Below are 72,089 nucleotides of genomic sequence, written 5' to 3' on the forward strand. Positions count from 1 at the left end.
ATCAGTGATGTGATCTGTGATGTCATCATTGTGTTCATAGGCTGTGCAACAGGGGGTGCAAGGTTAAGTTGGCTTTAGTTGAATTTTCAGTGTCTTCTTGTGTTAAGTTTTTACCTTAACATCCCTGCAACTAAAGGGTTTTCCTTAAAAAAAAAAAAATATATATATATATATATATATATATATATATATATATATATATATATATATTCAGTAAAAAACTTTGTTAAAGGGACGTTATGGTTAAGTTGCGCTACTAAAAACCTATGAAATTCAGTGAAAAAACGTTGTTAAAGGGATGTAATGGTTCAAAGTAAAACCGAAAACCCCCTGAAATTCGGCAGTTATGGTAAGATAAGCAACCATAACTCACGCCACCGTGCACTGCTAACACTAACACCCAGGACATCAAAGATGACATCACAAATGTCATTGATGACATCACTGATGACATCACATGTCTGGCTCTCCCTTTTTTCCCTTTACTGACATATCTAGGCCACATAGTTTTCTTCAGTAACAGTCAGGAAGTAAAAATTGAAAAGGTACTATATTTGTAGACTTAGGGTCAAGTCACATCATATGAAACATATACATAGCGGAAGACACAGGCTTGAAAGAGAGCAATCCTTTCTGTGCATGAAGATAATCATTAGGGTTATCAGCACTTTCTCATAGTTTTATTTTTATTAATCTACCTTCCCTGTATATGCTCATATTTGTATACATTATACTCGTTCTCCTTTCCTTTGGGTGCAGTCACATCATGTGATACACATACATATGGTAAGTAGCAGCTTTGAAACAGAGCAATAGTTTCTCTGCATGAAGACAATCAGTTAGGTTATGACCTCTTTCTGCTACTACTTCATTTTTTTGTTTACTTCACTGTCCCTGTATATACTCATATTTGTATGTGTTGTTGTCTCTTTGTGTTTTGTCTGTAATAATTATGTATTAAGTGGGTTTTATTATCTACGTATTACATGTTTCACAGTATGCAAAACTGTAATAAGAAAGCAGTTATCATTTCACTATTCAACATGGCAAGATTATGAATATGGCACCTTCATCATGTATGCTGCACACACTGCCTGTGTTTCTGCATAAGTAGCTTAGTATACTGGATAGAACTTCATAATATAATGCTATTTATATCAATGCATTGCTTAATGCACTAATTAGCTCATGATACTTATCCCAATGATCCTTGACAGTTTTTGGTCAGCATTATAAGAATCCCTTGTACAGAGTTTTTATGAAAAGTAAATGCACATGTGATGTCATCAGTGATGTCATCAATGACATTTGTGATGTCATCTTTGATGTCCTGGCTGTTAGTGTTAGCAGTGCACGGTGGCGCAAGTTATGGTTGCTTATCTTACCATAACTGCCGAATTTCAGGGGGTTTTCGGTTTTACTTTGAACTATAACGTCCCTTTAACAAAGTTTTTTCACTGAATTTCATAGGTTTTTAGTAGCGCAACTTAACCATAACGTCCCTTTAACAATGTTTTTTTACTGAATTTCGTAAGTTTTTAGCAGCAAAACTTAACCATAACGTCCCTTTAACAATGATTTTTCACTGAATTTCATAGGTTTTTAGTAGCACAACTTAACCATAAAATCCCTGACTTTAAATACATGTAACATAGAACATACCGAAACCCTAGCTAGTGATTTCGATGTCCGGGGACTACCACCATGTCCGCAGACATATCGAAAATCTGAGCGTGCTGAATGGAAATTTAAATAGTGTGCCCCATTTCCCCTTTGACGTTGGCTCTGAAAAGAGCCGTTTTCTTTGTTTTCTTTGCAGATGCTTGACAGACACCTGTTATTTTGTATTTTTTTTCTTCTTTTTTTCTTACTTTACTCCTAAAATCTTCACATAACCTTCTCCAAAGCAACCCTTACATTCAAAAACAGCATGGCATTTCCCATAAAAGATAAGGAAATGCCATCTTCTTTAAAATAAACAGCATTACTGGAATCAATATTCTCATTATTACAGAAGAACATACCAGCTCTAAGCATGAAGGCACACATGCCTCGGTTGATTGCACACCTAGCATTGTTTTGCTGAGGACAAAAAACTGAACTATTGCCCCATATTGCCCTAGGTAGTAATCCAGAAAAAATTACTTTGGCATTTGGAAGGATGTTCATTACTGCTTGAACCAAGTGTTCCAAATCTGCCAACAAAGTAGGGGCACTGACATAGCCCAAACGGAAAGCACCATAGTGCAAAACTACCACATGGGGACTGTTGATCCTGTCCATATCTTCACAAACATGTACAATTCCCTGTACATTGCAATCAGGCACAGTGCTCCACACGACTTCCACTCCTTTAACATCAAAATTCTTTGCAACATGCCTGCATTGAGCATACTGTTGTAAACCATGTACAAAAATATCTCCGAGCACCAGCACCCTGACTTTCTCCACTTCTGCCATCTTCACTACACACAGTCTCTTTCAACACAAATCCACAACCTCAACATCTGATTGGCTGATCCCTACAGTCTTCTTTCCATGCTGGATTTGCTGGAAAACCCCAGATGTAGAACGCCCTGTCCACGGACAGCCGTGGTGTCTGCGGACCGCGTAACTCTTGGACAGCCCTTCTACCATTTCCACTTCACTCTCTGTGCCATTCCCTCATTGCATACAGCTAAGCAGTCACACAATATGGAGAACGTCCTTAGAACACACCCATTTTGTTTATTTTCGAACATTTCAGGACACCGCGAGTGTTCTTATAACACATGCAACTTGCCAGTGAACAATACGGACAACGTCCTCAGAACACCCCCATTTTCTTTATGTATGAACATTTCAGGACACCGCAAGTGTTCTTCTGGCTCACTCTTTTTTCTTTTGCTGACATATCTAGGCCACATGGTTTTCTTCAGTAACAGTCAGAAACTAAAAATTGTATTTTATTTGTAGACGTATCCTAAAAGTAGGTTCTTATAGTAATTCCCTTAGAGTCCAGTCACATCATATGAAACATATACATAGGGGAAGACACAAGCTTTAAAGACAGCATTATTTTCAAGCAAATAAATGATGATTTCTCTGTTTCAAAGCTGCTATTTAGCCTATGTATATGTATATTGGTATGTGTTCTTGTCTCTTTCTGTTTTCTCTATAGTAATGCAATTATGTAATACATGGGTTTTATTAGCTACTTATTACATATTTCACAGTACACAAAAATCTATTAAGAAAACAATTATCATTTCATTATTCAACATATTAGCATTACGAATATTATACCTTCATCTTGTACGCTGCACACAATGCTATGTTTCTGCATTAGTAGCTTAGTATACTAGATAGAACCCCATAATAGAATGCTATTTATATCAATGCATCGTTCAAAGCACTAATTAGGGTATGATATTTATTGCAATGATCCTTGACACTTTTTTCGCAACATTATAATAAGAATCCCTTGTACACATATTTCATGAAAAGTACATACACATGTGATGTCATCAGTGATGTCATCAATGACATTTGTGATGTCATCTTTGATGTCCTGGGTGTTAGTCTTAGCAGTGCACGGTGGTGGCGCGAGTTATGGTTGCTTAGCTTACCATAACTGGCGAAGTTCAGGGTTTTTTTGGTTTTACTTGGAACCATAACGTCCCTTTAACAAAGTTTTTTTTTATTAGCACGCAAACAATATACAAAGATGGAGCGTAAAAAGCAATTTCTCAGAGATGGCTGTACACAGAATATTGCAAACTAAGAATTTATGGTAGTTTACAGTGAAGGTCAGCTGCTTCCATTTTTTGCTCACGTGCCGGAGAGGCCCACGACCCGCACTATAAGGTTCTATTGTTTTTTGACCTTGACAGACAGGGATCCTGCTAAAAGACTTCTTTTGAAGGAGTGTTGCAAAAACGTAAGACACGATAAGGATGACATTTCTGAAACGTAACCACTTTTATATATTATATCACTATGAGAAAGATCGTTGGCACATACAGAGTCGTATTTTGGGACTGCACTATGTTTAGACAATGGAAAATGCCAATATAATGTAAGTAACCCTTTAGATTATTTTATACCGGAATATAATAACAATAGCGTGGCGTTAAAGCCCAGTTAAGTTGTACTTGTTCGTTCAATGTGGCATAGTGTTTTCTACTGCACACTATCACCGCCGAATTGGTCCCCTGTCGCTTAGAGGGCTCTGAAAAAGGCAGAGGACAGAGGGTGGGTTAATGGGAATGAATTAACATACTCCGTTGCACTATCCTCGCTAGCAAATAGTTTCACGCCCTAATAAATAAAATGAATATTTTTAATGAAGATCGGCTGGTGAGGCTAATTTATGTTTTTTAAAACAGGTATGTCCTTCCGTACTGTCAATGCCACGATTTTCAGACCCCGGCCGACGCATTTTTTAACTGTCAGGTGCAGCTACTTCTAAACAACTTCATGACCCTCACCATTTTAAGGGACAATCGCCAAGGACCAATATGCCCTTACGCGTTACTAGCGGCTAGAAGCAACATACCAACCATTATGGTGGTCTAATGCCTCGTTGTTGGAACAGCCTTCCGATTATCAGTGCGACCATAGTGCTTCTTTTATCATAAACCAACACCCTGTGTACCGCATAGGAACAGCACGTGACTCAAGATGAACTTTTGCGGATCGACAGCAAAGACAAATGCAAATCGCTGAATATTCTCTAAAGATTTGATGTCAAATAAAAGTACTTTATGAAATGTACAATCTTGCTGTTTGCTTTTAAATCACAGTTTCATATTCCGAATTGTTGCGCGCTGTGTTCTGAGATGATCTGTGTTGTTTTCCGGGTTCTGTGTAAAGTCGCGTAGGACTGGAGACGACTGGGCGCGTTTGGCTACGCACCCTGTACCATCACGGAGAGAGACGGGGAATATGAATGCTTTGATAATGTCAGGCTTAGGGGCGGGAGATATGATTTAGAGTTGCAAAAGCAGGTCAGCCAGGTTGATGGGGCAAGTGATAGGATTATCACATAATGTCAACGCACAGCAGCCTTATTTATCGTTTGTTTAGTGGACAAAAAGTCGGGTAAGGGCCATAGGAAATTGTAATGTCAACGGACATAAGGAGGGTTCTTAGAACACTTTCAACCTGACAACGAACAATACGAACAGCGTTCTCAGAACACCCCCATTTTGTTTAATTGCAAACATTACCTCCACGTCCACTCTTCCTCGTCTCAGTACTTAATTCATGAGGCCCCTGCCTCCGACACAGGACCTTCTTCTATTTATTTAAATTCCTATAACTCCTCCCCCACATTCACATCACTCAGTTTCATATTACCAAGCCGGAGCATGGGACCTACCCCGCAGGGAGGGTGAGGAGGATCATCAGTACTGTGATGAGGAAGAGTAGGACTAGGAGTAATGAAGATTACCGGTAAGTAATCAGAGCATTTCAGGACACCGCGAGTGTTCTTAGAACACATTCAACTTGCCAGAGTACAATACGGACAGCGTCCTCAGGACACCCCCATTTTGTTTATGTACCAACATTTAAGGACACCGCAAGTGTTCTTAGCTCAATTTTAGCTTGCTTGCGAACAAAACGGACACATACTCCGTCCTCAGAACACCCCACCATTTAGTTTATATAGAACATTTCAGAACAGCCGTGTTGTCCGCAGACAAATCGAACACAACAGAAGTGTCTAGCATATTAAAAAAACAAAATTTTGAACCTATCTCAAACTCCCCCACCCTCCCCAAACACTCTTAAACGCCAACACACTCCACTAAATACAATTTTTAATCCAAGTTTCACCGCGCTGTCCGCTGTCGTCCGCAAATGCAAGATGGCGGGCACCACAGAAAATCTGACGCTCTTCACGCACCACGCCGTCCAATCAGCGAACACGTCGCATGTCGAAAGACATCACGCAAGCCGCTTGGCCAATCAGGGCACTGTCCGCGGAGCAAACCGGGAAGTCCGTCCGCGGAGCGAACGGAGATATCACTAATTTTTTTGCCTTACATTTTGGTCATTTTAAAAAAAAACTACTGGACGGATTTACACCAAATTTGCAAAAGCACGCTTTCGGGACCAAGCCCCCGCTCCTGCCGCAAATTTGGTGTAAATCCGTCCAGCGGTTTGGGCTGTAGGCGTGCGCAAAAATTTTTTCCCATTATGTCTATGGGAAAAAACAAAAGTTTTGGGACCCCCCATATAACTTTGCCCCCCCTGGACCAAACCTCTCCAAACTTTGCAAACGAATTCAGAGAGGGCCATATGCTTTTTTTTGCAAAGTTTGGTGAGGATTCGTCCAGGGGGAGCGAAGTTATAAGGCCACCCAAAAAATGCTCTTCCTATGGAAACACCAACTTAACCATACCTACATGGACGCTACCGCGTCCATGTAATATATATTATATATATATATATATATATATATATATATATATTCAGTGAAAAAACGTTGTTAAAGGGACATTATGGTTAAGTTGCGCTACTAAAAACGTATCACATTCATTGAAAAAACAATTTTAAAGGGACGTTATGGTTCAATTGCCCTAATAAAAAACTATGAAATTCAGTGCAAAAGCTTTTTTAAAGGACATTACAGTTACTTTGCACTAATAACAACCTATCCATATTATGGTTACTAGTAAAAACGAAAACCCCCAGAAATGTGCCAGTTATGGTAAGCTAAGCAATCATAACTCGCACCACCACTGTGCACTGCAAGGACTACCACCCATGGCATCAATAATGACATCACAAATGTCATTGATGGCATCACTGATGACATGACATGCATGGCTCCCTCTTTTTTTGTTCACTGACATATCTAGGCCGGGTGGTTTTCTTCACTGACTATCAGGAATTAAAAGAGTTAAAAGGTACTATATTTGTACACCTTACCCTTCTCATATGTTCTTACATTACTTTCCTTAGGTTTCAGTCACATCATACGATACATACACATAGGGGAAGAAGGAAGCCTGAAACACAGCAATCATATCTGTGCATGAAGTTAATTAGTTAAGTTATGAACACTTTCTGGCAATACTGCTGTTTTTTTGCTTACTTCACTTTCCCTGTATATAAAGGTATTTGTATGCATTGTGGTCTCTTTATGTTTTGTGTGTAGTATTACAATTATGCAGTTCATGAGGCATTGGCAGGTACTTATGTTTCACAGTACGCACAACTCTGAAACAAAAGCATTCATAAGTTTACTATCCAACATGGGAAGATTTTGAATATTGCACCTCTATCGCGCATGCTGCAGACAATGCCTAGGTTTGTACATGAGTTTGTTCATGTACTGGCAAGAACTCAGTAATGCAATGATGCTTATAGCAATGCATTCCTTAATGAACTATTAGGTGCATGATAGATCTTCCAATGATCTCTAATACTTTTCTGCCAACATTATAATGGCAATCCCTTGTGGAGTTGTGCATGAAATCTAAATGCACATGTGATGTCATCAGGGAATGACATACATGACATTTGTGATGTCATGGGTGGTAGTCATTGCAGTGCACAGTGGTGGCGTGAGTAATGGTTGCTTTCCATAACTGGCGAATTTCTGGTGGTTTTCGGTTTTACCAGTAACCATAATATGTATTGGTTGTTATTAGTGCAAAGTAACTGTAATGTTCCTTTAAAAAAGCTTTTGCACTGAATAGCATGGTTTTTTATTAGGGCAACTGAACCATAACATCCCTTTAACAGTGTTTTTTCACTGAATTTGATAGGTTTTTAGTAAGCCATCTTAACCATAACGTTCCGTTAACATTGTTTTCTCACTGAATGTGATAGATTTTTAGTAGCGCAACATAACCATAACATCCCTTTAACAACTTTTTTTTACTGAATTTCATAGGTTTTTACCAGGATAGGCTTAGTTTGTAAAGATGTACCATACAGCATACTGAACCCGCTTGCTGTATGTTAATGGGCACAGTGGTCGTGGACTATGTGTCTGTTCACCGACATCGGGCGGCATCCAACATGCTGAGAAAGGCTGGGGTTCTCTTACATAGTGGTAACATTCAGCAAAGACAAGTAACATATACAAGCAGCACCATGTACATGAATTGCAAGGGAAAATAGAGTAACAGCCTGATTCGTGGAATTATTTTCTTGAAAAACGCAGATTTTTTCTGCCCAAAAATTCCTGTTTGAAGTATGGCGATTTTCGGGCAGAAAGGCGTGTAAATCTGCATTTTTCACGCAAATAACTCCATGAATCAGGCTATAGGTCTGCAAACTCTGTACTTATGAAACAAACAGAACAAAGGCATAGGGTATACACCATAATGGAATGCACCAACCAGGGCTGGTCTTTGCGTCAGGCAGCTCAGGCGGCTGCCTGACGTCAATCAGCCTCCAGGGGGTGCTTCACTAGCAGTCCGCAGTGCCAGTGCTAGAATACACGTGTAACATATTAATTTCCTAACATTATAAAAGTGAATGTGCCTGTTCATTTTTATAATGTTAGGAAACAAACGTGTTACACATGTATTCTATTTATAAAAAGAGGAAACCCGGTACCTACTGACTAAAAGAGTTAGCAGTGTATACTATGTCTATATCCGGGAGGATAGTACTGAGTATATAAGAAGACAAAGCTACAGTACAGATGCTAGAGATACAAAACATAAATACTCAAAGTGATTAGAAAGGGGGACCAGTCGAGGTTAAAAGGTGAATATCAAATTTTAATAATGATGAATCATAATGGTTAAAACATACAATTAAATAGAGTGGTCCACAGTACAATACTTTAACATCCGATATAAAAAACAACAACAAGGAATACGTAGCAAGCTTGAATAGCCAGTTAAAACAGTGTTTCAGAAAAAACAAACACAACGGGTACTTGTAAAACAATTAGTATAGTACCCAACTTTGTTAGAATAAATGTGTCATAAATTTAAACTCTGTTTACAGTCCAGAGAATTGTCTCGACATGTTTCTGTTCCTCAGGGCATTGGTATGGAACATTCATCAGGAGGGAGAATTTTAACAATGTAGCCTAGTTACAATCGGAGTAATAATAATAATAAAGAAAGTTTCATAGCATCTGTGAAATAAAAACAACATAAAACAAAGGGTCAGCTTATGAATAGCTAGATGCTTTGACATGTTCAAATGTATAAACAAAGGCACCATTTGAAGGAGAATAATTACCTAGAATGGTGCTGGTGGGGGCTCTCTACTGACAGTAGTAGGTAGTAGTAGATGACAAAGTCGATCCTACAAAAGATAGAAGTATCTCTTAAGTAAAATGGATAGCTTAGAAAGAAGCATAAATGGGCTCACAACATTCCAGCAGAATAGAAAGACCAGTACGAAGAAATTCACAAGGCAGTGCCGTAATCGGCAAAAATAATAGGCGCAACTCGCCTTAAAATGGAGTCTGCAAGTGAGGGATAAAGGAAAGCCTGCAGTGATGGCTTAGGACATGTAAATGCCCTGCAGTTAACCCGGAGGTTTGTGAGATTTATATCAGAGCCAGTTACAGAAAAGCACTGTGTGGCGGTACTATAGAATAGGTGTAGCCATGAAGAGAGAAAAAATGAGAAAATATGTTGGGGGTGCAGATCGCAACAATCGGGAGTGCGTGAGTGTCAGTGGATGTCTCTTAGATCTAATCACACCGCGATGAGTGTCGCCGTGGTGACCGCGGACGGAGGGGGATGATTACCTTATAAATATGCCAACTAAGGGCAGTTCGTAAATCGGGCTGGCTGCAGGAAACGAATCCCTTAGTTCAACACTGAAAAAAAGAAAAGTGGATAAAAACCCACATTAAATAGCTACTCAAGTCTGGGAGGGCTGTGTCTCTAGAGCATGCAATCGGATGTGCGGCTTACCAAATGAAGAACGTCTGCGGCGAAAAGTGCTCAGAACCAGTCAGAACCGCTCCGTGAATCAATCTGAATGCGCGAAGTGGCCGATGCCTGCGAGTAGTCATGGAAACGCGACAGTCCTACTACTTTGTTTAGTAGAATCAAGAAGTGTACACGGGAGGGCAAAAAGGTGGCGGCCATCTTGGACTAGAATGGGGAATGGCCAAAATAGCGGTGGCCCTACTACTATGTTTAGTAGAATCCAGAAGTGTACACGGTAGGACGGAAAGGAGGCGGCCAGCTTGCACTAGAATGGGGAGAAGCCAAAATAACGGTGGCGCAAAGGTGAAATGTCGGTGGGTGAGGAAAAAATAGACCAAGTTAACAATAAAAAACCACGGATAAATGAGAGTCCGGAGTGGGCTTAATAGTAGGGAATGTGAGATAGGTAAAGGCAAACAACCCCCCAAAAATTGGGGAGGAAAAGACAAGAAAGGAGACAGTGGTCACGAACATGGCCATAGCAGCAAAGACTCAGCAAAAACAGGGGTAAAGGTGATTTCTTGAGGGAGGAACTAAATATTGTGCCATTCAATCGATTCATTAAGACCAATGACATCACTACGTAAGGTGTAGATCATTATTTGTTCCATCTTCAACAGTTTCTTTTCGCGTGCTGAACAATTAGTTCTTTTGAGGGCTAGAAGTACAGTCCATGTAAAATCCTCATGCGTCTGCTTCTGCAGGTTGAAGTGTTTCACCAGAGGAGCATTTTCAGTTTTGTTCTTCAAGCAGCTCCGGTGTTCCATGATGCGGGTTTTAACTTTTCGAATGGTTTTCCCCACATAGTGCAGTCCACATATACAGGTGATCAAATATACCACACATTCCGTATTACAATTAGTGAGGTTTTTTTGGGTCCAGCGTTTTGAAAGGCCAACATCAACCTCTTTAGTTTTGGAAGTTAATTTGCAAACACCACATGAGCCACAGGGGTAATGTCCGGTGGCTTTTGGAAGACCCCATAGAGTGGTCAATCTCGGGTTGGGTGTATTAAGACATTTCAATTTACTGTTACTAACTCTATTGCCTATGGTGGTGCTTCTTTTGTAGGTGAATATTGGCATTGGCAACTTGAGTCGCGGTTTTGAAGATTTTCCAATTTTTCTTGATGATGTTGGTAATTTCAAAACTCTGGTCCGTAAAGGTGGTAACGCAGACAGTACAATCATCTTTAGGTTTTTTGTGTTTGGGTTCAAGTAAGGCTTCACGATTATTGTTAAATGCCTTTTAGCTGATTTTTTCACTAATTTTTTGGGGTAGCCTCTCTGAGTTTTTACTGAGAGTGGTAGCTTCAGCTTCGTATGTTTCTTTATCAGAGCTATTCCTCTTGAGGCGTAAGAATTGGCCAAAGGGAAGGTTGTCTCGCACTGTCTACCAATGTCACTGCTGCAGGCTGCAGCCTCGGCCTTCAGACAGGGCAGTGCTAGAATACACATGTAACACGTTAATTTCCTAGCATTATAAAAGTGAATGTGCCTGTTCAATTTTATAATGTTAGGAAACTAACGTGTTACACATGTATTCTACCACTGGCACTGCTGCAGGCTGCAGCTCGTCCTACAGGCAGGGCAGTGGTAGAATACGTGTAACATGTTAATTTCCTAACATTATAAAAGTGAATGTGCCTGTTCATTTTTAGAATGTTAGGAAACAAACGTGTTACACATGTATTCTACCACTGGCCCTGCTGCAGGCTGCAGCCTTGGCCCTCAGGCAGGGCAGTGCTAGAATACATGTGTAACACGTTAATTTCCTAACATTATAAAAGTGAATGTGCCTGTTCATTTCTATAATGTTAGGAAACGAACGTGTTACACATGTATTCTACCAGGGACGTGATTTCACCAAAATGCCAGGGGTAGCGGAAGTGACATCACACGACCCTTGACCCCGATGACATCACAGGCAGTGATGTCATTTGACCCTACCCCGAAGTGATATCGCTGGAAGGGATGGAACACAACCTTTCACCCGTTGACAAAACTGAAAGTGGCATCACATAGCATTGTACACTACGAAAAATATGGTTATGTTATCACTATAATTTGATGTACATTTCATAAAAGAATGGATCGCCATATGTAGCGTTAAGATTAGTGTGTATAGGCCCATATTACCAAATTACTGTGAATGCAAGCAGACGTCCATGACCAAATGATAATTATGTGTTATTATATAGCACTTACGCTTAAGCGCTTTAATAGAAAAAATATACACCCAATATCCCCCAACCTGTGTTGGGACTCATTTATCGACCTCAGAAGGATGAAAGGCTGAGTTGAGGTGTTTAAGAACAGACTAAATCAGTGACTCACCCCCTGAAGTGTGCCTGAAATAAACCTTTAATCAGTCTAGCAATTATTGTATAGCTACACATTATTTGGTATTCCTATTCTTTCTTATTTAGGGTCAGTGCTGAAAGTGTTAGACTTGTGGCACTCCTTCTTTTTTTAAGGGGCTGCACAAGAAAGCCAGCCACTCCGGTAGTAAAGAGCCACATGGTGCTGGCCACAGCCAAGGAGCTTGCATTACAAAAAAAAAAAAAAAAATCAAATTATTTTTAATTTTTTTTTTAGAGGTCGCAAGGGAGACCCCATAGGTCTCAAGGGAAACCTCAGAGGTCGCAGTTGCGACCTCTGGAGACACCTCAATGACGTCCCTGTATTCTACCACTGGTACTGCTGGAAGCTGCATCCTCGGCCCACTTTTATAATGTTAGGAAACAAACATGTTACACATGTATTCTACCACTGGCACTGTTGCAAGCTGCAGCCTCGGCCCTCAGGCAGGGCAGGGCAAGTGACAAATAAATTAGCAACATTTGTTGCTTTATTCACTTCCCCCGGCCCCGGGTGGCGCCGGTGCCACTGGCGCCAGACAAGCCCATGGGCGCACGTGCGGCGTGCCCTCCTCCAGGCTAGGCGCGTGCACTGACACTAACAGTGAAGTGAGGATTGATTGGGGCTGGCTGGGGTTGTCGGCCCCGGCCAGCAGTAACTACAGCCTGACGAGGCAAGCACACTTCTTTCCTCCTGCTCCCATCCTCGCAGGGGAGGCCTAATGCTGTATAGGCGTTTTATTTATTTTAAAATGGTATTGCAGAGATGACTGGGCCAACCAAGAACGGCCTCTGGAGGCCACAAATCTAGACACTTTTGTCAAGGCTCAAGTAGTTATGAAAAAGGAAGCGAGCACTGGAGGTGGACTCTCCTCAGGAGATCAAAGGGCCGGTTCATGGAAGACCTGGGCAGAGTGTCACCGTCAGCAGATCTTAGACAGTTGCAAGTTCCAGCAGGGTTGGGTTGGTTCGTCCTTCGGCCATTCGGCCCTGGCCGGGCCGAAATCACTTCGAGGGCGAGGCCCTGGGGGGCTGTACAATGCTTGGGCCGGTTTGGGGGTTACTACGCCTCCCTAGTTCACGCTCCCGAGCATATTGTTTGTCGTTCCCTCTTTCCTGGGCATGCACTGCATTTTAGTGCAAGAGTTTCATACATTTCACTGTTTGCTCAAACTTGTCTTATACTCTTCTTTGTCGTTGTGCTTCTTTTGTTTGGAATAGCAATCACGCTAGTCTAATGAGATAAACAAACACCTACACAAACCCGCCTTGCGAATGATGGTTGTGAAGGATAGATGCAGGGGGATGGACCAAAAGCTGAGCAAAGTCTGCACAGCAGCGGGCTTAGGAAAGCGACTCAGCAACTACAGAAGAAACCGTCTCCATGGACGGTTAGCCCGTCTTCCGTATAATGCAAATACCGAGACTTCCAGATTTCATGCTTAAATTTCTTTGTTCCAGTGGGGGCGACATGCTGTAGCATCAATTCATGCCCTTTAAAATACCCTGCACAGTGCAGCTTCTGATCTCCTTTAACACAAATGCTGGGAAATGGCCATGACTAGCTAACCAGGGATGTCATTTGGGGGTCGCCAGAGGTCGCAGTTGCGACCCCTGAGGTCTCCCTTGCTACCCCTGTGGTCTCCCTTGCTACCCCTAGAGAAAAAAAATGATGTATTTTTAAACTTTTTTTTTTTATATAAATGTTAGCTCCTGGGCTGTGGCCAGTGCCATGTGGCTCTTTATTTTTTGAGTGACTGACTTTCTTATTCAGGCCTCTTAAAAAAAATGGGGTTCCACAAGTCTATCACTTTAAGCAGTGACGCTAAATAAGAAAGAATAGGAATAACACATAATTTGTCTTTCTGGAATTCTATCCAATAATTGCTAGACTCACAAAGGTTTATTTCCAGGGACACTTCAGGTGGTGAGTCACTGATTTTGCCTGTTCTTAAACACCTCAACTCAGCCTTTCACCCTTCTGAGGTCGATAAATTAGTACCAACACAGGTTGGGCGATATTGTATGTGTATTTGTTCTATATAAAGCGCTTAAGCGTAACTGCTATATAATAACACATCATTATCATTTGGCCTTGGACGTCTGCTTGCATTCCCAGTAATTTGGTAATATGGGCCTACTCACACTGATATTAAGGATACATATGGTGATCCATTCTTGTATGAAATGTATATAACATTATAGTGATATTGCAACCATATTTTTCGTAGTGTATTTAGGAACAATATGTGATGTCCATGGCTTCCCGTGATGTCACTTCGAGGTGGGTGGTCAAATGACATCACTTCCTGTGATGTCATCAGAGGTCAAAGGTCATGTGATGTCACTTCCGCTACCCCTGGCATTTGGGTGAAATGACGTCCCTGTAGCTAACGCCACATTAGTCAAAACCAGGTCTCTAAAGAATGGTTCAAGTGTTGGGGAATCACCTGCTCACACTTTCTGTCGTGTGACCAACCAGTGCGCAAAAGATGTTTCAGAGCATGGGGCTCTTGATGCCACCCGTTTCTGCATTTGATACACCAGCAGCTAAACACACCCTGGGCAGGCAGCTCCTTCTCCATAGTCCATTTCTCTCCAAAGCTTGGGACAATGTTCTTTACCATAATGGAGAATGTGAAAAAGCGCAGGGCTGCAAGGCTGGGGTTTGGGGGTGGAGGGCAAAGCGCACTACGCTTGGGGTACACTGGAGATGCTGCCCCTGGTACCCGCAGTACTCCAAGTCCCTTGAAATGGAATTCGACTATACACTGTACAATGTGCACGGGCCGCTGTTATTCAAGCAGCACGCAACTAGTAATTTGCAAAAAGTAAACTTAATGAGTCCCAATAAAAGGTTGCCTTGCACCCTATTAGAATTTGATTGTTTTAGTTTTTATGTTTGGATGGTAGACATCATTTTTCTTTGCGATCTTACAGTTTCATGGTGCTGTTAGGAGCTAAAATGACTGATCACAAAGGAAACATTTAAGAATTTTGAGAGGTCACAAGCATGAGCGAAACAAACCCCAATACTTGAAATGCCATTTCTCTGCCGCGAAAATGCACTGCAGTGTGTTTCAATGTAAAGTCCACATTGTAATATAATTTTAGAACACTTCCTCTCCAACATTTATATTTTGAGCTATGTTGAATTCTAGATGCATATCAACTCTCTGCATATGTTTAACGTAGACTTTACCACTCACATGGACTAGTGATATTGTTTATGTGTGTCCCCTCCTAAATATATTTAGCTTCCCGTTAAATATTTGATACAATACATATTGCATAAATGCATGTATTTTAATGCTGAGATGGACGGGCTTGTACAGCTATCGGTGGGTATGTTGCTGGTGCTTGTTCGAGTAACACTGTTCAAAACCAGTTCATCGCCTTTTAAGAGTGGCTAAATGTTTGAGGTCATACAAATAACATTAGTGATCTGAAATTGTCAATTCTCTGACCTGAGTCACAGCAGCAAACTGGTCATTGTTACTAAAAATGAAGAGCAAAAGGAAACTAACATAAACAGGCCTGTTTGGGTTTGACCCTCTTATTGCTGTTTTCTGAGGTTCCTGAAATTCAGCAGATGCCAGCATTGACAATTATGTTAACTCATAGCCCCCACTCCTGCTGCTCAGCCCATGACACATGCATGAGATCACAGGCCGGGGATGGAGGGGGGGCGCCAACGATGCTTTCCGGCTGGTGTGCAGTCTGGTGTAAAACTGGCCCTGGCACCAACAAGAGAAGTAACGTCTGCCTTCAACAATCTTACTGCACTGCTGCTTTACATAGGAATGAAGAACAAACTAGCAGAGTGAGGACTGCAAAGGACTGCGAGCAGAACGTCACTACAACGTGTTAAGTACACTAAAGTTTGTCTTATAATTGCGCAGTTGCTGCAGTGTACATTAGTAGAAAAGCATGATGTTTCATTTTTTACGCAGCAATGGCAAGCAACCTAGAATGGCTGGAAGAGAATTTCCCTCATGACGAAATGAGTGACAATAGTAACCCCATTGGTAGGCACTGCAGTGTGAAAAGTAAAACAATTAATATATATTGCTTCATGTAGACCTAACAGATTGTTTTATCTTTGACATAAGATACTGGAAATGAAAGGAATGGTACCTCTTCCACAACAACATACGGCCACAGGAAGTGAAAGAAACTCTGTAAATAGAAAACTAGACAGCATGGATGCCAAAATGGAGGAATTGCTGAACAATTTTGCTGCCTTAAAAGATTGTGTACAGGGACATATTATGGAGAAAATAAAATACCACTGCCCCAACTGCACGTGTACCCCTTCCCCATTACCCGCCCGCCATCCTGCAAAACCCGTGTGATCAGAGACTTTACAATGAGACCTTAATCCCTTCCTCCCCTCACAACCAACTTGTCCAAATCCCCAATTCCCCTGTAGATGTATCCATTTCTGCTACCCCTTCCCTTTCCTAATAGTATCTATGAATGTGTAGAAATAAAGGTTGATACGTAAATTGTTGCTCAGTGTATATGTGGCTATTCCTTTGTTTTTAAAATCCTGCAATGACTCTGCGGGGTACAGTACTGGTGGGAATGACCGCAATTAAGCAAAATGGAGGTGCCCAGCCTATCCGCACCCACAATGGAGGCATCCGTAGGATGCCACTACGGGCTGCATATCTGCATCATGTGAACTACCTGTAATTAATTGTGGAAGCGCACGTTTGTCTGTTGCACAACTACGTGCATGTGTATCACTTCCTCTGTGTCCTGGTAACACCGCCCCTGTCCAACATATGTAAAGAAACTTGTGACGTACTTGTAGTAGTTCGAGCTGCCCACCCACGTCCTGCGGGTAGCTGTGCACATGAAGATCCTACCTGCTGTACCTTACAAACACCCAGCTTCTTCCAAAATGTTTGGCGCACTTGTGTTGCACTTTTAATTAGTCTGGGGATCCCAACGGTATCCGTAGGACACCTATGCACATGCGCACAAAGTATTCCACCCAATACACGTCCTGCAGACAGCCATCCCAATCGAGAACATGCACAACATCACCATGGGACCACACCCACGCTGTGCATGGCCCTTATTTTCTGGACATGATCTGGGCCCCTGGACATCGAAAAAGTACTGTTTTCTGCAATGTATGCAGTGTTACTGTGAAAGTGCATCCTTACAGAGATCCTACACTCTGCCCTTGTACATCTACCTATTTTTGGTAAAAATTTAGGGCTGCTTTCCGGTTCCAAGTGCTGCACAGCAGCCCTATAAAAGGCCACACCCCATATCGCGCCTTGAAACACTTGTGTATAGGCGCGTTATAAATGCCATATCATATCATATCATATCATTGCTGCTCTGCATTCTGTCTTTGGCTTTCCAGAACAGAGCAGCGGTGCATATTGCTTCATGCTGGAATTGCTTTGTGATCAGTTCTGCTGTGCTATATTACCTTTGCAACTAATGGCAACTATGGCTGCAGCTACTCCCTCTAACTCAGCAGCACCCACACTCTCACCACCACCACCTCCTTCCGAAGGGCCTGGACAAGGGAACAGGAGTGGTAATGTAGATAGAGATCAAGAGGAGAACAAGGATAAAGTAGAGCAATTTCCTTTTGCCTGCAGCCAGCGTGAGTCGTGTACACTACTGTAGGAGATGTGCCCAAATCTCGTGCTAACCAGGTGAGTTGCACTGAGTGCAAAATAGTACTCAGTCACGGAAAACCTGGCTTGTACAGTTACGGGATCACCTCCATCCGGCTGCACCTCAAATCGAACCACAAAGCAGCAGTTCGGAGGGTTTTCCCCTTCGAACAAGGCAGTAGGCTAATTTCCTCTACAGCATCCTCTTCATCTGCTCCCGCCACCACTAGGGACACTGTAGTGGGGCAGCGGATCCCTAAACTGGCCTTGCAGACCGTCACACTGCAGCAGACCCGTACTTTTCAAAGGTCACTGTATTGTGTAGGTACTGTGATGTGGTACTCTGCAGGGGAGAGCAACTTTGAAGGGCTTTCGAGGCTTCGGTCCTGGAGCATGACAAGGAGTGCCCCCTACCTAAGTAAGGGCCACCCAATATCTTCCTCTCTCCACTTCCCCTTTCTTATCACTGTGGTTGGTGCCCTTACCCTAACCTCGCTTCACTTCCTGTCATTCTGTGTGGTGTGTTAGAAGAACAAGAGAAATGCAAAACAACCAGAAACAGAAAAAAGGCTATTTTCAGAGCCACCTTTTACAGTTCAAAAATAGAATTCCAATGAAAGAATGCGGGGCGCCACGCCGCCTATAAGCTCTGCGGACAGCACAGTAAAAAATGTGAGGCATGACTCCGTCACAAACATTGATGAATGCATTCCCAAAAGGAAGTGGTGGCTCTGAAAAGAGCCTTTTTGTGCTGTTTGTGTTTGGAATATTTGAAGTGGAGAACACCTAATGGGGAAATGCTTGCTATACTTGCAAGAAGGGCTGTACTGCATTTTGGATATTACACAGAAACAGCTCATTGCCAGCATCAGTAACATGGACTCCATCTGTAAGAAAAATGTTGGTACTACGAAACTTAATGTTTTCATTGTGGAAGGAGTACATGCCAACATCTCGCAAAAAGGCGCAAACAGCCTTGTTCACATTGCGCCTCGCTTTCTCCATTTGTGGCCAAAATGAGGAAGAACGTAGCCATATCTGTCTCTGGGCAATGCAATAAAAAATTACTCGTGACTTTGGAAACATTTCCATGACTTGCTGAAATGTCTCCTCCATCTCAAACTGCAGTGAGATGCTGTTAACATGTTCTAAACTGCTTCCTCCACAATGAATAATAATAATGTCTGGATGGTCGAGCGTCACCAATGTGGCACAAAGAGGACCCACATGCATCCACTTCATCCCACGTAGTCCATAACAGCGACATCCACATTATGGAACCCAAGGTGTGCAGCCACTCCACAGTGTTCTGCATACACTTTCACCCAACGTATCCAAGAGTCATCCAAAAGCCATACACTCTGCCTCCTGAATGGCACAGCCATAACCATAGCCATGTGCACTCTTGTTTGCAAACGCACCTTCTGGAACAATCTGTCCTTACACACCACACCCAGGAAACCTTATTGACCAATCCCCATGCGTGCACAGTTCCATTTCCATGCCAGCCACCCTCAAAAGACCTGCATTTTTTTTGGAGGGGTGCTTCTAAACAAACACCTTTTTTTTATTTTTTGGTAATTATTCTCTTCTTTTCCTCCTTACATTATTGCACAAGCTTCACCAAAATAGCTTTTAGATTCTGGAACACAAGAGCATTTTCAATGGGGGACAAAAAGAAATCATCCCATCATCGAACTGAAAAGCAGACATGCTGCCGTTTACACGACACCTTTCCTTCTCTACCTTGGAAGAAAGTACATCTGGATTGTTGTACACTAGTCTTGGTGGTATGCATGAGAAAATTACTGTTGCAGTGGGAAAAAAGCGCATCACCGCTTTCAGCACCTCCTTCAGTTCACTGAGCAAACTTGCAGCAGTGCGAAAAGCCACATGCAGTGCTCTACAATGCAGAACTAGTATGTCAATAGTACTCCAAGTGGCCACATCTCTGCACTCTGAAAACACAGCTTGCAAACTCATCAGAGCCACACTGCGCCACAAAGTGTGCACTCATTCCACAGCAAAAATGTTCATCAACGCCGCTACCCTGGGCATATGTGTGCAGGTCACCCACAAGTGAATCACCGATTATGAGTACTCTCACTCTATGCATCTCTGCCATCATCACAGTACACAGCAATTAAAACAAGTATTACCACCCCTTCCTGTTAAGCACACCCTCAGCACCTGATTGAAAAATACACAGACCTTCTTCCCTTTTCAGTACTCTTCTTCCAGCACTACCTCATTGGGCACTGTTCAACAGTCACACACGCATCCACCAATCACATCCAATACCTCTGCATCTAACACTATCATGTCTGTTCAGCACTCCATACTAACTGTTAAACACTCAGAGTACAAGTGTCCTGTGAATCAAAAGCACCTCCACCGGAAAGTACTGTAAAACTATCTATGATTTCTGCATCCAGATTAATCCACATCGCCACCCATCACCACAACCTGTAGGAATCAATAGTTGTCATACAGTACATTTGCAACTGTGTTATAAGTGCCTCGCTACCGGGTACCTGCACACTGATCCTCCATAACCTACTCAAAAAGCATACTGTCATTTCTCCCATCACCTAACTTCAAATGCCACCGACAGTGGTATGTGCTTGCAAAGTTGGCATTTACCCATAGCAGCCATTGTAATATCCAAATGATTACTCTCTTCTTGCTTTCTGTCAATTTTACAACCTTTCCCCATTGATGCACCTCCTATGAAATTCTGAAAAATCCCACAGAAAAGGATCAGTGAATGTATCCTACCAAACTAAGCCAAGTGCATACATTGCATGCATAACAAGAGGTTGCCTGCCACTTGCCTTGCACACTTCACAGACTGCAAAATTACTTAAAAAACAACAAAATGTATATGTACATTTACAACAGTACTATTCAGAAATGTGCATAAATAAATGAAAGAACTGAAAGAATGACTCCACTCATGTAACAAGCATATGTATTCAGAAAAGTAAATGCAATTGCACACACAAAACATTTTCCTTTGCAATCGGTACATGTTTCCAAACTTTTTTCTCACCCTTCTACAATCAGAACTAATCCATTTTCAAAGTAAATAGTTCTACACCAATACACACACTTGCTAAAAAGCACATCATGCAACACACTTACAAATAACCCACTTACCCCGTTACCACAAATGCTGATGTTCCCAAGTCTCCATTCATATACTAAGCCATCCACTTATACACACACACTAACTCTTCCTGCCAAGACATCCCCCTATACTTTTAAAGAATGTATTCTCCAAATGCAATCACTATGCCATTAACAAATATATTTTCTTACAATGTTTTTATACAGTTGCAGTACTTACCTCTGTCTTAAAAGCCACTGACGTGTGAACTTGAAAATAAAACCTAGAATAAACCTAATCTCACCAACCAACAAAGTAAGTACAGTATCATCTTAGTGTTTTACGTCTTACTGAGAGAGTGCAGTGTTATTGTTTTGTAAGATGCAGAATTGCGTCAACCCACTGGTATGTGCTTCATTCTTACTCATGACACCTCTACAGTTCCTCACTATATATTATCATCTCAACTGAAAGTCAGAGCACATTACACAGTGACATACTTCCCATTTATATGCCTACCCTCATATTCAACCACTCATGCACATTGCACATATACATATCAAAATCTGCACACCCACACTTTCCTTTTTTCTCCAACTACTACAGAATGCGTACCAAACAGAAACTCTATAGAAAACAACGCAGAAATAGATCAGCGCAACCTAAAAGCATAGAAAGTAGCCATCCACCCCTAGCAGAATTGGTACAGAAAATTCAAAGAATACAGCTAATACAGTCAGTAACAAAAAGGAAAGTACCTACCAGTAAGGAAACTGCAATTCCTCTGTCAAATGTGTAAATGAAAAGAAAAGCACTAGGAAACATTAAAAAAAAATCATTTTACAAAACATTTTCCTCCACAGAGTCCTTCAGGACCTTTGCACTGCAACATTTAAATGGTATTCTCCTACACAGTGCAGCCAAACAACTGCTCGAAGAAATAGAGCACATCCAAACGAAATATTTTGGAAGTGAAGAGCACTTACAAACTCCAGCACTTCCAGACAACAGTACTGACAACTTTGCATATTTCAACTGTCTATGTCACACATACAAAAAAGAAATACGAAAGTTCAAAAGCACATCTGCTGAAGTGCCAAACCAAGTATGTGTATGTTGTCGCAGAACTTTCTATGGAAATAGAAAGAGCAACACAACTATAGATATAATGCACAAAATAGAAGACATCGAGGGATCTGCAAAACTTGACAATAACCAAATGCCTTCACTGGCAATCAGTAATAATTTGGAAGTATTTCCACTGCCAAACACATTTCATCAGCTTACTTTGTATGAGAGCATTATAATCCGAACAGTACACCAATTTCAAGCAATAATACGACTGCTTCCCACCAGATTACTTAGAGGCATTCGTGGGAAAGTAGTTTATTTACCATTAGATTTCAAACAAAATGTAGATAGTCTACGAGTGCAAAAGCCAATAGACAATCTTTGATTATCCTGGTAAATAGTGAAACTACAAAAGATTAAACAAATTGGCAGCAACTAGTGGACATAAACAAAGTTAGGAAAGCCATACAAACCTTAAAGAAAAAAATGAATACTAAAAAGAAATAAACGTTGAAGAAAACCTAAGAGAAACCACCAAAATAATTCAGGACTCCTCAACAACTGGCCAATTTGAACTTCTAGATCCTACTGCAGCCTCCAATATTTTAGATCACTATACAATTCACCCACTGCACTCCAATGACACCATAGATAGGCACTAGACAAATATCAAATGCAGCAAGCCAAAGGCTTGCCAATTAGTATATGTGAAAAAGTGTAGAAGCACAAGCCATTCCTCTACTCTTCCCAACTGGAAAAGGTGCACACATATAATAGCATCCAAATATCCCTCTTTACGAATGTATTGTGAAGACCGTAGATTTAGACAAAACGTGGAATACATATTTCACCTCCTCTTTGAAAGTGAACTAGCAACACTATGTTATGGAGTTGCATACATATTGAAAACAGGTTCCCATTTTCAAAGCATGTCTGCTACACAGCTACTTCCAAAGGCGCAAGACAAGGATGAGGTTTTACAGTCAAGTATTACAAATCTCTTGGCAAACATGCATGGTACGAAAGAGTACTGGTTCCGATGGCACGCAGATGTACGGTGTATGCTACGCAACCTTGGCCCACCCACATGGATTGTCACTTTAAGTTGTGCAGAGTATGCATGGGAAGACTTGCAGACTTTCCTATGCATAACAAACAAAAACAAAACAGGTGTAGACATGAAAACACCAGGAGAACTTTGGTCTCTTGATCCTGTAAATGCATCAAGTTACTTCCATCATTGCTTCATTGCCGTGTAGCATGACATTTGCAATAAAGCACTTCCTCCCCACAGAGAAGTGGAACACTTCTTTTGGAGAAAAGAATATCAAGCCAGAGGAGCACCACATATCCACATGCTTTTGTGGATTAAAAATATTCCAATATTTGGACAGTGATGAATCTGTTTTGTAGTTCATTCACAAATATGGCACTTGCGAAATCCCTTCAGAAAGTACACATAGTGACCTACATGAACAAATTTTGCATTTTGACATAAACACGTGTGGCAAGTATTATTGCCGCAAATATAAGAACAAAGGCAAATACTACACCAAATGCCGCCTTGGTTTCTCTAGACCAGTTTCAGCAACAGGGCAAGTAAACAGCTTCATGTCTTCGGTGTGACAGTGCAGAAGGGAAATCTCCTAAAAACACATCGGCATACAAAGAACTGAAGCATCAAAGTACATCCATGATTACAATGCAATAATTGCCCGGCTATGGAATACAAATGTAGATGTACAGTACATTGTAGACAATTCCACTGCAGTTGCATGATATGTCACAGCCTACTTAACCAAAGCAGAGAAAACAGAGCTAAAAGACCTCTGGGATGACATATCATCTAACAAAACACTTTCACAGAAATTGTACAGCTTAGGCATAAAAATGCTGTCCCATAGAGAATGTGGCTGCTACGAAGCTGCTGACCATTTTACTGGCACCACCTTATTTGGGAAATCTGAAAACATAGGTTTAAAATGGTTCCCACACCTTTAAGGAAGCCCGATTGATGTAGGTCAAGTTACCAACATTATAAACACAACCCTTTGTAGGGACTTTTCCGCAACATTTATTTAATATGTGATGTCATCAATGATATCACCAATGAAATGTGTGATGTCATTGTTGATGTCTTTTGGTGTTAGTCTTAGCATTGCACTGTGGTGGAACGGGTTATGGTTTCTTAGCTTACCATAACTGGCACATTTCTGGAATTTTTCAGTTTTACTTGTAACCATAACCTCCCTTCAAGAAAGTGTTTTCACTGAATTGCATAGGTATTTATTAGTGCAACTTAACCATAACGTCCCTTTGACAATGTTTTTCTGGGAATTTCATAGGTTTTTATGAGTGAGATGTTTCATGATGTTACATCACTGTATATAAGTTATTAATAATTCCTCTTTTAACATATATGAAGGAATGGTAAACCTCCTTTAACAGACATATTGCTTGCAGTGCATACTGATGTGTGTCATTTTCAGCAGCACATGCTGGGGATGCAGGTCATGGTTGAATTGCCTAGGTCATGCGGCTCGACCATAACCCCTGCCCCACCAAACCACCCCTTTTAACCACTACACTTACCCTGCATCCTAGTTCAGTGTCCACTATACCCTCATAATGGGACCAATGGACAGTGCTCATGGCTTGCAGCCATGGCCAGTCTCCACAATCCATGGGACATGGGCTTCAGCCATGCTGCATTCCCGAATAGGCAAATAAGAGTAGACATTTGTCCTTGCCGAGGGCCAGGCCTACTGGCCAGGCACCAAATTTATATCACAATTTTCTTTACTTGCATTTTGACACTTTGTAAAAATAAAACACTAGACAGTTTGCAAAAGCGTGCTTTCAGGTCCTTCTGATGCTCCTTGTGGAGGTTTGTTGTAATCCAGTCCACCACTTCAGGCTGTAGCCACAAGCACAATATTGTTTCCCATTCAAACTAGGGCTTCGACCATGCTGCATACCCCAATAAGCAAATCAAAGTACACATTTGTCCTTGGTCAGGGTCAGGCCCATTGCCCAGGTACCAAAGTTATATCACAATTTGTTGTACTTACATTTTGACACTTTAGAAAAAATAAAACAGAGGACAGATTTGCAAAACCATGCTTTAAGGTTCTTGCTGACGCTCCTCTCCTTGCGATTGTTTGCTGCAATCCTGTCCAGCACTTCAGGCTGTAGCCATGAGTAGATTTATTTTTCCCATTCAAATCTATCTAGATTTGGAGAAACTTTACCACATTGCTGGTCCCTGGTGGCCATACCTACTTTAACTGCATTGCCGGGCCCTTGTGGTCATGGCCAGTAGCCAGATTGTCCAGGCCATGGCCTTTGGCCATGACCTGGATAATCTGGCCACTGTCCATAGCCTCAGGCTATACCTCAGTCACCAAAATTATATCACTATATTTTGTGCCTACATTATGACACTTCAAAAAATAAAACACTGAGACATTTGCCAAACCATGTTTTTAGGTCCTTGCCAATGCTCCTTGCATGAATTTGCTGCAAATCTGTCCATGTTTTATTTTTTTAAAGTTTCAAAATGTACGTACAACAAATAGTCATATAACTTAGGTCCCACTTGACAAAATCCATTCAAACTTTGCACAAACATTCAAGGTTGGGTCTATAATCTTTCTTAGATTGTTTGTGCAGATTTGTCAAACAGCAACAAAGTTATAAACCATCTAAAAATGTTGAGACCCCCATCTAATTTTGCCACGTCTTCATAAATTCCCACTAAACTTTGCAAAAACATTCAAATCTAAAATCTTTTTGCAAACTTGTGTGCACATTCAACAAACGGCAAATGTATAAGCCTTTCAAATATTTTGAGACCCCCCTCTAAATTTGCCCCCTCTTGTCGAAACAAGATCAAACATTGCAGAACCATTAAAAGTCAGATCTAAAATCATATTGCAACATTTTATGCAGTATCATTTGAGTGGTGCCAAACATATAAGCCATCCAAAAACTGCTTTTCACTGACCCTGTAATGCAGAAATATGCATGGATGTCCACATTTGGTGAAACTCTGTCCAGCGGTCTGGGCTGTAGGTGCGAGCAAAACATTATTTCAATTGCGTCTATGAGGATTTCTACAAATCTGAGACCCCCTATAACTTTGTCCCCACTTCACGAAACCGCACCAATCTTCACAAAATCATTCAGAGGGGGCATATACTTCTTTGCAAAGTTTAGCAAGGATTCCTCTGGGGTCAGGGGGGCAAAGTTATTAGCCACCCAAAAAGTGCTCTTTCTATGAGATGTACAAATTAACCATAACTATAGGGCTGCTACTGCATGCCCTGTGATATATATTTAATCACAACACACCATATATAATGGTAACTAAAATAGAATACACTACACACAAGGGGACAGAGATTGCCTCTGCCTTAGACACGCAGGGCCTTATTATGAATTCAGTGGTGCAGTAAAGAAGTGGTAGTACATTCCATTTTTACTGCACTGCCAAGTTTGCAGGAGAAGTGGAGGATTTACTGCCAGAATCATACTGGAGGTATATCCTCTGCATTTCCTTCCAAAATCGGTGGAATTACTGTGGTGTATATACCAGTCGCTGTAATTGCACAAAAGTTCCAAAATGGGGATTTACACTGTCGTGCCACCACTACAAATCCCATAATGACCTCATGGGATCAAGTGGCAGTAACAGTAAATGATTTTGGCAAAAAATGTGGCAGTCTGACCACCAAATTACAGCCAAACTCGCAATGAGGCTCACTAGTGGAGGAATTTGGAAAGATCAACTCTCCCAACCGAAATTCAATAAATTCTGCATTAGTTGTCCAAAAAAACATCAAAGAAGTGGTGGGAGAGCCCATCTTTTGAAGCTAAATGCACACACATGTGATTGGACAAAAGCAAGTCTGCTTTAAGTGTTCAATATGTGCTCTCAAAATAAGTGGACTTTGCCTTCTGACATTGCGGCCAAAGTGTTTTGTCCTGCAGGAAGTGAAGGGGAAAGGAAAGATAGAGACAGAAAGAAACGTAGATGGTGGAAACTTCCTGCAGCTGTAAAGAGCTCCCTTTGCCTACACAAATCCCACCCCCTTCCCTTCTCAATAGAATGAAAGACCCTTAGATATGTATCACCCTGGTGAATAGGTACGCTCTCTAATTCCTGTCCCGCAGACAGCTTACTGTGGAGTGGCTATCTTTCTGGGAAGTGTGTCACGTGCTCTCACAAAGGAATAAAGAGAGGCATTCCCTAAAAGTACAGTCTTGCAAGTAGTGGCAAGGGCAACCTGTCTTGGGAGAATAGGCCTAATCCTTTCACAGGTGAGAGGGGCTCACATGCTGACAGATGTGTGTTATCAAATTGTTGTGGCACTAATAATCATGAAAAATACCATACCACAGGTATTGACTAAATTTAAAGAGGATTCTGCCACCAGGACTGTATTGTCATAACTATTATTTCTCCCGGTTTCTGCTACTATTCCTAGGCTGACTACGCACAGATCCTGGTTCGCCTGGATCTTACCCGCCCTGACACGGCAGCTCGGTTTAGGAGGTGCCTGGAGATCTCGGGGCGTGGATGGCAGCTAATCGGTTAAAGCTGAATGATAATAAAACTGAGGTTCTGGTTGGGGCTACCAACTACCCCCTGCTGTTCTGGATAACTGATTTCTGGCTGGCCTCTTAGGGACCTTTCCCCCAGCCAGCCCCCTCCGTGGGGAATTTGGGGGTATAAATCACTGCTTCCCTTTTGATGCATGAACAGGTGGCAGTGGTCTATAAGACTGGTCATTTTAAATTGTGCATTCTTTGGAAAGTGCTTCCTTTTATGCCGGCCAAACTCCAGGCTCCTGTGGTGGCTGCTCTTGTGCTGAGCGCAGTTGATTACTGCAACTCACTATATTTGTCTCAGCCACGCTTTCTCATAAATCATCTCCAACTTCTGCAAAATTCTGCTGTCAGGGCCATTCTTCGCCCTCCTTTTGGGGCTTATATGTTCCCTCTGGAGAGCTCCACTGGCTGCCGGTTGAAAAGCGGATTCTTTTTAAGGCCCTGTGCATCGTCCACTGTGCATTTCAACTGAAATTCCCATGCTATGTTCCATCTCGCTGTCTCCGATCGCAGTCAATCCTTGTGGTCTCTGTCCCTTGTGTTAGACTCTCTCGCGTGGGTGGACGCCCTTTCTCCATGGCTGCTGTCAGGGTGTGGAATGCCCTCCCTTTTGCTCCGCACACTACCATTGACCAGCTTGCCTTCCATCATTTTCTGTAGACCTATCTATTCTGAACCCTCTTAAACGATTCCTACCTGCTGCCAGCCCCATGATGCCCTTGGCGAACGTGCGCTCTATAAATTCTGATAACATAAAATAACATAACTATGGAGTGTTGGCACAAGGGTGCATATCTTAAAATCATCCTCTACGTGGCAGAGACTTGGCTCTCACTGCAGCTGTCAAATGGGTACCTGTGACCTCTGAACCCGCTCTGTGTCATTGGACAGCAAGCGCTGCAAATCAGGTAACTGATGCAGCAGAGAACAGGTGTACACTATGCTTTTGGCATGGAGCTTATGACAGGGGTATTTGATTGTCAGATTATTTTGTTCAGAGGTGGAATTACCCGCATTATATTACTAATTAAGTTAACAAATTCAAAAAGACAGGGCTTCTTCACCCTTGCCAGATGGCAATTCCTCGCCCATGTGCAGCCTCATCCTATTTCCACATTACTGTGAACACCCTCATCTTTGTCCCTGATGACATCATACACTTGTCCCATGCCCTTATTACCACAAGCAGTCCACTCCAAGTCCCACATTGCTGTGTGCATCCTCTTCCTGGGCCTTCATTATCATCTGGATCCTCATCTTGATGCCTCATTATTGTTTGAATTCTTGTCCAGGTCCCTCATCTTCACGTGCATCTTTGTTCTGGTCCCTCATTATTTTGTGCATTCTTGTCGTGTTACCTCATCCCGGTACCTCATTTTCACTCTCATCCTCGTCCTGGTCCCTGATTATCACAAACTTGCCACTGACAATGACCACCTGCTGGAGCCAGTGGCACACGAGCCAGAAGTGGGCAAATCCCCTGGGGTGTAACTTAGGTAGAGACTGATAACACTGCATATGGTATCAGTCATATCAGAAGAAAACTCTTTAGAAATTCAAGTGATGTAAGTTATAGCATACCCAAATAGAAATCTATGAAGGCGAGACAAGTCAGCTAAATCAGTCTAACACAACAAAACCCTTAATATTCAGTGAAACAGCTTTACTTGAGATGAGGTTAGGTGCCCATTTATCACACCAAAACCAAGTGTGGCAGGTGTTGGACCCTATGCCACCTGAACTCAGAGCCGCCCCCCCCCCCCAAAACCCATTGCACAGTCCATGAGCAAACTGATATCCCAGATGACAACATCAAGACATATGACAAACACAGTCTATAGATGGGCATATGGGGCATATAACAGAGATGCAATAGGACCTCTCTGTATAACATGAATACTTATTTGAATGGAAAGAAGTATTTTTCTAGCATTACACATAATGTAAGAATGTCTTTTACAAACTAGTTGATACTCCATGTAATATAACATTTCATATGCACGAAAAACTTCACACATGTATTTAGGAGAGTGTCTTGCTGTCCTTGTTTGGACTGCTGCAAAGTCAAAGTTATTCTAACTAACAATATCTATTTAGTTCTTCGCCATTCTCTGAAAGACTAATGTAGACTTTTTTAACATATGATCTGCATCCATGTAAACTACCTTTTAAAATATCCTGAAGGAGGATACTACTATTGGAGTACCAAGCTATGTCTTCAGGCAAAAGTTATCCATGTAAAGACTACGTTATAAACAGACTAGAATATCTTTTTCATGTAAACTCAGGCAAATACTATCGGACTCGTGTTTATTAGTAAACCATCCTTTGAAATTGATAGTATATTTAGTTTGAAGACATTCAGGTAAACAGTCTCTTAACTAAATGGAAAAATGCGTTTTGAAGACCGCTTTTGTAAATCAGACCCAGTGTGCTTCACTCAATCGGGCAAATGAATGCACCAAGCATCTCAGTGGGTCTTGTATCGTTTATTCCAATAAAAATCCTTATGTTAATGAGTGCATTATACAACATAGAAATGTTTTCGTTTTGCTCATTTGCCCACTGTTTGTTTCAGCTTCAAGAATAGCCAGGGTATGCCATTCTTACTGGCTTCAGTCAGGCACTGGGGGGCAAGGTGCCATTGTTAGTGGTTTGAGTCAAGTACTGGAGTCTAATCCCCCCTCCAAACTATCATGAGTCCTCAAATAATTCCTAACGGATCTAGACAGATCTGACATTTGCAAACTGGGATGTTCGGACCTCCTGAGAGCCAAGTTACAGGCTCATAACTGCTGGCAGCCATGCAGTAAGAGCACAGGTGAGAGAGGCGGCTCTAAGTGATATCGACAAACGGGAGTGAGCGCAGACTTCATAAAGTGGCCAACTCTCCTAGGAGCCTGCAGCCCTGTTAAATATGTGGGCGTGTCCCGTTTCAAACTGTTAAACTGAACAGCTGTTTAGGCAAATGCCAGAGTGAATCCATTAAGACAACGAGGCTGTCTCACAAAGGTAAACACAAAATGCACTCGCTGAATAGCGATGCGGTACGTCATAACTGCCCAAGTCAACTGCCAACAAGCAGTTCATGTTGGAAAATTAAAATAAAAGTTGTGAGAAAAAAAAGTATTAAGACTGGGATGTCATCTTGCTCTCAATGTCCCCGCTATTCAGCTGTTACTGTGCGCGGTTCACTCGGCGCTCCTCCTGGAGCGCTGTTCTGTTTCAGAAACTGTTTTGAAGGAATGCTCTCCAGTGGACTGCAGCCTGTCACTGTTCCTTGTCATGTGTCCGATAATTAAAATGTGACTGATTTACTGACTGGCATGAGCCATCGGAGCTCAGGAGTTAGATGATGTTCACCCTTCCCAAGGCTAAATTTACTTGGTGTGAAGGGGCCGCTTGCTTCCAGCCGAGCTGTCAGTCAGCTGCCGTGGAAACTATAAAGATGGCGAACAGAGCCCCAGCCAGCAGCCTGCAGTTTATTTTATTCTAATATTTATTGCCACCCAGAAAATGAACATAATACAGACAAGTTAGTGAGGGCCTCGCACCAGTGATTTGTGGCGCGCGTGTGCAGTGAGATCAAAACAGTCCTGGAGCATTAAAATAAAATAGAACCGTGGCGTATCCCCAAAGTCTGGAAGGGTCGCAGCTATACTTACATTAACCATAATGGGGCAAAATGTATTATTACATTTTAAGTCAGGGGAACTGAGTCCGAGACGGAAACAATATATTGTTTTACACACTCCTCAATGTGGAAACAGAAGAGCGGCTCAGCAGCTTCAAAATACAATTCTTTATCGGTGGCAATGTTATAATGAGCGTGGGGGAGCAGCGATCATTCGGGGGGAGGAAAGGACTATTTTTTTGACAATTATTATAAATTAACAACTAGTCTGAATGTTAGTATTTGGGTATTCATGGTATAAGTACGGTTGTTGGCAAAGCACAACGGTTCCACAAACATATGAACAGGAAGCTACAGGGACAAGCCAAAATAGGAATGCCCCCAGCAACCAATCAAATTGTATTTCGTTGCTATCTAATCTTAAAAAGGCAGGCATTTATTCCTCAGCACAACTTTATGTTTAATTTAACATTGCATCTGTGAAGGATATTCATAAAAGCTGCACAGCTATTTTAAGAAACTCCGCTTTAAGACCCTACAGAGAAAAATATTTGGGCCTAATTTAAAGAAACGTTTTATAATGGCAAAACCACAATGGACAAACGCCCTGTGGGTTCTGTGGAAAAGCTACACCTTGTCCACCTATATTGAGAAGGACAATCACGTTACAATTGATTTTACAAAAAATAACATAATGCCTTTGTCCAGTTGGGTTCATTTTGAGTAATTAGTGAAATAAATAAAATAAAAAATGAAATAATAAAATAAATAAATAAATTAATAACACATTAGCTTTTTGGCAGAATGTTTATAATGAATTACATTTTCTTTGATGAATGTACCACATTTTATTTTTAAAGTGTCCAGAATCCCTATGCAAATGCATATCTCGGGAGGATAGCTTGGGGGCAACGGGCTCCAACATGGAACAACACAGGTTCGATCCCCGGGTCTGCGCTTAGATTAAATATTATTTTAGACCGTTGTCAATCTAAGATTACTTCATATGCAAAAGAAATCCCTCATTAGCATAATATGTTATACTCTAGTAAGATTCAAAACAAGTCCTTCATTCTGAAACTGCACTAAAAATCATGGTGCTCAGTGGAAATTTATTTTAATGTGGTCTTTGTTGTGAGTGTCTTTTTTGCAGAGATATGTACATAGTTTGTTAGGCTCCGTTTTGACTGTTCTATTTCTTAGTGTCAGTATTATTTTATGGTAATGCAGATTTTAAGCATCTGATTTTTAAATAGACTATTGCAGTGCACGATTTGCAAATAAACTCGTTAATTGCCAGTCCAAGTCTGTCTGAAGCAGTACTGTCTCTCATTAAAAATGCTGTCTGGGATAGTCAGAATGACATTTGACACACTGTGCAGAGCAGAAATCTCATAAGTATACCATTTTAAATATGACATCCCTGTAAAAATATGTGCATCTGGTTTTTTTGAAAGACTAAATTGTTCAGTTGTCGAGGTCAGAAACAACGGGCTTCAAACCTAAACTTTCTTCTTATAATTGGCACGCTTACAGTCAGTTAGAAGCTGTTGCATTTGCAAATGGCAGGATTAGAAATGAAAGCAATAGAGAGATATGGGTTACATTGCCTCTGGAATATTTGCACTTCAACCAGCCTAAGAAATGTTCAAGCAGAGGAATTTGCTACACTGTATGTTCGCTGTAGTTCTCATTCCACGGAGGGCTTGCTATCGCTGGAATGTGCTATCCTAACAAACATTCAACCCAGTCCTATTTTTTTCACCAAATACTACTTTTCTCGGTAACTAGTTTGGAATTCTCACTTGAAATATTCCTGAATTTTAGTTTCCGAGAGTAACTGGAAATCCTCCACCTTCATGTGAGAGGAAAGTAGGTGGTAACAGAGCAACCTGAGTTTACCTGGTCCCATCTTGATCTATGTATGCTCCAATCACAGCTGTTACACAGAGCCTTCAAACAGTGATTAAGAGTAGGACTGGATTTTATATTCTACCACATGGACAAATTAGTGAACATCGTCTATATATGTAGATCAATAGAATACAGGGGAAGACATTGCAAACTCCACTGAGGTAATCTTCAGAAGTATTTCACCAAGTTTTGGGACAAGCTGCTCACATTTTCAAATTGCAGGAACATTTTAGTCCTTGAAATGATCTATTCCAGTTAGTTCAACATAGCAGGCTGAAGCTGCCTGCAATCCTAATATTTTGTTTGTGATTTTGCTTGGTCCACTGGTTATATTGCACAATTCACACCATTGAACATCTCCACGCCCTCAAGAGATCTTTACATCAAAAATGCACACCTAGCTACCTCAGTATATACAAACTACCCGTTTCACTTTAAGGAAAGGGCAGTGGCTGTACAAAGATAGGGCAAAATCAAACAGAGGCTGTTTCATGGATGTTGGATTAATGCTCTTAAATCATATGGGCTGATGTGAAAGAAATTTATAATTAAAATTAATAGACTTAGGAAGCCAGTCATTATCACATATTAATGGCCCATCCTGAGACATTGCTTGGGATGAAGTTGAAGGTCATACATTGTGAAAGGGCTATTCTACCAAACAGTAATGAACCTCACGGATGTCTGTAAGACTATTAGCACAGGGAACTATGGTAATAAAAAGGAAAGTGTTTTATCATGGGGGAAAAACCACACACAAGTAACGTTAAATGTTAATTCAGTGCAAATGCAATTAGCAACAAAGTGCTTTGCACATTTTGTGTTTCATTGCCGTTTTTTTTATTTGGCTGGTTGAGCTGTGCATGCCCATCTCTTTTATTAAACAGCTCAAGACAATTGTTTTTGTACTGATTGCAAATCTGCTGCTCAGGTCAGAATAATTGCACTGGGGTTTATACCAAAGATCACAGACTGAATATCAACCATTCTGATTGGCTGAGAGGAGTTGTATTATGCAATCCGTGTGTTCATATGTTTGTGCTGACTTGATAACTCCTTAGCATAGGTATCTGTCTGTTTTCAAAAATAAAATTGCATGCTATATTTACAGGCAACCCCTCCCACGTCTCCAACAAAAGCTGTTGCAAAGACTCTATATATTAATACTGATATCTCAATTAGAAGTGTGTGCCTAGTGGATACATGCTAATGTGAATAATATATGATATCTTGAAACCTTTGAATAGTTAAACATGTGTATAGAACATGAATGAGGCCCATCTTCTTTTGCCTTTCCGTAAAGACATTGCAGTCACCTTACACAAAAATAACGTTATTTCAATGCATTAAATATATATCCAGCATCGAACGACACTACATTTCCAGGTTGTCCTCTTAGCAAAAGCATAGAGACTCAGACATTTTAATAGGCTAGCAACATCTAAGGATCATCTGACAATCCCAGTGTATTGCTAAATGCTTCCAACCACAATGAGGAAGGTGTGGGGGCTGGGAATGGCAGGCCAATGGGCTTTAAGAATACGGTATCAATACTTTGCTGACAGGGGTGGTATAGGATCTGTGACAAGAGACATAAAGATACATGAAAATGCATACCTCTCAGGCAGACACCAGGCCAGGCAGACACCAGACCACCCAGATGAACCAACTCCCAGTCTCTTGTGGATTCCCCTAAGGCCCCATGCTCTCAGTATTCCTGTTTAACCTTTACAAGAAGCCTCTGGTACACTTCTCAAGGATCCCAATATAGCCATCCATCAAAATGCAGACAATACTCAGTTGTACATGAGAGTACAAATACCGCAGGACAACAGTCATCTCTGCAATTCCCTAGTCATCACCCAGTCCTAGATTCTGACTGCCTATCTCAAAAATAACCCATACAAAACTGAATTTTGCATTATTGGTACCCCCGCTAAACAACAAATTGTCCAACAGTGGAAGGATTTGATGCATACAAAACTCTCTATTCACAAAAAATTTTAGGATTCACATTGACAGCAGCCTGTCCTTTCAGAAACACATAACTAAGACAACCAAAATGGCCTGGCTCCAAATCACCCTTTGCAAAATCAAACCCTTCACCCCGCCTCAGGACTTATGGACCATAGAGCAGGCCCTGGTGGTCTATTACATCAATGGTGAAAATTCTCTCCTGGCAGAGCTAGCAGCCGTTCACTTGGCTCCCCTCTATGGACATGTTAGTCCATTTTCTACTTCTTCAGGTTTCCCTGCGGCCTGGTTAGAATTAGTTGGCGGCTGTAATTGGTATTGTTGTGGTGTGCTAGCTCTAACACTTGACCTTTCAGTATTTCGTGCACGTAGGAAAGTTGGTCACATGACTTTGCTGCATAAATATTGGCAGCCATCTTCAATGACCTACTGAAGTCTCTGTGGATGGAGGTCTCTTGAGTTGACGAGCTTTGGCGAATATGTAAATGCAAGTAGGGACTTTGCCAAATATGTACCGCTGGGGAGTTAATTGAGCATGAAAGGCCATGGTAATGAGTCGGGACATATTGTTCCATGTTATTTTTCTTTCTCATAATGTTAAGGTTATCTGGTCTCATAACACAACTGTAAAGACTGGAGGGGGGGTATCTGTATTCCTGCTCTCTATATGGCAGAGTAGAAGCACAGAACACCCCAGCCAAGATTCTCTATTGTTGGTAGCAATGGATGAGCAATCAAGTTTTATCTCTGACGAGGTGATGCAGCTGGTTCTTAAGTACAGTGTCGTTCCCAAGCCCCCACAAAGGAATGTCCCCACACTATGTTAGTGATAACCCAGTTCTTTATATAAATAAGGTTCAAGTTATATACACACACATTAACATACTTTGTGCTCAGGCAATTCTATAATGATAAATGTACATTTTCTATATGGTACCACAATTACTCTTTGACTCCATTAAAATGCACTAACTGCTGACAGTTGCAAATGGCATACAAATCAATAGCAAAAGGTATCAACAATAGACTTGGGAGGAAAACACGTTGGTTAAACAAATGGCAGAATACTGGGTCCCTACCAAAGACACAGTTCTGTGTGAGGATCCCCCAACCTGGGCAACCTGTAAATAAGATATCCTGACAAGCCCAGTCCATATATTGCTTAGCAGAGTCGTATTTCCTACTACAAATGTTCTACTACCCCAATGTACCTGGTTTAGCAGATTTTGACGATGGGTCGTCGACGGATCCTTGAGTGAACTCCCTTTAAGGAAGGAGCCATGGATCATGGAGATTCCTTGAAGAAAGGGTGAACAATGTTGTTGAGGCAGAAGCTTTGGTCCTTGCGGTGCTTGGCGATGATTGGTCATGGACGTCCTGCGAAGATGAGCCATGCGGTGCACCTCGGTGATGATAGTTTGTTGCCGCAAAGAGTCAATGAAGAACGTAGGCCCAGCGTTGGGTCATCAGCGTTTCGCGTCGGCGATCGGGATCCGACCACGGCTGGCTTTCGGATCATCGTCGGCATCTTTGAGGACTTCAGGTGGCGGGAAACCCACTAGCGGATTCTCCTCGGTTCATCAGTGATGTTGACTTTCTCCGACAGCACAACGCGGTCGACAGTGATTAGCAAGGGAGTCCTTGATTCAAATGTCTTAGGCAATGGAGTGTTGCGGCTCCGGTCGGCGATGTTGGTCATCGACGGCGATGGACTTCAATGCCGGGCGCTTCGCTTCAGATTCCTCGGCGGTCCCCATATCCGGTCGGTAGCCTTTCAATGACTGACTTGCAGGGAGCCTTGGTGAAGGTTAACTGGTGCACAATGTTCCCTCATAGCTCAGGAAGAAGTCTCCGAGCCAGGTCCTCTCTTGGATCAGTTCTTGGAGACACAACAGCTTTTGGATTGCAGTGAAGGCAAGCAGCAGCAAAGCCTTCTTCTTCTAGCTGGGCTTCAAGGTTAGCATCAAGTTTTGACTTCAACTTCTGAATGATTTCCATCAGTGAGAGGTCCCCAGATATACTGTTTGGTCTCTCATTCACTCTGCTGGGTCATACTCAGGCAACCAATCATTCAGAAGGGCATTCATGTAATCAGGCAGCCGATCAGGCTCACAGTGCATTCAGGCCATTCTTCTCCATCCAGACACTCACAACGAGGAATGTGGATTGGGACAAGCACCCAGCCATTCAGCACTCCACACTGCATTCATACCAGTTTCGGGCAGGGCTGTCTCATCCATTGTGTCACATACTAGAAACCAGACACCTATAACACAAAATGCATATTGGTCACACACTCCATTCACCCAGGTCCCACCCCAAGGGTGTACCCACAACATACAGTTATTGGGAAGGCTCCAGCCAGCCTGGCCTGCACTTCCCCATAATACAATATATGTAACTTCCACCCAACAGCCAGTCAAGGGAAGGGACAGAGTCAGGGCTTCCCAGGACCTTGGGAAAACAAGGTAACAGGCAATAGAATGTAAGAGGCCACAGGGGCCATCTTGTCTCCTATCAGGAATCAACTGACTCCAATGGCAGGCCTGGGTATCCCAAAAATGGATGATACTCAGAGCTCCTGTCAAATTCAGCATGGTACTGCCAACAGCCCATACCCTGCTCTGTGGGCCACACACAGGTGCCCAGAAACATACAGTAGGTGCACAGGGTTGTGCTCCACCCATCGGTGCCATAAGGGTATCCCAAATGTCTGTTCACCAAACCGAAAAGAGAAAGAGCTGCACTGCCAGGAGTGCCACATGGACACCTGTGCAGAAAATAACACAGATCACACAGATCTCCCATGAGATTTTTACCCTCACCCAGACAGTCTTCGACTACCCATGTAGGTGCACATTTGTACAGGACATTGAACACATTAAATAATCATCTGTTGGCCACCTTCCACATTGGGGAATCATGGTTTTGAATGCAGGACTTTGAATGCACTCGGTACAAGCGTGATTCCAGAATCGGCATTATTGGTGGAATACTGCATGGGCTGTGATCCTGTGGAGCTAAGGAAAACTCTTTTAGTTGCTGCTTTTAGGGCACTAGAATTGTATTACACTTTGTTCTCCCCAGAGTTGTGTTAGCTAGTTTTTGACCAAAGAGAACAGCACCCATGAGATAAAATGGGATAATATTTCGTTTGAGAACTTTTCCTAATTAAAGATGAAAACATGCATAAGGTACATTTTTTGATACACTAATTCAGGTGTGTTTGATTGGAATAGTAGTCACCTTTTCTATTTTGCCCTTCTTCTGTGTCACCCTTTTTCTGATGGGTTCTTTGCATTGCAGATTGACCATAATAGGAATTTGTTGAGATATCATGCGCATTGAGCAGGTACTAAGCAGGTACCCTACATACAAATAGCTTGGTTTTCAAGCAATAAACATATTAAGCATATTAATTTGTTTTTATATGTGTTATGAATTAGCATTGATTGTGTTTAATTGAGGATATGTCTCTCTTTCTTTTGGTTTCTCTTCAGAATGATAAATATTGTTATTAAGTCAATTTAATTAATCGTTTGATGTCCAAACAAGTGCCCAAAATCTCATCATCGTAGAGTTTCAGTCCGTGATGAATGTCCAATGCAATTTAGGTGTTCAAGGGGATAGAAACATGACGGGCCAGTTAGGACACAAATGGAGTAGTTTTATATGTGTGTCTTCCTTCCTTTTGTGTTATCATGATTATTGAATGTATGTGGAATAGAAATGTTTTGTTGTCTTATGTGATTTTGGACCCATCTTGTGTATAAAAAATATAGTTTGATCTCTGTGCTTTTCTACCCACAAGATGTTACCTGTTCTTGCTGTGAGCAAGAGTTTTATGAATAAAGATGTATATATATGTAAATAAAAGAAAAACCCTTTAAGAAACGGCAGATCTGGCCGAGTGCACTCCTTAGGGCAGCCAGGCAGAGATCATATCCACTCAGTAGTAAGGGAACATCACAGCATGTCCAGGTAGCACATAAATTCCTTTATTGTTGCATGTGCATAAGACAAATCACAAACCTGGATAAAACTGATGCGTTTCGTGGTATACTAACCGCTTGATCACACTTGTAAGGTGAAAACGGATGATGGACTTTCATTTAAACCTTCAATACTATATGGTAATGCATAGAGTGTCCTTGGCCCAATAACATAACGTTTTAAGTTTACAGTGGCGGACATGTTTAAACATCACACGTATGCATACAGCGAATACAAAAAAGGGCGCAATTAGTCTCAACACTCAATAAACATGATATTGTTAGGTGTTGCCAGCCTGTCTGGCACGAATATAGAGGAAATGCCACCCCCTGTATTCTAAATGTCTAAAATATAAGGACATGTGCCGGGTAAAAACAGTAATATGTTAATCCAGGTACAGATAACTGTGCGCTGCCCATTTGACATGACCTCTGTTGCTATATATGTAAAGCCGCAATGGGCAATGTGATTAACTGAACAAACAGAGTCGTATTGGCGAGGTCGTCACATCCCTGTGTCCTACCTCAATCAGAGTTGTACACAAACGGGTGCACAAATAGTGAACAGTAGACAAGGTGCTGTTCCTCCATATGGTGCGGGGCAGACTGTGTAATCCCACAATACACAATCTCCTGAGTGGAAGGCTGACAAAGTGCATAGTAAAATCCTCCATTAAGGAGAGCGGACATGTACAGTGCAAAATAGCAGAGCAACATTGCGATGTGCAAAAAATGCAAAAAATACCTAGCAGCAATAATCACTGTAAATAGTTACAATAAAGTGCATTTTGCCCAAGCAGCAAGAATTCCTAAAAGCAATAACAATAAAATGCGTAGTGCTCTGTGTCCATGCATGCATCACCGCAATACAGAACTAGATATTAAGCGCGCTGTGAGAGATCGTAATTTACACCCATACTGCCAAGCTATAATAAGAATGCCATAATGTTTCATGGGTGTACAGGAAGCAATATAATCCTCTAAAAATAAAAACTCTCAGGACACAGAATGCATGCATGAGATGGTCGAGCCTACCAGTTTTAGAGTGCATGGTGCATGTAAACATTGCTCATATAAAGTGCATAGTGCATTTCAATGTTGCTACAATAAAGTGCCTAGTACTAATGTCCTATAATTGTCAACGTCCAACATATCTTTATAGACCGTATAAAACAAATGCTATTCAAGGAAGAATATCCTAATAGAATGCAATCTTTGTACTGTATTAAAGATTAAAGAAAATATGCTTGACTAGTCACCTTCTCAAACAGGGGATGGGGGAAGAAGGTTGAAAGTCCAAAATGCTCTATATTATAGAAAATTATCTAAATGTGTCCACCTTAAAACCTAAGCTAAAAACAATGTGCATGCTAAAAATAAGCAAAGTATCCCTCATGATACCATAAGAAACAAATAACAACAAAAATATATGTACATACATGCAAAATTCAAAGACTGATGAAACCTGATAATAAAATGCATATTCACAGGAAGATAAAAACATTAGAGGAGAGCTACGTGTCACTCAATTTAGTAATTCGATGATATAATATAATGTAATGTTGGTAACGGTCTTGTTCACATAATTCAGAGGAAAAATGAACAAAGATGATCAGGTGCCCAAAAATGTATACAACTCCTCATCAAGATTGTGACCTCTAGGTTTTTTGGTCTTGAGGTCCAACATGTATTTAGTCTCTAATTGCCTTAACAAAAGCTGTTGATTTGCTCCTTCTGGTGATTTAGGTAGTGTATGAATTCCGAAGAAAGAGAAACCCTCTAGTTTGCTTCCATGTTTGGTCTTAAAATGGAGAGCCATCGGATAGGTGGGGTCCACATTTTTAATTGCACTGATGTGTTGGAGCACTCTCAGCTTCGGTTTTCCTATGGTGCCACACACATACCACTTATCCCATGGGCAATTCAACACATATACCACAAACTCAGTTTCACATGTGATCCTTGACGTGATCTTAATAATCTTGTCCAAAACAGGATGTAAATAACAAGTGCTATTAACATCATAGGTACAAGCTTTACATTTTAATCATTTTTGAAAACCGTTGGTGTTCATCCAACTACTTGATAATAAATTGTTAGTAGGGCTCTTGAAGCTTGGTACTAAAGTGTCTTTGAAAGAAGAAGATCTACGGAATTTAATCTTTACCCGGTCTCCCAAAATTCCACTTAAATGTTCATCTGAATTGAGAACATGCCAGTGTCTATGCATGACCTGACGTATATTCTGTGCTCCAATCCCATAAGTCAAAATAAGACGTGTCTCCCTCATGTCTATGATTGCAGGTTTGAGGGTTCTGCTACCAACAATAGAGATCGAGCTGTGTCTCTGGCTTTCAAATAAGGCTCTCTCAAGTATTTTCTTCAGGATAACCCTGATGTTTAAATGTACATTTGCTGTCAAAGGTATCAATCTTCGAGCAGTTTCTACAGATGCAAATTAATTTTCCATATGGGATGCTCCACTTCAGGACCATGGGATGATTACTCTTAGCGTGGAGTGGAATATTAGAGCTGGTTGGCTTCCTATAAAGACTTGTGGTTAGTTCACCTTGAGTCACTGTAACAAGAACATCCAAGAAGACGATTGCAGTCTTGCTATGGCTCTCAGTGAATTTCAGATTTAGTTTGTTAGTATTAAGTATATTAATAAAGTCTAACCATTCCAAGCTTGTACCTTCCCAGATAACAAACAAGTCATAAATATACCGTAGCCATAATGCGATTTTAGATGTATATTGACTGTTTCTCGGATGCCAGACCATGAACTTCTCCCACCAGCCCATGGTCAAGTTCCTTGAAGTTGCACAAAAAACTGATTATTAAAAAGAAAGCAGTTATTGGTCAAGCAATGTGTGATCATCTCGAGAATCATACGCCCATGTTGGAGGTAGATCATGGATCTAGTATGCAAAAAATATTCACATGCCTTCAGGCAATCTGAATGTTTTATTGATGTGTAGAGAGAGACTACATCTAATGTTGTGAGTGGATAAGTGGATTCCCATGGAATCCCTTCTATCCGGCTCAAAAAACCTTTTGTATCTTTTACATAAGAGGGCAGAGTAGTCACAAAATATACTAGTGTCTCATCTATAAATCTTGAGGTATTATCCAGCAGGGCTCCACATAATGTTACTGTGGGTCTGCCTGGAGGTCTTAACAGGCTCTTATGCACTTTGGGCAGGAAATAGATGGGGGAATAACTGGGAATTTTGGATGTAAAAATGTACATATATCTTCATCCAGCAAGTCTCTCTCTTTCCATGTCTGTAATAGTTCACATAGTTTGTTGTTCATGGCCTGTGAGGGATCCTCAGTAAATTTTGCATAACAATCTTTATCCATGAGTTGTCTTTGGGCCTCTTTTATGTAATCTTCATGATTCATGATTACTATATTCATCCTGTTATCTGACGGTTTAATAATGTAATCCGTCAGGCAGTAAGTGTGTGGACGCTGTTGTGAAGGGGTTCTATTTTTAGTAAACGGAGCCCATTTTTCACCTGATTTTTTCAAGTCATTGAGGACCAAATCTTGGAACACCTCTATAGGCCCTCCCGGGTTGAACATAGGATTAAAGCGAGATTTAACTTTTAGATCAATGTTACCTGGCAAGGTAATGTCTATATTCATTCATTTGCATTCTTGTTCCCAAGTATCAGCAATATAGTTGTCTTCGGTTATCAAGTGCTCTAGATCACTCAGTGCAATCATATCCTGTATAGAAACATCAGTAGATCCTTGAGGATTCATTTTGGATTTGGGTTTGGGTGGGGTCATGGCAGAGAATGTTTTCAGCCTCACTTTGGACATGTACTTATCAAAGTCAACGTAGGGCAAAAGTTAAGGCCTAGATCAGGACTTGTGTTTCCTAAAGAGCAAGGGGATGGGTAGACAGATTTATTTTGGACATATCTAATGAATCCATGGTTGTTTGAATTATTTAATTACTCCAGAGCGTGTTAACTGCTCTGTTCTCTCCGTGTTTGACGTTGATGCAACACCTTCGCCTCCTTGTTTTTTTCTTCCTCTTTGTCCCGAGGGTTTTCCTCTCCCTCTGCCTCTTGTTTTCTTGACATTGTTGAGGCTGCCTTCCATTCCTAACAGTCTCATTTCCTCTAAAAAAAAAAATAAGCTTTCTAGAGGGCTGTTCACTTTCACTTTCAGTGGTATCAACATCTGAGGAAGATAAATCGATGGAACTCTCATTGTAAGTGTTTGGTCGTTGAGTTTGTCAAAACATTTGGCAAAAGTTAGCACCCTTCCCTGTTCACAGTCTTTTTTCTCCCGAATGAATTTCCTTTGTTTTCTCAGTTTTATATCTTTCTCAAATGTTTTATATCCCTTCTCCATACTGGTTTGGATGGTCTTGCCCTTTTCCCTCTTGCCTAGGTTCTGAAATTGCTCTTCTGTTTCTTGAATTCTATCTAGGATCTTATGTCGATCCATTCATGCATATTTAATTAAAATATTCAGAAAGGTTACTGAACAAGTGTTACTGGACTCTCCCCATTCTTGCAGAATGGCTGGGTCTTGCTCTTCAAAGGACGGTGTAGTGAGAATACGTAGGCCTCTAGGAATGCATCCCACATCGATATAGTTTTGAAGTGAGTGTTCCTCCCATGATTTGCTAATTTCTCGTCGTTGCAATTTCTCCAACTCTCTTAATAATCTGACTTCGTTATTAGGCTTTGCCTCCAAGGATGGTTCTTTCAGTTTTGGAACGTTTTAGTGATGTGAGTTTTTACTCAAATGCGCCAACTTTTACCATTTTGGTTCATTGCAGTGAGTGTTTGGAAATTATTAAAGGTGAAAGAATAAAGATAATCAAATCTTGAGTTTGTTGATGCTGATATGTTATTTTTTATTAACAATTCCACATGTTCCCATCACATGAATGATTCCTTTATCCAAGTATTTATTTAACATTTGGTACTTGACAATTCAAAGAGCAAATATGCATATCCCAATCTCTCTCAACAAAGACCTAAGATCCCCCATATCAGCCCATATAATAGAAAATCATCCAATGATGGACACTACAGATTTAAAAATATTTGGCTTGGAAAAACTCTCTTTACCTCCAAGAGGAGGTCACAAAGAAGACATTTTGAGAAAACAGGAAAGCAAATGAATTTGTATTATGGACACGTGTTCTAATGGTCTAAACTGTGACACAGAGATGTATAATTGGTTATGATTTCTATATTGTTTTTCTTGATACATGTTCAAATGGTCTAAACTGTGCACAGGAACATATAATTGGTTATGATTTTTATATTGTTAATGTTGATATTCGATCTATCAAAAGGACACCCAGCTAAATTTAATTGTTTATTTTGCAAATAAAAGTTAGTAACTAAAAATACAATAAATAGAGTAAAAATAAATAATTTAATAATAATGTTGCCCAACACGAATAAATGATAGAAAATTGAGTTAGCTGGCAATAAACCGCCATAAAACAGTATACAAAATTGATCCATTGATTTATAGTCTTTATAAATAAATTATGAACCCCTTCTACATAAATAGATTGCTACGAACCTAAAATCAAAAATGGCTGCCGAAACGTAATCTACGCGATGACGTCATTGCGTAATGCGCTATAACGTGACACGCGACGTGATGACGTCATCGCGGCTCCCACGGTAGAATAAAAACAGCTCTTCAACACAGAGTTGCTGCGAAAGCCTCAAGCAGCACTCTGCTAGACTCCAGGACCAAAATAAAGTTTCTTAAGAAGACAAACAACAGGAAAACAGGTCAGTTAAATTAGCTATTCCCTATGGGGTTTTTGTGATGGTAATTTTACAAAAAATATTTCCAAAGACATTTTCAGAAAAAGAATTAGTGATACTTTAACAATTATTAAGAAATCCTTCTCTATCATACAGAATTCACAAAACATTATTATCAGAGAGTTGGAAAACAAAATATCCGTTTCTAAAAATACAATTGATGGATACAAAATGATAGAAAAGCTAAATTAACATGGTTAAAGTGAATGCACTACCAAAAGTGTCTATGGAGGAACTAATTGGGGTGAGTTAAAAACAATGTATTATTCCTTACCTTTGAGATTTTATTTTGGCAAAATGCAATTGCTAAAATGGCTTCTATTTCTTTTTCGTTTTAAATTTCTTTTCTTTTTTCTACAAAACTATCAACAGACCAAAGTTTGCTCTCATGAAGAACCATTGTAATTAGCAATGGGGAAACACGTGTGAGAGAGATTGGGATATGCATATTTGCTCTTTGAATTGTGAAGTACCGAATGTTAAATAAATACTTGGAGAATGGAATCATTCATGTGATGAGAACATGTGGAATAGGTAATAAAAAATAACATATCAGCATCAACAAACTCAAGGTTTGATTATCTTTATTCTTTCACCTTTTATAATTTCCAAACACTCACCGCAATCAACAAAAATGGTAACAGTTGGCGCATTTGAGTAAAAACTCACATCACTAAAACGTTCTATTGCTTCTGTGTAGCAGCCACACAAGGATATGAGAAAATCTCATGCAGACATTTGAAAATTAATGTAAACTTTTTATGTAAAAAAAATAGCTGTCGCCAGGGAATTTTCTTTATTTTTTATTGGTTGCAAACTATTCTTTCAGTTTTGGTTGATCAATAGTTGGTTGCTTCTCACAGAAAAGTGAGGCAGCTTGTGCTTTACGCAGGTTCCCCCTCTCTTGTTGTGATGTCATAATTAAATGTATGTTGTGCTGGCTGGGTGCTGATATGCCCTTAACCATGAAACAATATTCACTCTCATGCGCAGATAGTCACAGTTCTAAAGAATGGGCTGTAGTTACCGTGAGGATTTTCCAAAAGACAAAGGGCCCGGGTCAAAGAAACCCCAGCAAAAGTGTGCCTGTGTGAGCATACCTCAGCAAGTGGGTGTCTGCCGTGTCCTCCAATGGAGCAAATTCCCAATCCACAATGTCAGCAAGCTTCTACAGTGCACACTGTCTCTGTGGCCCAGTATCGCAGAATTGCTGTGGAAAATCCAGAGCGCTCGAACAACTCCAATATTGGCAATGCTGTGCGCTTCACTTTAGTGGGCGGGTGCAAGTTCCAGTGTCGTAGATCCCTCAGCGCATAAATATATGTAAAGATAAGGCCTTTAAGAAAAGGCAGATCTGGCGGAGTGCACTCCTGAGGGCAGCCAGGCAGAGATAGTATTCACTCAGCAATAAGGGAACATCACGGCATGTCCAGGTACAATATATATATATATATGTATGGTGTGTGTACAGAAAGAGGCCACAGATATTGTTCTCTGTATAGCATTTCTCTTTCTTTTAGCATATATGTCCCCGAAATAACAGTCCACAACGCTGCAGCTTTTCTTATTACAGGTGCACGGAAAGTTGACCGAATCACCCCATCCTACACAAACTACATTGGCAGACACGAGTAGCACACCAGTGTACCTGACGACTAAACGCAATATATTTGGCAGCACATAACCTCTTGCAGCAAATCAACCAACTGGCTTGAATCATCACAACTCACCCACAGAGAGGGTCCCTCTAACAATCCTTGGATGTACAGAATGATGGACAGACCATAACTCGCAGCACTATGCTATCATTAAAAGATTCCATCTCGTACACTGGCTAGCCACACCCTGTACAGCACGCCGCTGTTCCCAAGCGAGGTTTCCACTTTAAACAATAACATATAAATAAATACATAAAAAGAACATGGGCAGTAATATGAAAATATGATGGCAGACAGCCAGTGATTAGTAAATTGTGCCAGGCTAAAAATTGGGTCAGGGTAAAAATGGCTATATATGTGTGTTATTTTATCGACATACTCTTCCTCCAGAAATAATCCCCAGAAGTGTATTCTGATACCTTTTTTGTGGGCACCAAGCAATTAGATATGGCAGCCCTTGCAAAGTCCAAGGATCCTGGCCAAATGTTTCTACATTGTAGGGTGCATTTAAAGGCCCCAAACAGAAGTCCCTTTCACCTGAACAGCAGCATTTAAACACTGCAACCAATAATGGCCCTGTTTTGCTTTCCCTTTCACACGGAAAGCAGCATTTAAACACTGCAACCAAAAAACATCCTGCTTTGCAATTATTTCACATGAGTTTCACAAATTTAAACACTGCAACCAAAAACGGTCTGGATTCTGCTTTTATTTCACATGAGTGGCAAGAATTTAAACACTGCAACCGAAAACGGCCTGGCTTTTTCTTTTTGTTCATGTCAAACTAAAGAACCATGGGGAAACAGGCCTATCCATCATTATCAATGGACCAGCAGCAATGTAAATTCACCAAAGGATGGGGAATCAATTAATCATGTGACCTGCAAGACAGGATTTGTAAACATTAAAAGCAAAAATGACCTGCACTTGTATTTGCTAATAAAAACAGTTTTCAAAAGCCAAAATGGAAAAAGATACCACTGCTCACAGAAAAATGTCAGGGAATCATGATGTGGGGGGTGACCAAAGCAAATGTATATTAGGTTTCACCCACAAAACTCCTGTTATCTGTGAAGAGACACTTCTTCAGGAAAAAACGGTTTTGGCTGAGGCAGAAACTTCACAATTAAAATCTCCACTTCCAGCTGGATATCACATCTCTCCTCAAACAACCCTGCAATAAAATGTGATGCTGCGGGAGGCGTCATACTTCCCTGTTCTGCAGACATGATGGCAGGAATGCAGGGATTTCAAAGAAGGCAATCCTTGGCTAAAGCATGACGAAAAAGTGCAAGTTCTTGTTGCACACACTTCAAAGAGCAAACTGTCAATTTCAAAGGGACTCATAAAAACAACCCTCTGGTCACAGGCTGACCCAGGGGAACAGATCGCTGTGAGGGATGAAGTGGCCCTCCCATATGTTGAACAAGACACTCCCAATTGTTTGTTTGTTTTTTTTTTTACTTGTATTGCGCACCAGACCCAGGGGTAACCGGGCGCATTTTTATATGACAATTTACAGCTTAGTTACAAAACACATGGTAAATAAAGAAACACGAAATATACACAAGAGGCATGAATAATTGTACACGTATTTACAGTCCTACTCAGACAGGCAGTAATTGCTGGGAAGTAGGTGTGTGCAAGAGGAAAAATGAACAAAGATGATCAGGTGCCCAAAAATGTATACAACTCCTCATCAAGATTGTGACCTCTAGGTTTTTTGGTCTTGAGGTCCAACATGTATTTAGTCTCTAATTGCCTTAACAAAAGCTGTTGATTTGCTCCTTCTGGTGATTTAGGTAGTGTATGAATTCCGAAGAAAGAGAAACCCTCTAGTTTGCTTCCATGTTTGGTCTTAAAATGGAGAGCCATCGGATAGGTGGGGTCCACATTTTTAATTGCACTGATGTGTTGGAGCACTCTCAGCTTCGGTTTTCCTATGGTGCCACACACATACCACTTATCCCATGGGCAATTCAACACATATACCACAAACTCAGTTTCACATGTGATCCTTGACGTGATCTTAATAATCTTGTCCAAAACAGGATGTAAATAACAAGTGCTATTAACATCATAGGTACAAGCTTTACATTTTAATCATTTTTGAAAACCGTTGGTGTTCATCCAACTACTTGATAATAAATTGTTAGTAGGGCTCTTGAAGCTTGGTACTAAAGTGTCTTTGAAAGAAGAAGATCTACGGAATTTAATCTTTACCCGGTCTCCCAAAATTCCACTTAAATGTTCATCTGAATTGAGAACATGCCAGTGTCTATGCATGACCTGACGTATATTCTGTGCTCCAATCCCATAAGTCAAAATAAGACGTGTCTCCCTCATGTCTATGATTGCAGGTTTGAGGGTTCTGCTACCAACAATAGAGATCGAGCTGTGTCTCTGGCTTTCAAATAAGGCTCTCTCAAGTATTTTCTTCAGGATAACCCTGATGTTTAAATGTACATTTGCTGTCAAAGGTATCAATCTTCGAGCAGTTTCTACAGATGCAAATTAATTTTCCATATGGGATGCTCCACTTCAGGACCATGGGATGATTACTCTTAGCGTGGAGTGGAATATTAGAGCTGGTTGGCTTCCTATAAAGACTTGTGGTTAGTTCACCTTGAGTCACTGTAACAAGAACATCCAAGAAGACGATTGCAGTCTTGCTATGGCTCTCAGTGAATTTCAGATTTAGTTTGTTAGTATTAAGTATATTAATAAAGTCTAACCATTCCAAGCTTGTACCTTCCCAGATAACAAACAAGTCATAAATATACCGTAGCCATAATGCGATTTTAGATGTATATTGACTGTTTCTCGGATGCCAGACCATGAACTTCTCCCACCAGCCCATGGTCAAGTTCCTTGAAGTTGCACAAAAAACTGATTATTAAAAAGAAAGCAGTTATTGGTCAAGCAATGTGTGATCATCTCGAGAATCATACGCCCATGTTGGAGGTAGATCATGGATCTAGTATGCAAAAAATATTCACATGCCTTCAGGCAATCTGAATGTTTTATTGATGTGTAGAGAGAGACTACATCTAATGTTGTGAGTGGATAAGTGGATTCCCATGGAATCCCTTCTATCCGGCTCAAAAAACCTTTTGTATCTTTTACATAAGAGGGCAGAGTAGTCACAAAATATACTAGTGTCTCATCTATAAATCTTGAGGTATTATCCAGCAGGGCTCCACATAATGTTACTGTGGGTCTGCCTGGAGGTCTTAACAGGCTCTTATGCACTTTGGGCAGGAAATAGATGGGGGAATAACTGGGAATTTTGGATGTAAAAATGTACATATATCTTCATCCAGCAAGTCTCTCTCTTTCCATGTCTGTAATAGTTCACATAGTTTGTTGTTCATGGCCTGTGAGGGATCCTCAGTAAATTTTGCATAACAATCTTTATCCATGAGTTGTCTTTGGGCCTCTTTTATGTAATCTTCATGATTCATGATTACTATATTCATCCTGTTATCTGACGGTTTAATAATGTAATCCGTCAGGCAGTAAGTGTGTGGACGCTGTTGTGAAGGGGTTCTATTTTTAGTAAACGGAGCCCATTTTTCACCTGATTTTTTCAAGTCATTGAGGACCAAATCTTGGAACACCTCTATAGGCCCTCCCGGGTTGAACATAGGATTAAAGCGAGATTTAACTTTTAGATCAATGTTACCTGGCAAGGTAATGTCTATATTCATTCATTTGCATTCTTGTTCCCAAGTATCAGCAATATAGTTGTCTTCGGTTATCAAGTGCTCTAGATCACTCAGTGCAATCATATCCTGTATAGAAACATCAGTAGATCCTTGAGGATTCATTTTGGATTTGGGTTTGGGTGGGGTCATGGCAGAGAATGTTTTCAGCCTCACTTTGCACATGTACTTATCAAAGTCAACGTAGGGCAAAAGTTAAGGCCTAGATCAGGACTTGTGTTTCCTAAAGAGCAAGGGGATGGGTAGACAGATTTATTTTGGACATATCTAATGAATCCATGGTTGTTTGAATTATTTAATTACTCCAGAGCGTGTTAACTGCTCTGTTCTCTCCGTGTTTGACGTTGATGCAACACCTTCGCCTCCTTGTTTTTTTCTTCCTCTTTGTCCCGAGGGTTTTCCTCTCCCTCTGCCTCTTGTTTTCTTGACATTGTTGAGGCTGCCTTCCATTCCTAACAGTCTCATTTCCTCTAAAAAAAAAAATAAGCTTTCTAGAGGGCTGTTCACTTTCACTTTCAGTGGTATCAACATCTGAGGAAGATAAATCGATGGAACTCTCATTGTAAGTGTTTGGTCGTTGAGTTTGTCAAAACATTTGGCAAAAGTTAGCACCCTTCCCTGTTCACAGTCTTTTTTCTCCCGAATGAATTTCCTTTGTTTTCTCAGTTTTATATCTTTCTCAAATGTTTTATATCCCTTCTCCATACTGGTTTGGATGGTCTTGCCCTTTTCCCTCTTGCCTAGGTTCTGAAATTGCTCTTCTGTTTCTTGAATTCTATCTAGGATCTTATGTCGATCCATTCATGCATATTTAATTAAAATATTCAGAAAGGTTACTGAACAAGTGTTACTGGACTCTCCCCATTCTTGCAGAATGGCTGGGTCTTGCTCTTCAAAGGACGGTGTAGTGAGAATACGTAGGCCTCTAGGAATGCATCCCACATCGATATAGTTTTGAAGTGAGTGTTCCTCCCATGATTTGCTAATTTCTCGTCGTTGCAATTTCTCCAACTCTCTTAATAATCTGACTTCGTTATTAGGCTTTGCCTCCAAGGATGGTTCTTTCAGTTTTGGAACGTTTTAGTGATGTGAGTTTTTACTCAAATGCGCCAACTTTTACCATTTTGGTTCATTGCAGTGAGTGTTTGGAAATTATTAAAGGTGAAAGAATAAAGATAATCAAATCTTGAGTTTGTTGATGCTGATATGTTATTTTTTATTAACAATTCCACATGTTCCCATCACATGAATGATTCCTTTATCCAAGTATTTATTTAACATTTGGTACTTGACAATTCAAAGAGCAAATATGCATATCCCAATCTCTCTCAACAAAGACCTAAGATCCCCCATATCAGCCCATATAATAGAAAATCATCCAATGATGGACACTACAGATTTAAAAATATTTGGCTTGGAAAAACTCTCTTTACCTCCAAGAGGAGGTCACAAAGAAGACATTTTGAGAAAACAGGAAAGCAAATGAATTTGTATTATGGACACGTGTTCTAATGGTCTAAACTGTGACACAGAGATGTATAATTGGTTATGATTTCTATATTGTTTTTCTTGATACATGTTCAAATGGTCTAAACTGTGCACAGGAACATATAATTGGTTATGATTTTTATATTGTTAATGTTGATATTCGATCTATCAAAAGGACACCCAGCTAAATTTAATTGTTTATTTTGCAAATAAAAGTTAGTAACTAAAAATACAATAAATAGAGTAAAAATAAATAATTTAATAATAATGTTGCCCAACACGAATAAATGATAGAAAATTGAGTTAGCTGGTAATAAAACGCCATAAAACAGTATACAAAATTGATCCATTGATTTATAGTCTTTATAAATAAATTATGAACCCCTTCTACATAAATAGATTGCTACGAACCTAAAATCAAAAATGGCTGCCGAAACGTAATCTACGCGATGACGTCATTGCGTAATGCGCTATAACGTGACACGCGACGTGATGACGTCATCGCGGCTCCCACGGTAGAATAAAAACAGCTCTTCAACACAGAGTTGCTGCGAAAGCCTCAAGCAGCACTCTGCTAGACTCCAGGACCAAAATAAAGTTTCTTAAGAAGACAAACAACAGGAAAACAGGTCAGTTAAATTAGCTATTCCCTATGGGGTTTTTGTGATGGTAATTTTACAAAAAATATTTCCAAAGACATTTTCAGAAAAAGAATTAGTGATACTTTAACAATTATTAAGAAATCCTTCTCTATCATACAGAATTCACAAAACATTATTATCAGAGAGTTGGAAAACAAAATATCCGTTTCTAAAAATACAATTGATGGATACAAAATGATAGAAAAGCTAAATTAACATGGTTAAAGTGAATGCACTACCAAAAGTGTCTATGGAGGAACTAATTGGGGTGAGTTAAAAACAATGTATTATTCCTTACCTTTGAGATTTTATTTTGGCAAAATGCAATTGCTAAAATGGCTTCTATTTCTTTTTCGTTTTAAATTTCTTTTCTTTTTTCTACAAAACTATCAACAGACCAAAGTTTGCTCTCATGAAGAACCATTGTAATTAGCAATGGGGAAACACGTGTGAGAGAGATTGGGATATGCATATTTGCTCTTTGAATTGTGAAGTACCGAATGTTAAATAAATACTTGGAGAATGGAATCATTCATGTGATGAGAACATGTGGAATAGGTAATAAAAAATAACATATCAGCATCAACAAACTCAAGGTTTGATTATCTTTATTCTTTCACCTTTTATAATTTCCAAACACTCACCGCAATCAACAAAAATGGTAACAGTTGGCGCATTTGAGTAAAAACTCACATCACTAAAACGTTCTATTGCTTCTGTGTAGCAGCCACACAAGGATATGAGAAAATCTCATGCAGACATTTGAAAATTAATGTAAACTTTTTATGTAAAAAAAATAGCTGTCGCCAGGGAATTTTCTTTATTTTTTATTGGTTGCAAACTATTCTTTCAGTTTTGGTTGATCAATAGTTGGTTGCTTCTCACAGAAAAGTGAGGCAGCTTGTGCTTTACGCAGGTTCCCCCTCTCTTGTTGTGATGTCATAATTAAATGTATGTTGTGCTGGCTGGGTGCTGATATGCCCTTAACCATGAAACAATATTCACTCTCATGCGCAGATAGTCACAGTTCTAAAGAATGGGCTGTAGTTACCGTGAGGATTTTCCAAAAGACAAAGGGCCCGGGTCAAAGAAACCCCAGCAAAAGTGTGCCTGTGTGAGCATACCTCAGCAAGTGGGTGTCTGCCGTGTCCTCCAATGGAGCAAATTCCCAATCCACAATGTCAGCAAGCTTCTACAGTGCACACTGTCTCTGTGGCCCAGTATCGCAGAATTGCTGTGGAAAATCCAGAGCGCTCGAACAACTCCAATATTGGCAATGCTGTGCGCTTCACTTTAGTGGGCGGGTGCAAGTTCCAGTGTCGTAGATCCCTCAGCGCATAAATATATGTAAAGATAAGGCCTTTAAGAAAAGGCAGATCTGGCGGAGTGCACTCCTGAGGGCAGCCAGGCAGAGATAGTATTCACTCAGCAATAAGGGAACATCACGGCATGTCCAGGTACAATATATATATATATATGTATGGTGTGTGTACAGAAAGAGGCCACAGATATTGTTCTCTGTATAGCATTTCTCTTTCTTTTAGCATATATGTCCCCGAAATAACAGTCCACAACGCTGCAGCTTTTCTTATTACAGGTGCACGGAAAGTTGACCGAATCACCCCATCCTACACAAACTACATTGGCAGACACGAGTAGCACACCAGTGTACCTGGCGACTAAACGCAATATATTTGGCAGCACATAACCTCTTGCAGCAAATCAACCAACTGGCTTGAATCATCACAACTCACCCACAGAGAGGGTCCCTCTAACAATCCTTGGATGTACAGAATGATGGACAGACCATAACTCGCAGCACTATGCTATCATTAAAAGATTCCATCTCGTACACTGGCTAGCCACACCCTGTACAGCACGCCGCTGTTCCCAAGCGAGGTTTCCACTTTAAACAATAACATATAAATAAATACATAAAAAGAACATGGGCAGTAATATGAAAATATGATGGCAGACAGCCAGTGATTAGTAAATTGTGCCAGGGTAAAAATTGGGTCAGGGTAAAAATGGCTATATATGTGTGTTATTTTATCGACATACTCTTCCTCCAGAAATAATCCCCAGAAGTGTATTCTGATACCTTTTTTGTGGGCACCAAGCAATTAGATATGGCAGCCCTTGCAAAGTCCAAGGATCCTGGCCAAATGTTTCTACATTGTAGGGTGCATTTAAAGGCCCCAAACAGAAGTCCCTTTCACCTGAACAGCAGCATTTAAACACTGCAACCAATAATGGCCCTGTTTTGCTTTCCCTTTCACACGGAAAGCAGCATTTAAACACTGCAACCAAAAAACATCCTGCTTTGCAATTATTTCACATGAGTTTCACAAATTTAAACACTGCAACCAAAAACGGTCTGGATTCTGCTTTTATTTCACATGAGTGGCAAGAATTTAAACACTGCAACCGAAAACGGCCTGGCTTTTTCTTTTTGTTCATGTCAAACTAAAGAACCATGGGGAAACAGGCCTATCCATCATTATCAATGGACCAGCAGCAATGTAAATTCACCAAAGGATGGGGAATCAATTAATCATGTGACCTGCAAGACAGGATTTGTAAACATTAAAAGCAAAAATGACCTGCACTTGTATTTGCTAATAAAAACAGTTTTCAAAAGCCAAAATGGAAAAAGATACCACTGCTCACAGAAAAATGTCAGGGAATCATGATGTGGGGGGTGACCAAAGCAAATGTATATTAGGTTTCACCCACAAAACTCCTGTTATCTGTGAAGAGACACTTCTTCAGGAAAAAACGGTTTTGGCTGAGGCAGAAACTTCACAATTAAAATCTCCACTTCCAGCTGGATATCACATCTCTCCTCAAACAACCCTGCAATAAAATGTGATGCTGCGGGAGGCGTCATACTTCCCTGTTCTGCAGACATGATGGCAGGAATGCAGGGATTTCAAAGAAGGCAATCCTTGGCTAAAGCATGACGAAAAAGTGCAAGTTCTTGTTGCACACACTTCAAAGAGCAAACTGTCAATTTCAAAGGGACTCATAAAAACAACCCTCTGGTCACAGGCTGACCCAGGGGAACAGATCGCTGTGAGGGATGAAGTGGCCCTCCCATATGTTGAACAAGACACTCCCAATTGTTTGTTTGTTTTTTTTTTTACTTGTATTGCGCACCAGACCCAGGGGTAACCGGGCGCATTTTTATATGACAATTTACAGCTTAGTTACAAAACACATGGTAAATAAAGAAACACGAAATATACACAAGAGGCATGAATAATTGTACACGTATTTACAGTCCTACTCAGACAGGCAGTAATTGCTGGGAAGTAGGTGTGTGCAAGAATGCAGGATGTGGAGGGACATGCGGGATAGGTCCAGGCAAATGGGTGGTCTGTTATTTGTCTGCATCTTTGATCCACCTAGTGAGGTTATGTCGGAAAGTCAGGTATGGTTGATCTGTCCGCAGGGTGGATGGTAAGGAGTTCCAAAGTTGAGCTGCTTTAACCTGAAAGCTACAGCCACCGACTTTGGACAGTTTAAATCTAGGTGTAGAAATGTGGTTAGAGTTTGCGGATCTGGTGAGTCGTTGTTGGTTTTGTTCTCATGAATCTTGCGGAAAGGTAACGTGGTGCGGCATTCTTTAGACATTTGTAAACAAGTGAGGCTACTTTTAGCTGGATTTTCTCCTGAGTGGAAAGCCAGTTATTGGCTCTTCTAAATTCGGTAATGTGGGCTCTCCTGGGAATGCCTAGTGCTGCTCTGAGCGGATTATTCTGCATGATTTTAATTCTTTTGATAATTTCTTTATTGGCCCCAATGTAGAGCGAGTTGCAATAGTCCAACTTGGATAACACGAGCACGCTCGCAAGTGTGATGCAACTATTGTTGGATAGGAAATGTTTGATGCTCTTATCAGTTTACAGGTGTAGGCGGTGGCAGAAGCCATCGCGTTGACCTGCTTGTTGAAAGAGAGGGTGGAGTCCAGGTAGAAACCCAGAGTTTTTACTGCATGAGCGGTTGTGATTTGGTTGTTATTGATGTTAAAAGAGGAATAGTTGGGGCTCAGTTTTTTTAGGGTAGAGGGTGTGCCCAGGATAATGATTTCAGTTTTGTCATCATTCAGGCATAGTCCGTGAGTGGCCATCCATGCCTGGATGATGAGATACACCCTGTTCACCAAGGTCAAATCCTTGTCGTAATCACCAGTAAGTGGTAGGAGAATCTGAGTATCATCTGCATAGTTAGTGTAGGTGATACCATGAAGGTCCAGATCATCGAAAAGGGGCTTCGTGAAGATGTTATAGAGTGTGGGAGAAACGCACAATCCCTGGGGCACGCCGCATGTGATGGGGACGGAGTCTGCTGCCGCAGTGGTGGAGAAGACTCACATGGTCCTGTTATTGAGGAAAGATTGGATCCAATCTGTGGCTTCTTCAGAGAAGTGCACGGCCATGTCCAAATGCCTACAAAGGACCTTTTGGTCAACAAGGTCAAATGCAGCTGATAAGTCCAGAAGGAGGAGTAAGGCTGGTTTTCCTTGATACCTTAGCTCATCGATTTGCGCCTTTAGGTCTAAGAGTGCTGCTTCGGTCCCGTGCTGAGGACAGAAGCCAGACTGCCGTACTGCTAGCAGGTTATTGGTTTCAAGGTGTTTCTGAATTTGTGAGTATGCCACTTTATCTATGATTTTTAGGAGGAATGGCACGGTGGTGATTGGGTGGTAATTCGTGGGTATGGCTGGATCTAGCATCTGTTTTTAAGCAGTGGGAGTACCCAAGATTCTTTTAGATTACTTGGTATAGACCTTGTTGCGAATGAGGCGTTAATGAGTTTTGAGATAAAGGGAGCCAGGTCTCTGGCTGTGTCCTTTATCAGGTGGGCTGGACATTGATCCCCCTGGCAATTTGATGGTTTGAGTGACAGTATGATTCTCTCAGTCTCGATAATAGATACTTTGGAGAACTTGAAGCGAGGGCTGTCAGTGTTATTTCTAGGAGGTGTGGCAGTAATTTTGGGCTTAGTATCCAGGGTAAGTGTCGATTTCTTCTTAGCAATTTTAGATTGGAGAGTTGTCACTTTGTTAGCTAAGGCTTGCTGAATATTGGTGCACCATAGTTTATCTTTGACACAGTTGTCTGGCACTGGGATATTCTATTTCCTTTAGGATGATGAAGAGTTCCTTCATACTAGAGTTAGCTTGGGCTATTCTAGCATTGTAAGTTTCCCGTTTGGCCGACAGTATTTACTTTTTGTAGAGGGTGGATATATCCCTTAGAGTGTTTTTGTTTTCTTCGGACGGTTGTAGTTTCCATGTGACCTCACATTGTCTTTTTTTGGTATGAAGTATTTTCAAGTAGGGGGTGTACCAGGAATTGAGGTGGACTTTGGATTTGATTTGTCTTATTTTAAGCAGAGCAATTGAGTCCAGTGCAGAGGACATAATTGTGTTATACTCATTCACCAGAGTTTCAGGGTCCAAGTTGTCTGGTAGTGAATTAAGTGTAGGGAGGATGAGCGGGAGTAGGTTATCTGGGGTAATGTTTTTCTTATTTCTTGTCGGGATGGATGGAGCTGGCTGGGCTAAGGTAGGAGTAGGTCTGTCTGTTTCTAGAACAAATGATATAAGGTGGTGGTCTGTCCAAATTTGGGGGAGATCGATAAGATGGAGGAGTTGCAATTGTGATCTGCCACCCAATCGAGTATTCTGCCTTTGTTGTGGGTCAGTGAAGTACTCTTTGTGAGAAGCCTAGTTCAGAAAGTAGGTTAGCCACTTTAGTTGCATGTGAGTCGTTTTGGTCTTTGAAACCCAGGTTAACGTCCCCTAAAAGGAAAACCTGTGATAGGTTATGAGATAGGATGGTGGAACTGTCCTCCTCAACGGTTCCAATAGGGCCTGGACGTCTATAAATCAGGTGGATGGTGAGGGTTTGAGAGTTGTTAATAACTAATTTAGCTGTTAGGCTTTCGCAGGATTTAGTGTCGTTAGATGGAGCTAGCCTGGTAGATAGGTTAGATTTTACAATTAGGGCTATGCTGCCTCCACGGGCTTTGCTTCTGTCTGATCTTAGGATGGAGTAACCATTAGGGATCGCTAGCATGATAGACGGTCCTGCAGCGGCATGAAGCCAGGATTCAGTAATGGCCAAGAAATCAAGGTTTTCGGTCTGGATGAGATCAGCAATCTCGATGGCATGAGCAATCATGGATCTAGCGTTAATTAAAGCACCTTTTAGGTGAGGGGGTGAGGGGGTGTTGGATGGAGGTGTGCATGACTTTTCTTGGGTCATGACAGGGGTGTGCATCCGTGCATTCTGTGTCTTGAAGTTAAAGCTGTGTGGTTTTTCTGTACTCCTATAGGGTGTAGACTTGCTACGGTTGGACGAGGTCAGCGTTCTAGCAGGAGGTTCATAAAATTTAGCAAGTCTAGCTCAGAGTCTAGCATTTCTGGATGTGGTGTTGCATGGTTTGGACTCGAATGAACGAGACTGTTGGTGCTCTTCAGATTGGTCATTATGACTTGTCGATGGTTGGGGTTGGGGTTGTGTCTGTGCCATGGTGGGAGAGAGGGCCCGAAGTTGAAAGGTGGTGTAGTCAGAGGTAGGCACTAGAGCGATCCTGAGTTTGTAGACTAAGAATGCTATTAGTGTGAGAAGGGTTAGTGTGTCTCAAAGGGTTTGCATCTTGTGGCATTGTCGTGGTAGTAGGGTAGGCAAGTCAGGCTGGGGCAGTGCTGAGTGTGTCAGCCTATCAGGGTAAAACACGTGTGAGTAGAAGCAGGTGCCTCAAGTGTAATGGGCAGCATCCAGGTTTGAAATAGTCATAGGTGACTAGGATACAATGGGCAGCACATAGGTTCAATGTGAGCAGGTGAGTAAAATGCAGTGGGGCTGCAATAGGCAACACCTAAGTTAGATAGTAACAGGTGACTAAAGTACAGTGGGGCAACACATGGGAACAAATGACTCAAATGCAGTAGGCAACACCTAGGTTTGGGATAGTAACAGGTGACTAAAATGCAGTGGGGCAACACATGGGAACAAATGACTCAAATGCAGTAGGCAACATCTAGGTTTGGGATAGTAACAGGTGAATAAAATGCAGTGGGGCAACACATGGGAACAAATGACTCAAATTCAGTAGGCAACACCTAGGTTTGGGATAGTAACAGGTGGCTAAAATGCAGTGGGGCAACACATGGGAACAAATGACTCAAATGCAGTAGGCAACATCTAGATTTGGGATAGTAACAGGTGACTAAAATGCAGTGGGGCAACACATGGGAACAATTGACTCAAATGCAGTAGGCAACATCTAGGTTTGGGATGGTAACAGGTGAATAAAATGCAGTGGGGCAACACATGGGAACAAATGACTCAAATGCAGTAGGCAACACCTAGGTTTGGGATAGTAACAGGTGGCTAAAATGCAGCGGGGCAACACATGGGAACAAATGACTCAAATGCAATTGACTAAAATGGGACAGCTCTGCAGCATAAATGATGCAAGCTCCAGTGAGGCTAAGTTCGATTGTATGCTCAGTAGGCTAGCACACGCGTCATGCAACACGGCTAGAGGCAGTTGTCCAAGTACCATGGTATAGACAGTGCCAATTCGCGGCAAGCAAGCAAATCTGGTGCATAGTAACAGTAAGGGTAATGCAGTGCTGAAATATTTGGCTTGTTATTAGGCATCCAGTAGGTATGGTATCAGAGGGTCACACGGATGCGAATTAAAACATTTTAGGCATTTTGCTCAGCCATGAGACTAAGGATTTATTTTGATTTTATGCTATTTTTCATGTAATTTTGACACAGTTTTAAGGATATAAATCACGTTTACCTGGGACTTCAGGAGCTGTAATGGCCAGTTTGATGAGGTTTCTGGCTGATCTGAACATGTGACAATTATGAGATTTGATGAAAGTTGGAAATTGAAATTAGGAATATGCTTGATGATTTACATATTCATATCCGTTGTACATTTTATGAAAATGACAAAAATGTGCCACATGGCCATGAGACATCATATGGATTTGGCGATCATCTTATCTAATTCCCAATGATTAACAAAAAACGAATATATGTTGCATATAGCAGTTGTTAGTACAATTATGAAGTTATGATACATAACTAGTTTTTGATAAAATGTTGAGCTGAGAACAAAGCAGGGTCATATAAAGGGGAAAGACAGGTGGAGCTCCAAAATCCCAATCCAATCCTGACTGGGGGCGGAGAGAGAGACAGTGAGAGAGAGAGACACTGTCCTATACTGGCAGCAGGGATAATTACAGGGTACTCTCCATAGATTGTAAAGTTTGTGATGTCATTTCTGCTATATAAAGGGGCCCTTACTAGGACTCAGGACACACACAAAAAACGGGGAGACAGAAGAAGGAGGATGGAGAGAAGGCTGCTGAACCTTACCATCTTTGAGAGTGAAGTGATCAGGCCCCTTGCCCTATCTGTCCAGAGTGTCCGGAGATCCAGCTGGCTTTCCTGAATCCTAAACCAAGACTTGCTTTGTAAATAGCATATAACCCAGGCCCAAATTGCATAAGCCCTTCATTTCTGTAGTAGTACATCCAATATTTCCCATTGAAAACCCCAATTGCCCAGGTAATTTAGTCATCTCCCCATAAAAGAATCTCTTGCTTGCATGTGTATTTTAGCATATCTCCTTTGGAAACCTCTCAGTTGTCTATGTAAATCCTTAGTATTTTTTCAAGTAAATCAATTAATTCCCCATCTGTCCTTGTCAAGGAAACAATTTTCCTATTGTAAGCTAAACCCCTTCCCTGAGCTGCCTGTCATTGTAAGCCTTCGTATAAACAAATTTCCATTTGCCACTGTATTTTCCCTTTGCATTTGCTTTCTCCCAAGAACCGATTTTCCTACTTCATGGCTATTTTGCCCTGATGTGCTGATTAGTATTCTCTAAAACTTTGCCTATCTCCTAAGTGTAAGCAATACAAATGTTCTTCTATTCTGTCCCCTAGCGGTTGTGAGAAATAATGAAAATCCCATTCTTCCATTTTGTTCCAAAAACTGGTTTTTCCTTTCTTTGCTGGCTTCCCATCTTGTGGTGGTGGGGTTTACCCCAAAACCGATTTTCCCTCTATTTTCCTACTCTTTGCCACTGCCTTCCATTGAAAGTAATCAAATCCAAATTGATGTTTGGGGGTGTGTGTTTTAGGGAGGATTGCTTGACTGTAGGTGCTAACACTTTGTGTGCAATTGTTATTTTCCTGTTTGTCATTATAACAAAAGCGAGTGTAACAGCCCATTTCCACTTGGTCGCCCTAGATATGATATTGCATTTGTGTTGCCACAATTTTGGTGGGTGTTTTATTTTGATTATCCTCATTTACATTGAATAATACATTAATAAAATATCTTATTAATACACACCGGCCTGGTTCCTAATCCATTGTGACACAGGGTGTTTGTGGAGGTTGGGTACGAGAGGGATTTCAGGTATACTCAAAAGAATCAGCAGTATTTTAAAAATAAAAAGTGTTTTATTGTGCGCCACATTCATTGTAGGGGAAGGAGTTCCCTGGCTGGAGTGTGTCATTTAAGAAACCATGAAAACTTCAAGTCAGATGGTCCCCAAACAATGTACTGTCTCCATCACCTATGCCCACTTTGAACATAATCAATTGGGCATTCAGTGTATATTGTCTAAAACCAGCTATGTTATGAAATTGCATTGAGAGTACAATCAGCCCATATGCAAAAAACTATATTTTATACTAATATTTGAAAACATTGCTGCTAAACAATCATTACATATCTTTATGCATGTAACCTGTGTTTTGCAATAATGGGTGACCACTTGAAACACATGGATGAACAGTGTTCTCTGTAAGAAACCCACACCATAATCATATATGGCCTTGAAAAGGCAATAGTTGCGAATCAAGTGCAGACTTGCATAAAAAGAAGTCTTAAAGACAGTGAACAAAATGCAACATATGGACAATGTCTCTCATTTGAGGAGTGATGCAGAGTTGGTTTCCCGTCTTTATCGTACAAAAATGCTGCACTCAGTTAACTCTAGTAAACATACACAGCTGTACCTCATTGTGATCTATGGTAAATTAACCACCATCAGACAGTAATCTCATTTACAGCACAGTGTAGTACCAGAACATTTCTTTCCTTTTTTGATTGCAATCATTCAATATCCGAGGAAATTCATATCTGAGGAAAATTGCGCGACCATAGCAAGAGCCACCATCTTGTCGCGCCTTGACTATGGCAACGCTTTAGTCCAGGGTGCCTCCAAGCAATGCCTACAAAGCTAACAAATTGTACAGAACAACGCGGTAAGAATTGTCAAGCTCAAAACTAAAACAGAGCATATCAGCAACTCCAGAAGGGAGCTTCATTGGCGAAACTCGAAGATAGGGTGCATTTCAAAACCTTAACCATCGTTCACAGATGCATCTACGGAAAGGCACCAACCTACTTAAAAACTAGGATCAAACCATACGTTCCTAATAGAACACTGAGATCATCCTAACTAGGTAAAATTGCTACGGCACCACACAAACTCAAAAGTGGCTTAGGTAGAGCCTTTCCAACCCTTGCAGCCAACCTTTGGAACAACCTACCAGACCACCTTAGACTGGAAACCAACTACTTGCATTTTCGCAAACAGGTAAAAACCCACATCTTCAAATAAACGGCCATCACTGCCTATACCTCAGTTAGCTTAATTCTATGTGACTGTCCCGTCCGCTCTGTCCAATCACTATCTGTTCGTCTGTTTTCGTGTCCTTGTTTCTGCGCCCGAGGCTCGCGAGCTACTGGCGCAATATAAATATTAAATAAATAAAATAAATAAATAAATAAATATTTATAATATACTACAGTTGAACAATATAATCCTAGTTTTGAAGGTCTCATATCCTCTGATTTAGAGCTAGTCCTGGAATAATCCCTCCTCACAAATAATAACCAAAACACTCAGAAAGGTAAAGTTAGATGTAATGGCAAAAGTTATTGCCCACATTAGAGTGCAAGGCATTGACATATAATTACATAGTTAAAAGGGTACACTGCTGGCATGATCTAGAACTCGGCTGGAATATCTTAAAGGGGAAGGTTCCATCTTAATTTAATGCACCCAATATACTGAACCAAGAGTAGGCAGATCATCGACGCCCAAAAGTCAGATCAGCAAAGTGGGCAAATGTCAACAGAGTGGGCAAGGGCCCTTGTGCAACAGATCTTTTAGATAGTTCATGCCCCTTGATTACTCCTCTATTGAAGCTGCCGTATGGTTGAGGAGTTTATGCCTAAGATAGATCTTATATGGGTGTCATAGCAAACCTCTGCCCTGTACCATGCAAGACCTATCCTCTATGCTGCTCACCAGTCAAACAGGTAGCTGAACCTTTGTTGTTATTGTTGTTAAAGACTATAACAGAAGCCTCACAGAAAAAAACCTTAGTTTCATAAACATGTTCAAGAGCATCTTGTCAACTGATAATCGATAGCCGAGCCTCCACCAAATTGTCCAACAAATTATTCATTTTTCACAAAAATGAAGATCCATCTAATTGGTTTTACGGATAGAGAAAATAATGAAAACTTTGATTAAGAACATGCAACTGACATAAACATTATAAGGATTGAGTTGAGAAAGCAAATCAGTGCAAAACATTGGCCTCTGTGTTGGCTTCTTTTTCAAGCAAGATTACTGCATGTGTTGGGGATAGGTTGTACATGTACAGCTATTATTACATACAAGGCAGTACATTTATGTTTATTTTATTCCAAATGTGATTTATATTTGTATAATTTGGGTCTTGGATCAACCCCATCTCTAGCTGAAGGTGACAATGTGCTCCTCTGGGAACACCAATCAGAAGAAATCACCTAATCACAGCAACACCAGGGACAACATTAGTGAGACCAACCACTGATGGCTGAGGTGATCAGGTGACACGAGCGTATGTCATCCCTTCTGGTTTTTGGCTTCACTTACTGTCTGGAACTTCACTTCCTATGGCCATTTTGGATTGGTGACATCACTTCCTGCAGCCATCTTGGATCAACCCCATCTCCAGCTGAAGGTCAGAAGAAGCTCCCTGGGAACACCAATCAGGAGGAAATCACCTCATCCCAGCAACACCAGGGATAACATCAGAGAGGCCACCCTCTTAGGACTAGGCAATCAAGTGACAAGAGCTTGTGTCATCCCTTATGAAGTCGCTTTGGGTGTCCATCCAGGGGCGTCCCAGGTAAGGGCTGAACAGTGAAGGTTGAAGACCAGGTGTTGACCAGTCTCCTCTCCTTTTCACCTATCAGCCTTTGCTTATGCCTTTCTTCCTGTTGCTCCTGTGAGTACCCCAATCTTCCTAAGTACTGTACTGTCACTCTACACAATTCTCCTCTATAATGTATTTGCTCCTGCTCCTCCTGCTGCCCCTCCCGCTCCCCTCTCCCTACACTTTCTTCAATCATACTACAACAGCCTCCTTTCCTATCCCTATTATAAAACTCAGAACTCAAAACACCCACTATTCCATCTCTCTTCCACCTCCTTCCAACAAACAATACAGATAGGCTAACCATACCTCCTCTAACACCTTTCCACCTCGCATCTCTTCCTCTGAGACTCAACTTCTCTACTCATCTTTTCCTCATCAACTGAACCTTGCATTCTTGAATACTCAGAGTCTGTTTGAAATACAACATCCTTTATCACTGACTACCTTCATCCAAGCTCTCCTCTCATAGACCTTTTTGCTATCATTGAAACCTGGATTTCTCCATTTGACATTGCCACTCACAACTCAAAACTATCATTCACTCTCCTTGACTGACTGGCAGAGGTGGAGGCATCAAACTTCTACTCTCTTCCCACCTCAATGTCTTACAAATCTCTATTGCCATGTCCAATTCCACAACCTCTCCTACCTCTTTTGAATTCACCATCTCTTCTACTCTTCTCCCTCACTCAGCTCACATCATCTCCATCTGTTGTGCTCCTGGTCCCAATGGACCATTATTTGATGATCTTGGGCAAATCCTTGATTCTCTTTCCACTAAACATTACCATATCCTCCCTAACCACTTCTCAGAAATCTGAAGTTCTGTCTTTTCTTAGTGAGCATGCTCTCCACTCTATCCATAACCCACCTACCCACACAGGGGGTAACTTTTGATTTCTTATTTATCACCACATCTCTCTCAGCCACTAATGCTACTGTCACACCATCCATAGCTGATCACTCAATTGTTTCCACCACCATTTCCTTTCCACCCTCTGAACTTTCCACACCACTTGCTTAACCTATTACTAAAAGGAAATGTAAACATTCTGCCATCCCCCCTTTCTCGCTGACCTATAGTTCTCACTTTCCTCCTTCACACCCTGTGCCTTTTCCACCAACATTGCATTCTCCAGTTCCACCAATACTGCCTTCTCCAGCTTCCAATCCTTACTGTATGACGCATTCTGTTTTCACTTCCCATTGCTTACTTTCACCCCCAAGTCACAGCATCCTCAAAGTGGGTCACCCCATTCATACACAGAAGTACATTGGATGCTGTGCAAATGGAGGCGTACCCACTCACAGGAGGACCTGCAACTCTACCCCTCTGAACTGAACTCTATCAAGTCCACTCTTGACAGAGAGAAAAGGGAATTCTACCTAACCCTCATTGACTCTCACTCCAACCATCCTCACTGGCTACAGGGCACCATATAACTCACTCCTCATTCATTCTAAGTCTATGGCTATCAACTCCACTCTCACAGATAATGACCTAGCTGAATACTTTGCTGCAAAAATGTCCATAATTAGAGACTACCTCCTAATCTTCGTCACACTTCCTCTGCCTACATTTTACACTCTGTTGGCTCTACCATCATCCTCTGCCACTATCAACCACTTTAGACTCACTAATACTGACAAAGTCCTATCTTTGCTGATGAAGATTAACTCCTCTTGTGCCACATCAGACCCTCTTGATACTTAGCTAGTCAAGCCTATTCACCCTTTAGTAGCCTCTCACCTCACTTAATTCTTCAACCTGTCCTTCGACTCCATTTCCTTTCCAGCTGTTTTCAAAACAGCCATGGTCATTCTTCTCTTAAAAAAGCAAGGAGCTGACCCGAACCTACAGGCTAGCTTTCACACTGTCTCTCCTTCCGCACTACTCTAAAGTGCTCACCAATTTCTTAGACATCCACAACCTTCGAGTCCCCCTACAATCAGGTTTCCACTCCTGTCAGTGGCCAGAAACTGCTCCCATGAATGTGTCCAACTTCATTGCCTCTACTAAGCACTCCAACCTTTCCTCTATCTGAATTCTCCTTGACCTGTCTACTGCCTTTGACACTGTTGATAACTCTAATCTCCTTAATACTCTGTTTCTTCTTGGGATTCATGATTGAGTCCATGCCTGGATTGAATCCTACCTTGCACCGTGCCAATTCTCTGTTTCTTGGAGCAATAACACCTCTCAAAAACACTCTTCTAACTGTTGGTGTTCCACAAGGCTCTGGCTTGGTACTGCACCTCTTTACAATATACACCTCTGCTTTTGGATCACTAATCTCCTCATTTGGGTTCCCGTACCAACGCTTCATGGATGGCACCAACATCTTCTTTTTTCCTGAACTCTCCTCTGATCTCTCTATCAAAATGTCCAACTTTCTCTCTGCCGTTAAATATTGGATTGCTTCATAATTTCTGATGTTAAATTCTACCAAAACAGAGTTGCTCTTCAACCCTGCCTATCCAGTTCCCATGTGACACACTCCACTACTCTTCTTCAGATAGAAACCTTGGCATCATACATGGCCCTTCTTAAACCTTGTCTACTTTCATCACCAAAACACCAACTCACCACAACCTCTAAATATTAGTAAAATCACACACCTTCTTCCGTTCAACACAGCCATGCATCTCCTAACCACTCTTGTCTTCTCTAAACTGGACAACAGTTGCCACAACCTCTTTGGTCTTGCCAACTATGCTTTCTGTCCTCTCAACAAGATCCTTAACTTCTCTACCAGGACTCTGTTTGAACTCCCTCACTTCACACCTTCAACTGTATTTGATAATTTAGTAATAGCAACCATTAGTGGCAAGATATTGCCTTTTAGGCATCGTACCCAGAAGTAAGGTATTTTTATTAACTCAATATCATGCATAAATATGTTTAGATACTTCAGACACAGCTCCACAAGAGGTTATTAAATGTCTACTTATTTCCATTATATTAATCAAAAGACATGTATGACAAAACCATTTTTCCTTGGAAATCTGTTATCAAGGTTCTAATACAGCAAGACGGACATATAGGCCCTCATTACGGGGTAGCCGGTAAAACCCGCTGGTAGGTGGTGGGTTACCGGTAAACGTGTAACACCGTTTCTGCTGCCTGAAATCCCGGTGCCAATGGGATATCTAGGCAGGTGGCGGAACGGTAGATCCCCATTCCCCCTAGGAGTCTACGGCAATGGGGTCACTGAAGCACCAGCACCATTACTAATGGTGCTGGTGCTTCACTGAAAACACTGCCATGTGGGGCCTGAACTCCCAGCAGGTGAGACCTGCTGGGAGTTCCCTGCCCCTACTGGCAAACTCACAGGTTGGCAGTCCGGAAAGGGGGCTGGTGCATTGCTAAAACTGTCAAACATGTAATGAGGCCACAGTGGAGCAGTTTTTCTTAATGCCTTTTTGTAAAATACAGAGGAGTTTATTATCCTCAGCCCATTTTTAAAGAGCATCATGAACAATGGAGGCCAGAATCTTGGTGTGTATACATGTAGCATTGCAAATAAGCATAGTGTCCAGGCATCAATTTATCTCAATTTGTATGGACCGCCACTAATATGGATTTAGTTCATGACCTATTGAATATATGATCAGTTAATATTAATTTGAACGTGCAATGTGATATTGGGACCCATGTAGATATGTTTGTTTTTATCACAGCATTAGAGAGGCCATGGGGCCCTGGTGTGCTTGAATTCTTTAATTTCATTATAACCCCTATGATGTTTTTTTTTCTGTTATGTCAATGTTAGACGAATCATATTGATCCAAATGTGCCCTCATAGGATCTGCGGATTCACAGTGGAATGACTGATGCAGAAAAGTTAGACATGTTTCTTCATCTTTTGGGTTAATTTAGCTATTCATTACCTCGCAACTATGCTTATTAACGATGTACCAGAACTGCTGGTTATCGTTATCAGCCAATGCATGGAATACAAACTGCCACTTTGCGTTTAAGTATGTTGGTTTTCAATTGCCGTATTTTACATACTATTCTTCACAATGTCTGATTGTTGTTTTTGGTTATGCGTTTAATTTTACGTTTCATAATGTATTTTTGTAGGCAATTAGAGCATCATACATACCCTTTTTTGCTTCCCCAAGTTTCAGTCAAGTCCTCATTGGTCCAAAGTGACTTCTCAACTTAAATATCAATCAGAACGGCCGTCAAGAGAGCAACCTTTCCATGATATATGATCATATTTAAGGCAGCCAGTTGTATGTGCATTATTAGCTTGTATATTCTTTACCTTCCAACATATTCTATATTTGTACTATATTTGAGTGCTCGGAGTCCAGCACCTGAGCAAGTAAGGCTGAGTATTAAGATGGTTTTAAGCCTGCTAACTAACATACCAAGCAAGGTTATCTGAGAACCTGGGGTTGCCATATCTGAGGCAGGTTGTTCTCTGAACTAACAATGTCACGACTCCAATACACCTTAGTACACTGATTAGGAGAATTAGAGTAGTCCACAGTCTGCCTATTCCTTTATTTACCAATGTTCTGGTCCTTTGCTTTTTGATGTTACTTAAAGAACAGGTAAGCCAGTTTCAATCAGAAATGGCTTTCAAGAAAATAAGCACAGATGGTGACGGTATATACATCAGGCAAAAAGCATAAAGATGAGCAAAAGTGGTGAGCCAAGTGAGGAGAGTGTAAACAAAGTGTGGCAATAAACCAGGGACAAAACAAAAGAAAACAAACAAAACATCTGTTTCTATTTATATTCACTGAAAAAACTTTAGTTACACTGACATTAAGATGAACAATACATTGTAACAAAACCTTTGAAATTCAAGGATAAAACTTTAGTTGCAGGGATGTTAAGGTGAGAATTTAATGCAACAAAATCACTGAAATTCAGCTAAAGCCATATTAATTTCACTCCCTTGGTTGCACAGCCTATGTGCAGAATGATGGCATCACAGATCACATCACTGATGACATCACTAATTGCATTACAACAGTAACTGGCATTAAGCATAGCTTTCTGCCATGGTGGGTGTGCATGCCCAAATATATTTTAACACATCAATGGGTACTAGCTATGGACAGTGAATTTCAAAGGTTTTGTTACAATGCATTGCTCCCCTTAACGTCCCTGCACCTAAAGTTATTTCCTTGAACTTCAAAGGTTTTGCTACAATATATTGCTCAACAAAACGTCCCTGCAACTAAAGATGTTTCCTTGAATTTCAGGTTTTTTACAATGTTAACATCCCTGCAACTAAAGTTTATTCCTTGAATTTCAAGGGTTTTGTTATTCCATAGATTTTTTGAACGCTTCCAGACCACTAACATGGTCTTCGGCCATGGTCAGTGGGCATGGCCTTTGTCCGTGCTCACTGTCCATTTTAAAACGCTACCAGACAACCTTCCATGGCCTTTGGATTGCAGGCTTTCAGAACTCAATGTTTTTAGGCAATGCGCAGTGAGATTAAATTATTAGCCATGGAGCACTCTCTTGGGTTGAACAGAGTGTTCCAAGCGGTACATCCCTTTTCGGGTGCCATAATTTTGGCAGGGCTGATTTGGCACAGCCATTCTGCTGCAAAACCCATTTCAGCACAGCCTTTTCATCACAAAAGCCTTTCCAGCACTGTTATTTTGGCGCAAGGGATGTTTGGACGTGGCTGACAGTGCAGCTACATCTAAACACCCTCATGCCAAATAAGATCACAGGACTGCACTGCAACAAACTTTGCTACCTCCCAGTTGCATTGCTTTTCTTTTAATTCAATTAAATTAGTTAAATAAAAAAAAAAGAGACAGCCTTGAACCCTGGTCTGCCAGAGTTTAAGGCTTAGCATTCAACCACTATGCCACAATGTCTTGGCACTACATGGGGAATACATTTCTTACTTAGCCTTTAATTTAATATGTTCAATGATAAAAGGCTAGGTATGAAACTTGTGAAAATCCAAACAATAACATCATTTTAGCATAATGGTTATGTTCTGGGTCTCAAACTCCTTCAGGCCAGGGTTCTCCAATTTCAGCATGTATGTGATACTTTTTTTTCTGTTTCATAATTTTGCCCAGAAACGTTGTAGTCCTCGTTTTGAATATATGTGCAGTGTAAGGGGTAATGCCTGGTGTGAGGGTGTGCATGTATAGAAACAGAGGCAGGGAAAAAAAGTAAAATATGTTTTTTTCAGCTGTGGAAAGTCAGAATAAGGAGCTGGAGAAGAGTGATGTCTACTTGCCCGCCATTTTCAAAGTCTAAAAGTAGTGCAATATCTCAAGGGAATAATGGGACTGTGTGGCAAGCCCCTCCTTCAAGCTGCAAAGACAGTCTTGTTTGTGCTGGCTCACATGAAATGGAAGACGTGCAACGATTATTAACCCATTGGTAGTGCAGCACAAAAGACCTTCTTAAAATCATGCAGTGATTGGGTGAATGACATGGATCAATGGCATGCCTGTTAAACTACATAATCCAGAATACAGAGTGTTTACCAAAATATACTGGTTTAAATCAAAATTTTAAAACGGTCTAGATCTCTGATCTGCCAGAGTTTAAGGACCAGCATTCAACCACTACGCCACCAAGGATTAGTGCTATAAGGTGCATACTTTTCATACATTTTAGTGGAAAAGCCATTCCGGGACTGTGATTTTAGTACAAGAGATATTTGGACATGGCTGCCATTGCAGTCACGTCGAAATTCCCTCGTGCCAAATAAGATCACAGATATGCACTGCAACAAACCTCTGCACTTCCCATTTGCATTGCTTTTCTTTTAATTATTTTTTTTTTTTAAATACAGTCTTGAACCATGGTCTGCCAGACTTAAAGGCACAGCATTTAACCACTAGGCCACAATGGATTCTTGTTTTGCATGGCATACATTGCATACTTAGCCTACAATTTAATGTGTCCAATTGTAACGGTCTAAGTATGAAACCTGTGAAAATTCAAACAATAAAGTAATTGTAGCATAATGGTTAAGTGCTGTGTCTCGAACTCCTATAAAGGCAGCACTTAGCACTTGTTCAATTCTGCAACAACATTGTAATACATGTCCCTTTCTATTTTATAAGGTTGCAGTAAATAAATGTGTTTAATATGTGTTAAATTCTGCAACAACGGTGTAAAACATGTCACATCCTGTTTTATAATGTTTCAGTAAATAAATGTTTTTCACATTTAATCCATTTTACAAAAGTGCCTGCAGGTTCATAACATTTGAGACCTCTTGCGCCATAACATCCTAGCGAAGAGAAGTACAAAATGCAAAGTGCCT

This window comes from Ambystoma mexicanum, chromosome 1p (genome assembly GCF_040938575.1).
Source record: "Ambystoma mexicanum isolate Mex_15411 chromosome 1p, UKY_AmexF1_1, whole genome shotgun sequence".
In the NCBI taxonomy this organism is placed as follows: Eukaryota; Metazoa; Chordata; class Amphibia; order Caudata; family Ambystomatidae; genus Ambystoma; species Ambystoma mexicanum.